Source organism: Cololabis saira, chromosome 13 (assembly GCF_033807715.1).
Source record: "Cololabis saira isolate AMF1-May2022 chromosome 13, fColSai1.1, whole genome shotgun sequence".
Classification (NCBI taxonomy): Eukaryota; Metazoa; Chordata; class Actinopteri; order Beloniformes; family Belonidae; genus Cololabis; species Cololabis saira.
Window position 1 is genome coordinate 112,369 of NC_084599.1, and position 72,089 is coordinate 184,457.

Below are 72,089 nucleotides of genomic sequence, written 5' to 3' on the forward strand. Positions count from 1 at the left end.
CAACACACTCTTCTATAAACTTTTAAAGTCAAACACAATATGATAACAATACACTACTGTATGTACAACAACACACTCTTCTATAAACTTTTAAAGTCAAGAACAATAAGAGGTTCCCAATAAGCACTTGCTTTTGTATTGCACTGCACAGTTGATGCGTCTTGGCTTTGGGAATATTCAAGCCATGGATACTGTTGGTACCAGTCTCTCTGGAAGCACCTGTTCCTGTTACCTTGCAGGAGCAAATACCTTCAGATGAGGCTGTTGGACCTGCTGCTCTGGACTGTGAGAGATCTGCAAATAATCATCAAAATGAGTCCATCAGTGTGAGGCTAACTGTTTAAATGACTCATAGATGACTGCTCTCATCCCAAAACACTTAACACATCACATAGGGAATGCTTATTGTAGCGCCTCTCTAGGGTGAAAACCTATAAGTGAGAGGTGGCTAACCTGAGCTCTTTTTTCCTCCAAACAAAAAAATGGGTTTTTGTAATAAACTTAAAAAATACCACCTGCTACGTTCAATAACCAAACCAGTTTACCAAAAAATAACTTGTTTACTCAAACTTGGTTTCAAACAGATAAAACAAAAACAGTTCGTTCACAAAATGAAAGAATATAATGTATCCCACTTTAAAGGGTCTCCATAAACTCAAATTTAAAACACGTGCAAATTAAATTGAGCACTCTCAATTAATTGTCCCAACGTTGCAGGCCTGAATGAAGCTTGTGTGCGTTGAAGCCCAAAACAAAATGACTGCTTCACCATGAAATGGCGACAAAAGAAAAAATGTACCTTACCCCTCGAGTGTCGTATCCACACACACACACACGCAGACTGATGGCCGGAGGAGAGATGAGGTTCTGCGAAGAGGACCCGTCCTGAGGAACCGCCACTGCCAATCCCGCGTTGCTCGGCTCCACGCCCGCTTTTCTCCCGGTCCTTGCCGTCCAAGTAGCTGGCCGCGCCCTCCACAAAGTCCCGGGAAACCACGTGCGGCTGGACTAGCCTCTAGCTTTGCTGCATGGTCGTTCTCGGGTTCAGTTTGCCACTGGACCGCACACGACCATCACCACACGTCTTTTCAGAGTCCTGGTCGAACTCCTTCTCGACTCTGGTGAAACAGACAGAAAACTCAACAGACTTTTAGCCAAAGTTGTCCACGTTTTGTCTGCTTTCCTGCCAACCGTCATTCCTCAGCTCTCGTGTCGTCTCTCTGCTCCGTCCTCCCTGCGCCTTCTGCTCCTGTGTCTTCTTCGCGTCTTTTCATCCGTACCCGACTTTTCAAAATAAAATACATACATTTACTCCTGTACCTTCAACATCAGCAAAAGGCCCGAATGACATTCACAATAATGACATAACAACATAATAAATGCACTTTTTTTTGTAACACAAATAAACATTTGACATAACATAACCATTAACATTTTTTTTCTTTCTTTTCAATCACAAAGGTTATTTATTTTGAAAATAACTCTAATAAATGACTTTTTAACACTAATTAATGCCTTTTTAATCTCAAATCCCCACAGGGCTACATTATGAACTGAAAATACAGTATCAACCTCTCTCTTAATCCAATTTCACCAGGCTGAGAAGTTACTGTTTAAACTTTAACCAATTTCTCATCAAATGAGAACATCTACGGGTCTTATAAACATCTCACAAACAAAAATAACACTAAACCAAAGATCTGTCAGGTGTTCAGGGCCCCTATCAACCAAAATATAACAAAACAATATACACACTTATGTGGTGCTTCTCACACAGCGCAACATTTTTTCTAGTGGTGACGTCATGCACAGCTCTACACTCGCGCTCTTTTAAACTCTGTATAAAACACTTAATTATGTCACCAAAACTCATCACACTCACGCTACATTAAATTTAGAGGGGGGGAGACATCCCTCACCTCCACGGTCTGGGCACATATATACACACACACACACACACACACACACACACACACACACACACACACACACACACACACACACACACACACACACACACACACACACACACACACACACACGCACGGAGGCACACTTGGTTCCGCTCTATTTCCTCACGGACTAACACTTTGTCTCCTTACAAATTTAAGATTAATTAAAGCTGCAAGCAGCGATGAACGGGCCCTCGCACTCACGGCCACCGCCCCCCATAAGCATTTCAGAAATTCAATTCAATTCAATTCAATTTTATTTATATAGCGTCTAATACAACAGAGTTGTCTCTAGACGCTTTCCAGAGACCCATACCCAGAACATGACCCCCGAGTAGGGATGCAAATTATCGATTATTTCATTAATTGATAGTTGATAACCTTATCGATCGATCATCGATTAGTTGATAAGCGGTGTTTTTCCCCCATCTGAGATACAAACATAATTTTTTTTGCTTATATAAAATACAAAGGACATTTTAATGTATTCCTTAATCAAATATTTATTTGATACAAAAGTAACAAAAAGACATTTTTGTACCACAAGGAATATAATATAAAGTGCACTTCAAGGCTATTAGTAGTAGCAGCAGCCATAATAGTGTCATTTGTGTCAAGAAAATTTTAAGTTCTAGTTACGTTTTAAGTTAGAGTTTCTGCAGTGTTCAAAATAAAATTATGAGACCTGCTGTATTGGAGAACATTTTCTTTTAGTTAAAACTGTAGCGGGGACAGATGTTTAGAGAAACCTATGTATGTACCGGGTGAAGGCTGATTTATGGTTCCGCGTTACAACGACGCAGAAGAAGAAATGTGGGTGGTGTCAGAAGAAATGACACCACCCACGACTTCCTATGTCAAACCATTCAAAAGTTATAGCAGAAAAAAGGGACAACCAATCAGAAGAAGGGGCGGGGCTAATTAAGGCCAACGAAGCTTAAGAACTCATTACAGAGTCCCATGACACCACCCACGACTTCCTATGTCAAACCATTAAAAAGTTATAGCAGAAAAAAGGGACAACCAATCAGAAGAAGGGGCGGGGCTAATTCAGGCCAATGAAGGTCAAGGACTCCATACAGAATCTGATGACACCAGCCACGACTCTCTATGTCAAACCATTCCAAAGTTATAGCAGAAAATCGCGACAACCAATCAGAAGAAGGGGCGGGGCTAATTAAGGCCAACGAAGCTTAAGGACTCATTACAGAGTCCCATGACACCACCCACGACTTCCTATGTCAAACCATTCAAAAGTTATGGCAGAAAAAAGTATTCTAGGGGGCGCTGTTGAGCCTTTAAGCCACGCCCATTAATGCAAACCATGAAATATCAAATGTATCGCCAAGTCTGTCTTGCATGCAAAATTTGGTGACTTTTGGAGAACTATCAAATATGGACCAATCAGATTTCAAAATGGCCGACTTCCTGCTCGGTTTCGGCCATGGCTCCAAGAGACTTTTCTTTAAGTTGCGCCATGATACAGGTGTGTGGCGATTTTCGTGCATGAACGTCAAACCGTATTGTGGGGCTTGAGGCACAAAGTTTTCCGGGGTGCGCTGTTGAGCCATTTTGCCACGCCCATTAATGCAAACCATGAAATATCAAATTTATCGCAAGGCCTGGCTTGCATGCCAAATTTAGTGCCTTTTGGGGAACTATCAAATATGGACCAATCAGATGAAGGGGGGGGGTGCGCTTGTTGGCGTCTAGCGTCGCCACCGTAACACTTTTGAAAGAGAAAAGTAATGCGTGTAGTCGCAGGATGGAGGCGCACATTTTGATGTATAACACATCTGGGTTCACGATACGGTTCGGGCTGAATTAATTCTCGAAAGAATGGCATATATTGCTCCAAAATTACGCGATTAATTCAGAATGTTCAAAATGGCCGACTTCCTGTTCGGTTTCGGCCATGGCGCCAAGAGACTTTTCTTTTAGTTGCGACATGATACAGGTGTGTACCGATTTCCGTTCATGTACGTCAAAGCGTATTATGGGGCTTGAGGCGCAATGTTTTTTCTCTCTGAACCAATCAGATGAAGGGTGGGCACGCTTTTTGGCGTCTAGCGTCCCCACGGTAACGCTTTTGAAAGAGAAAAGTAATGCGTGGTGTCGGAGGATGGAGACGCACATTTTGATGTATAACACACCTGGGTGCACGTTACGGTTCGGGCTGAATTAACTGCCGAAGGAATGGCATACATTTCGCCAAAATGACACGATTAATTCAAAATGGCCGACATCCTGTTCGGTTTCGGGCATGACCCCAAGAGACTTTTGTTTAAGTTGCGCCATGATACAGGTGTGTACCGATTTCCGTGCTTGTACGTCAAACTGTATTGTGGGGCTTGACGCACAAAGTTTTCCGGGGGGCGCTGTTGAGCCATTTTGCCACGCCCATTAATGCAAACCATTAAATATCAAATTTGTCGCCAGGCCTGACTTGCATGCAAAATTTGGTGACTTTTTGGGCACGTTTAAGGGGGCAAAAAGGCCCTCCTTTCGTCAGAAGAATAAAAAGAAAAAAAATTCCTACAGATACAATAGGGCCTTCGCACTGAAGGTGCTCGGACCCTAATTAAAGCTGCAAGCAGCGATGAACGGGCCCTCGCACTCACGGCCACCGCCCCCATAAGCATATCAGAAATGACACCACCCACGACTTCCTATGTCAAACCATTCAAAAGTTATAGCAGAAAATCGGGACAACCAATCAGAAGAAGGGGCGGGGCTAATTCAGGCCAATGAAGGTCAAGGACTCCATACAGAATCTGATGATACCACCCACGACTCTCTATGTCAAACCATTCAAAAGTTATAGCAGAAAATCGGGACAACCAATCAGAAGAACGGGCGGGGCTAATTTTCACCAATTATGGTCAAGGACTCAATACCGAGTCCCATGACACCACCCACGACTCTTTATGTCAAACCTTTCAAAAGTTATGGCAGAGAAAAGTATTCTAGGGGGCGCTGTTGAGCCGTTAGGCAACGCCCATTAATGCAAACCATGAAATATCAAATTTATCGCCAGGCCTGGCTTGCATGCAAAATTTGATGACTTTTGGAGAACTATCAAATATGGACCAATCAGATGAAGGGGGGCACGCTTTTTGGCGTCTAGCGTCGCCACGGTAACACTTTTGAAAGAGAAAAGTAATGCGCTTAGTCGCAAGATGAAGACGCACATTTTGATGTATAACACACCTGGGTGCACGTTACGGTTAGGGCCGTATTAATTCTCGAAGGAATGGCATATATTGCTCCAAAATTACGCGATTAATTCAGAATGTTCAAAATGGCCGACTTCCTGTTCGGTTTCGGCCATGGCGCCAAGAGACTTTTCTTTAAGTTGCGACATGATACAGGTGTGTACCAATTTTCGTTCATGTACGTCAAACCGTATTATGGGGCTTGAGGCGCAAAGTTTTTTCTGTCTGAACCAACCAGATGAAGGGTGGGCGCGCTTTTTGGTGTCTAGCGTCGCCACGGTAACGCTTTTGAAAGAGAAAAGTAATGCGTTTTGTCGCAGGATGGAGACGCACATTTTGATGTATAACACACTTTGGGGCACGTTACGGTTCGGGCCTTATTAACTGCCGAAGGAATGGCATAAATTGCTATTTATTTTTTGCGAGTTATTTGCGGGGCAGCTCGACACGACACCCTGCGTCGGTCAAAGTAAAAGGGGCACAGGGCACGCTAGATCGAAAGAAAAGACGATGTATCCACCAACGTAAAAGGGGCTAAAGTATTGCTGCATTTGGTGCAGTGTGCTCTGATCATAACACATTTGTGCACATTTTATAGACAACAGATGGTGGGAGTGAGTACAAAAGTGCCTTTGTTTTATCTGATATTTAGCAGCCAGGTATTTTAAGATATTTTATAAACTATCGATTTTCAATTGACCGCTAAGTGTGATATTTAGTCGTTTAGTATTTTAACAGACGCTACAACGGATCATTACTGTGCTGGAATTTGAATGTGACGCAGACAGCAAACAGCAAAACATCTCAGGTTGTAAAGATTAAAGAGCTGCAGCGCTTTCAGCTCCCCCACTGCCAACAGCTAGAATTCTTTCAGAAAGCATTTGCATATCAGTGTGTGGATGCTTATATGTAAAGGTTTCATCATAATGCAGAGTGTTTTCATGACCTCGGGGTAATGCTCTGACTTCAAACAGAGTCAGGTGAGCAGTAAAGACATCAGTGCATCAGTGAGAGCCGTGCTGGAGGATTAGGCATCGCGTAGGATGTGCTGCAGTGAAAAAAACAATTCTTGGGGCTAAAATCAAACAGAACACATTTACATCCATTGCATTTCTAAATGATGTCCTTCTTGTTTCATCACATGCATCAGTCAACTTCTCCTCCCCTTCAGTGTGAATAAATGTGTTGAACAGATTGAGATGATATGACAGGAACTAGCCCACAGTGACGAGACCAAAGTGGGAGAGAATGCTGTTTTAGTTCCCTGTGTCAACAAATCTGAAAGATTTGGGCAGGATTTTTAAGTTGTAGCTCAACATCCAGTCAAATTATAACATTTGGTCTTGGTCCGCCCACGCACTATGAATATTTTTAGAGCTGTTTGAAAATAATTCAACTGCTTCGTTGAGCCTTTTATGCTGTAACATGTATTTCTCCAGAAAGATATTTGCACTAATGCTGAAAGTAAAGATAACCTATGTTGAGAAATGATTGTTGTGCTCAAAAATAAATCAATGAATTTAGTTCCAATGACAAATCAGAAAAGCTTTGAACAGTAAAGAGAGAGAAAAAAGCTAATTTGTTATTTTAGTTATGATAATGAAGTTATGACAGTAGTTTTTTTCCTTGTAACCTACAGTACCTGCAAAGACTAGGTGTGCAACAGTTTAGTTGTTCTCACATAATTCTCCACATATTCTCTGTAAGAGACAGGTCAGGGCTACAGATGCTCAAGTTCCTCCACCCTCTTCTTTCTCAGTGAAGCATTTGTAATGTGTGCAGAGTGTGGTTTGGCTTTGAGTATTTGAACAAGGCACAAATATACTTGGAAACAATTTTGTCATGAAGGTAGCTTATCTTACAGCTTCTGATGACTGATGGTTCTTGTGAATGAAGATCACGGGTGTCCAGTCTCCGCCTACGCCCTCACCCATTATGCAACGACATTCCACCAAAATGTGTGTTGGCATTTGTTGGCTGTTACCATCACCCTGTACCGAATGTTTGTGGAATGAATTACAAACGTGCTGGCAAATATGGATGTATGTTGATAAGAAAAGAGTAACATTAATTGTCTTGGGTTATTACAGTCAGCTGTGAGACAAAGGTTACTGAAACAAAAGAAGGGTTTTCATGTTGCAGTAGCAAATAATATTATCAATTTCTAGCACATATGAAGCCTGTCCCACTCAGCTTTGTATCACTTTATGGCATGATGTCACACATCAGCTATGATTAAATTATCCTATATGTTTACAGTGGACATCATGAAAGAGGTGGCAAGGCAAGGGAAATTTATTTATATAACATTTCACACGACGAGCATGGACTCAATCTGCTCAAATACAAACAAACAAACATAGAAAATTACAGGGTTACAATAACAGAAACGGAAAAAAGGATGTGAAGAGAAAAATAAAATATAAAATAAATTAAAGCTGCAAGCAGCGATGAACGGTCCTCCACCCTTGTGCACGTTCAGGCTGCAGTGGAAGCTTGTATGACTTGATGTAGATTCTTCAGGCCTGGACATTTAGTGGATGAAACCACCCACAACTCTCTATATCAAACCATTAAAAAGTTATGGCAGAAAGTAGGAACTATCAAATATCGACCAATCAGAAGAAGGGGCGGGGCTAATTTGCAGCAATTATGTTCAAATACTCAAAACAGAGTCCGATGACACCTCCCACAAGTCTTTATGTCAAACCATTAAAAGGTTATGGCAGAAAGTAGAAACTATCAAATATGGACCAATCAGATGAAGGGGGGGGACGCGCTTTTTGGCTTTTTGACTGAAAAAAGTAATGCGCGTCGTCGCAGGATGGAGACGCACATTTTGATGTATAACACACCTGGGTGCACGTTACGGTTCGAGCCGTATTAACGGCCGAAGAAATGGCATAAATTGCGCCAAAATTACACGATTAATTCAAAATGGCTGACTTCCTGTTTGGTTTCGGCCATGGCGCCAAGAGACTTTTATTTAGGTTGCGTAATGATACAGGTGTGTACCGATTTTCGTGCATGTACGTCAAACCGTATTGTGGGGCTTGAGGCACAAAGTATTCTAGGGGGCGCTGTTGAGCCATTAGGCCACGCCCATTAATGCAAACCATTAGATATCACATTTTTCACCAGGCCTGGCTTGTGTGCAAAATTAGGTGACTTTTGGGGCACGTTTAGGGGGAAAAAAAGGCCATCCTTTCGTCTGAAAAATAAAAACTAGGAAGAGAGCTTAGTCAAACACCTGTGCAAAAAGGTAAGTTTGCCCGGTGTCATGCAGCTCGTGCGACTTTATTTGATAGATGCATTGAAAGACAGACACGTAGGAAGTGGGGACAAAATATGCCGTGACTGGAATCGAACCCACGTTGTCTGTATGTAAGTTTCCTGCTCAACCCGTTGATCTATACGGGCAATCCACTCTCAAAATGGCAGGGAAAAAAACCACGGCCAAACGAAAATATGAAGATAAACACAGGACGTTTTTAACAGAGTGGGAGAGTTTAATATATATATATATACACACATTAGGGATGCCCCGATACCGATACTGGTATCGGTATCGGGGCCGATACTGCCCTCATATACTCGTACTCGTACTCGCAAAAATACCACGCACCGATACTTGTAGTTACTGGTTAGCGCCGCTAAGGGGAGACTTTTGGCGCTTTTGCATTAGTATCACCTTAGCTCGGTTCTACCCGTTTTTCGCTTTCGCACTAGGGCTGAGACGGGTAAAGCCGCTCCAAGTCGATACTTTTTTCTGTAACCATTTCAGCCAGGTTCTTTGCGGGCTGAGCAGGGACTATTTCTGAAGTCACCACCCTCCGCGCCTCTGATTGGTCGGGGGGCGGGGCCGTCAAACGTTTGAATCAGGAAGCGGGAGTCAGAGCGAGGGGACTCGCGGCTCGCGGCGATTTTATTATAAAGCGCAAAACGTCTGTTTTGTGATCCAACTCTGAGGTGCAGATGTTCATAAACCTGGTGGCTGTCGAGAAAAAATTAAAAAAGGGATGTAGACGGGCTGTTTTTTTCTCAGCCGCTCCCGGCTCCAGCTGATTTCTCATCTGCGCCGACATGAACAAAGCGGTTGCGCAATCGAGTACGTCACAGCAGCTTCACCCCAACCTGCCCGCTTCTCCCCTGGCAGTGCGAAAACACACCTGTGGAACTGTGTAAAGCCGCGCCGAGCCGAGTCGGGCTGAGCCGATACTAGTGGAAAAGTGCCATTTGAGCCGCCCCGCGGCTCCCCAGGCCTGGCAGCCTGGCTGAGCAGCAGCTCTGTGGCTGTAGCTGTTCCATGTTTCAGTAAATTCTATCTTGCTTAATTATACAAACTGGACAAACCTTACTCACAGGGAACTTTATTAAACACTCCACGTAACTCACAGTACAACATAAACAATCCCATTGTTATATTCCGGTTGGCCGCGTTAGCCGATTAGCCGCGTTAGCCGCGTTAGCCGATTAGCCGCGTTAGCCACGTTAGCCGCGTTAGCCGCGCCGACAGCCTGCAGTCTGTCTTGCTCCTGTCGTCGTCCCTTATTTTGAAATATATCCACCCTGCTGACATCCTGCTTACATTAATTGTCACTATCTTGCCTGAAACGGCACCATGGATGTATTATATTAACCGTAACAATGGGATTGTTTATGGTCTTCTTCTTCTCTGTTTGTTCTTCTTCTTCTCTGTAAGGTGCATACCGCCACCTACTGTACAAGAGTGTGTAACATAATTTCACTTACCCTGTTTTTTAAATTCTATTTGATTGTTTATGTTGTTTCCAGAGCTGGTAGAGGAGCCAAAAATTGTACTCAAGTAAAAGTACTGTTACTTCAGAATAATATGACTCAAGTAGAAGTAAAAAGTAGTCATCCAAATAATTACTTGAGTAAAAGTAAAAAAGTACTTGGTGAAAAAACTACTCAAGTACTGAGTAACTGTTGAGTAACGTCTGAAGTACAAAATAATCATCTTCAGGCAAATTAAATCAATAAAATGAATATAAAATAAAGAATAGCTAAATTAAATTAAATTAATCTTAAAGTAAATTCAAGTACTTTAATAAATAATAAAATAATAACAGAATAAAAAAAATAAATTAAGCACAAGTAGCACAAAATTTCCAGCCTTTGTACTTTTCTTTTTTAACCAGGCAGAACTACAACAAACATGAACTCATAGAAACTCTGTGTGTGTTTGAGTCTGTGTAAATGTGACAAAACATGCAAAAACTAACATTTTTCCCAAAGAATCACCCAGTGATGTCATGAGATTGACGCGTACGTGGATAAAAGGGATAAAAGAAAAGTAACAGCTCAACGTAGCCTAATGTAGCGGAGTAAGAGGAACAGTTTCTTCTTCACAAATCTACTCAAGTAAAAGTACAAAGTATAGTGATTCAAAACTACCCCTAAAAGTACAACATTTCCCAAAACGTACTCAAGTAAATGTAATGGAGTAAATGTAACTCGTTACTACCACGTCTGGTCGTTTCACACGGACGGCTTCAGGTGAAGCACTGCACATGCGCCGTGGATGTACCTGTGAAGAGACTAAAGCACGAAGGAAAGCCCCGCTGGCCGAGTTTTGTTTAAAATTGAATTTCTGTTGCAAATAAAACCTGTCTTCCAATTCATTGCATTTTTCATTGCATTTTTAGACTAATTATTTTTGTGGTAGAAGTATATATATATATATATATATATATATATATATATATATATTTATAATATAAATTAAATATTAATATTTAAGCAATACATCCCGCCAGGCCGTGGTATACACTAACACAGCTGAGCGGCGTCTCTGGCCCAACGCCAAGTGATGTATTGCTTTTATAAAACGGTTACCAATAATGTAAATATGAAAGAGGAACTCACAATATATTTTATGTCGTTTTTAATTAATCAGAAATAAATATTATCCAGTAAAAATAGCCCACTGTGGAAAAAAATAGTCCCATCTCTCCAGATGTAGCTCCACATGTCGTCTTTTCCTCGTCTTTTTTTTCGCAGACAGGAACTCCTCAATCCATCCATCCATCGTTAGTTCCTCCCCGGAGATCAAAGTTTACCATCAACATGCCAAATTAATTGTTGACGAAAATAAAAAAATAACACCAGCTACTTTTTGCTACCTGCTGTAACCGTCATAAATATGTAACAGTTGGTTGTCATGGAAACATTGTTGCTTCCCTGACACGGAATGATCTGCTGTGATAAGGCTTTAGAATAGAAGATAAGATTGTCCTTTATTTCTTCCTCAATGGACAAATTCACTTTGTACAGCAGCAGTACACTCAACACACACACATGCAGGGAAAGGGTAAAAAAAGTAAAAAAATATATATAATTAAAGCTGCAAGCAGCGATGAACGGGCCCTCGCACTCACGGCCACCGCCCCCCATAAGCATATCAGAAAAGACACCACCCACGACTTCCTATGTCAAAACATTCAAAAGTTATAGCAGAAAAAAGGGACAACCAATCAGAAGAAGGGGCGGGGCTAATTCAGGTCAATGAAGGTCAAGGACTCCATACAGAATCTGATGACACCACCCACGACTCTCTATGTCAAACCATTCCAAAGTTATAGCAGAAAATCGGGACAACCAATCAGAAGAAGGGGCGGGGCTAATTAAGGCCAACGAAGCTTAAGGACTCATTACAGAGTCCCATGACACCACCCACGACTTCCTATGTCAAACCATTCAAAAGTTATAGCAGAAAAAAGGGGCAACCAATCAGAAGAAGGGGCGGGGCTAATTTAAGCCAATGAAGGTCAAGGGCTCCATAAAGAATCTGATGACACCACCCACGACTCTCTATGTCAAACCATTCCAAAGTTATAGCAGAAAATCGGGACAACCAATCAGAAGAAGGGGCGGGGCTAATTAAGGCTAACGAAGCTTAAGGACTCATTACAGAGTCCCATGACACCACCCACGACTTCCTAGGTCAAACCATTCAAAAGTTATAGCAGAAAAAAGGGACAACCAATCAGAAGAAGGGGCGGGGCTAATTAAGGCCAACGAAGCTTGAGGACTAATTACAGAGTCCCATGACACCACCCACGACTTCCTATGTCAAACAATTAAAATGTTATAGCAGAAAAAAGGGACAACCAATGACAAGAAGGGGCGGGGCTAATTCAGGCCAATGAAGGTCAAGGACTCCATACAGAATCTTATGACACCACCCAGGACTCTCTATGTCAAACCATTCCAAAGTTATAGCAGAAAATCGGGACAACCAATCAGAAGAAGGGGCGGGGCTAATTAAGGCCAACGAAGCTTAAGAACTCATTACAGAGTCCCATGATACCACCCATGACTTCCTATGTCAAACCATTCAAAAGTTATAGCAGAAAAAAGGGACAACCAATCAGAAGAAGGGGCGGGGCTAATTAAGGCCAACGAAGCTTAAGGACTCATTACAGAGTCCCATGACACCACCCACAACTCTCTATGTCAAACCATTCAAAAGTTATGGCAGAGAAAAGTATTTTAGGGGGCGCTGTTGAGCCGTTAGGCCACGCCCATTAATGCAAACCATGAAATATCAAATGTATCACCAAGTCTGGCTTGCATGCAAAATTTGGTGACTTTTGGAGAACTATCAAATATGGACCAATCACATGAAGGGGGGGCGCGCCTTTTGGGGTCTAGCGTCGCCACGGTAACACTTTTGAAAGAGAAAAGTAATGCGTGGTGTCGCAGGATGTAGACGCACATTTTGATGTATAACACACCTGGGGGCACGTTACGGTTCGGGCTGAATTAACTGCCGAAGGAATGGCATAAATTTCGCCAAAATGACACAATGTATTCAAAATGGCCGACATCCTGTTCGGTTTCGGCCATGGCTCCAGGAGACTTTTCTTTAAGTTGTGCCATGATACAGGTGTGTAGCGATTTTCGTGCATGTACGTCAAACCGTATTGTGGGGCTTGAGGCACAAAGTTTTCCGGGGGGCGCTGTTGAGCCATTTTGCCACGCCCATTAATGCAAACCATGAAATATCAAATTTATCGCCAGGCCTGGCTTGCGTGCCAATTTTGGTGCCTTTTGGGGAAATATCAAATATGGACCAATCAGATGAAGGGGGAGCGTGCTTTTTGGCGTCTAGCGTCGCCACGGTAACACTTTTGAAAGAGAAAAGTAATGCGTGTAGTCGCAGGATGGAGACGCACATTTTGATGTATAACACATCTGGGTTCACGATACGGTTCGGGCCGTATTAATTCTCGAAGGAATGGCATATATTGCTCCAAAATTACGTGATTAATTCAGAATGTTCAAAATGGCCGACTTCCTGTACGGTTTCGGCCATGGCGCCAAGAGACTTTTCTTTAAGTTGCGACATGATACAGGTGTGTACCGATTTTCGTTCATGTACGTCACACCGTATTCTGGGGCTTGAGGCGCAAAGTTTTTTCGGTCTGAACCAACCAGATGAAGGGTGGGCGCGCTTTTTGGCGTCTAGCGTCGCCACGGTAACGCTTTTAAAAAAGAAAAGTAATGCGTGTTGTCGCAGGATGAAGACGCACATTTTGATGTATAACACAGTTGGGGGCACGTTATGGATCGGGCCGTATTAACTGCCGAAGGAATGGCATAAATTGCGCCAAAGTGACACGATTAATTCAAAATGGCCGACTTCCTGTTCGGTTTCTCAACATGACGCCCAGAGACTTTTCTTTAAGTTGTCCCATGATACAGGTGTGTACCGATTTTCGTGCATGTACGACAAACCGCATTGTGGGGCTTGAGGCACAAAGTTTTCAAGGGGGCGCTGTTGAGCCATTTTACCACTCCCATTAATGCAAACCCTTAAATATCAAATTTTTCGCCAGGCCTGACTTGCATGCAAAATTTGGTGACTTTTTGGGCACGTTTAGGGGGCCAAAAAGGCCTTCCTTTTGTCAGAACAATAAGAAGAAGAAGAAGAAGAAGAAGAAGAATAATTCCTGCAATTACAATAGGGCCTTCGCACTGCAAGTGCTCGGGCCCTAATTACGAAATATAAACAGTATACTGTATACATTGAAATGAAAAATTATATGCTCATTATACCACAGCACAGCAATCAGATTGCAGGATTTCACCTTTCGGTTTTCCATATTTAGGGCCCGAGCACCTTCAGTGCGAAGGCCCTATTGTATCTGTAGGAATTCTTCGCGTTATTATTATTATTATTATTATTATTTTTCTGACGAAAGGAGGGCCTTTTTGCCCCCCTAAACGCGCCCAAAAAGTCACCAAATTTTGCACGCAAACCAGGCCTGGCGAAAAATTTGATATTTAATGGTTTGCATTAATGGGCGTGGCAAAATGGCTCAACAGCGCCCCCTTGAAAACTTTGTGCCTCAAGCCCCACGATACGGTTTGACGTACATGCACGAAAATCGGTACACACCTGTATCATGGCGCAACTGAAAGAAAAGTCTCTTGGCGTCATGCCCGAAACCGAACAGGAAGTCGGCCATTTTGAATTAGTCGTGTCATTTTGGCGAAATTTATGCCATTCCTTCGAAAGTTAATTCAGCCCGAACCGTAACGTGCCCCCAAGTGTGTTATACATCAAAATGTGCGTCTCCATCCTGCGACAACACGCATTACTTTTCTCTTTCAAAAGCGTTACCGTGGCGGCGCTAGACGCCAAAAAGCGCGCCCACCCTTCATCTGATTGGTTCGACAGAAAAAACTTTGTGCCTCAAGCCCCATAATACGGTTTGACGTACATGAACGAAAATCGGTACACTCCTGTATTATGTCGCAACTAAAAGAAAAGTCTCTTGGCGCCATGGCCGAAACCGAACAGGAAGTCGGCTATTTTGAACATTCTGAATTAGTTGCGTAATTTTGGAGCAATATATGCCATTCCTTCGAGGGTTAATTCAGCCCGAACTGTATTGTGAACCCAGATGTGTTATACATCAACATGTGCGTCTCCATCCTGCGACTACACGCATTACTTTTCTCTTTGAAAAGTGTTACCGTGGCGACGCTAGACACCAACAAGCGCACCCCCCCTTCATCTGATTGGTCCATATTTGATAGTTCCCCAAAAGGCACCAAATTTGGCACGCAAGCCAGGCCTGGAGATAAATTTGATATTTCATGGTTTGCATTAATGGGCGTGGCAAAATGGCTCAACAGCGCCCCCCGGAAAACTTTGTGCCTCAAGCCCCACAATACGGTTTGACGTACATGCACGAGAATCGCTACACACCTGTATCATGGCACAACTTAAAGAAAAGTCTCTTGGAGCCATGGCCGAAACCGAACAGGATGTCGGCCATTTTGAATAAATTGTGTAATTTTGGCGAAATTTATGCCATTCCTTCGGCAGTTAATTCAGCCCGAACCGTAACGTGCACCCAGGTGTGTTATACATCAAAATGTGCGTCTACATCCTGCGACACCACGCATTACTTTTCTCTTTCAAAAGTGTTACCGTGGCGACGCTAGACGCCAAAAGGCGCGGCCCCCCCTTCATGTGATTGGTCCATATTTGATAGTTCTCCAAAAGTCACCAAATTTTGCATGCAAGACAGACTTGGCGATAAATTTGATATTTCTTGGTTTGCATTAATGGGCGTGGCCTAACGGCTCAACAGCGCCCCCTAGAATACTTTTATCTGCCATAACTTTTGAATGGTTTGACATAGGAAGTCGTGGGTGGTGTCATGGGATTCTGTAATGAGTCCTTAAGCTTAGTTGGCCTTAATTAGCCCCGCCCCTTCTTCTGATTGGTTGTCCCGATTTTCTGCTATAACTTTGGAATGGTTTGACATAGAGAGTCCCGCTTCCTGATTCAAACGTCTGCTGGCCCCGCCCCCCGACCAATCAGTGGCGAGTAGGGTGATGACGGCCCGCCCCCCGACCAATCAGTGGCGAGTAGGGTGATGACGGCCCCGCCCCCCGACCAATCAGTGGCGAGTAGGGTGATGACGGCCCCGCCCCCGACCAATCCGCTGTTGTAATGTGGTGACATCAGAAATAGTCCCGTGCTCAGCCCGGTTAGAACCTCGGTTGAATGGTTACAGAAAAAGTAATAATAAAATAGTAGTGTTTTACTAATATTTATACCTTACAAATATTTAAAAAATTAGGAAAAAAAGTTCCAGACATTGTATCGCTATGTTGGTCTCTCATAAGCCAGTAAGTCAAACTGAAAGTTATAGTTGAGTCTTAGCTCAACCAGAGCATTACGGTCTATGGTGCCGGAGGTCCGGAGTTCGAGACCGGCTGTATCCCGAAATTTTTTTTTTTTACATCAAAATTTTCGTCTCTGTCCTGCGACGACGCACATTACTTTTCTATTTCAAAAGTGTTACCGTGGCGACGCTAGACGCGAAAAAGCGCTCGTCCCCTTCATCTGATTGGTCCATATTTGATAGTTCTCCAAAAGTCACCCAAATTTGCATGCAAGCCAGGCCTGGTGATAAATTTGATATTTAATGGTTTGCATTAATGGGCGTGGCAAAATGGCTCAACAGCGCCCCCTAGAATACTTTTCTCTGCCATAACTTTTGAATGGTTTGACATAGAGAGTCGTGGGTGGTGTCATGGGACTCGGTATTAAGTCCTTGACCTTCATTGGCCTGAATTAGCCCCGCCCCTTCTTCTGATTGGTTGTTCCTTTTTTCTGCTATAACTTTTGAATGGTTTGACATAGAGAGTCGTGGGTGGTGTCATTTCTGATATGCTTATGGGGGCGGTGGACGTGAGTGCGAGGGCCCGTTCATCGCTGCTTGCAGCTTTAATTCCGTATTGTTATGTCTCAGAGAGAGCAGGGAGTGAAGGATGGGGCAGTTGTTGTGTATGATGTGGTTCTTTGCAGTAACATAGTAACCAATCATGGCTCTTAGCCTCTGACTGGTTGGCCCCCCCTGATCTAAGGGATCTGTCCGGTATGTATTCAGTCAGCATGTCAACCATGTAGGAGGGAGCTAAGCCATTCATAGATTTAAAAACAATAAGAAGTACTTTAAAATCTACTCTTTGTTGACAGGGAGCCAGTGAAGAGAGGATAAAACAGGAGTGATGTGTTCATACCTAATGGTTAGGGTTAGAATTTGGACATGCAAGAAAACTAGAGTACCTGACCAAGGGACCAAACGAGGAGACAGTGTTGTACAAGTGACATCCACGCCTACATTGATTGATTGAAACCTTTATTGTCCCCTCTGGGGAAAATCAGTTGTCAAACAGCTCATGACATTTAAGAGGAAGACAAACAGAAACATGTGCAGATAACAACATGTGCATGTGTTAAAGTGCAACATGTGCAGATAAAAGACAGTTATCCTACCAACTTCAGCTCCAGGTTGGAGCTGGAGGCTCCAGGCTCCAGAGCTCCAGGTCTGCCTGGGCCTGCAGGGCCTGGTTAGAAAGTCGGAGAGCAGCAGGAATAAACAACTGTCCAAATGTCTTTGTGCTCAGATGGGCGAGGACAAATCTGTCGCTGAATTACAAATATACAATTACAGAGGGACTTGTCGGGATAAAAACTTCAAGTTAAAGCCACAGTTTCTTTTTTTCCTGTTTCCATGTGTCCAGTAACAGTTACCTTGCTGTTTCATAACTGGTGTACAGTAGAAGCGTGAAAAAAGACAGTTCCCTTAGGTCTTTATATGTCACTCAGCGGTCTTTAAAGCAATTCACGTTGCCCCTTCACAGTAATCAAAGTTGAGTGCTGACACCCCAAAGGGTAGCCAGAGTGCTAAATGTTGTCTTCTTTGATAGCTTGTTAATCTGTGGACTGATGATGTATGCAGCAGTTCATGTGTGGAAAAAAATTACTCGAGTGCTGTCAGGTTATTTTCTTTCATGTGTTTCTCAAACAAGAAGCCCTAAAGCCAATATGTCAAAACTCCAAGTACGTTTTGTCAACAAAGTATTTGATTTATAACAACTTAAAAATACATATGCAACAAAGATATCGCCCCCAACATGAGCATCACCCGCAACAGAACGCAAGGGAATGCAAGATCAACTTTCTCCACCCCAACGTAGTGGGTATCATATGAAACTAGAAAAAGCTACAATTTCAGATGATACTGAACATAATCTTTTCTGGGCCGATCACTTCATGCCGATTTAAAAAAAAAAACCTAAGCCAAATTTCACATTTCACAACCCGCACATCTGATTGCGTGTTCATCACACAATATGTCAGCAAATCCCAAAGCTATTCCGACCCAAAGTAGTATATTTTTCTTTACCCTTTCGTTGTCATTTTCAGTCTATCCACAGCATTCTTTGACCAGAACTCACGATTTAATCCTTCACAGTAGTGAAACTGCTTCTGTTACGCCTCTGAAAAAGGGCGAGAAATAATCACAAGAGAGTTAACAATGTTAACAATAATCACATTTACAGAGGTTACATATATAAAACATAGTATTCCTTCTGAGACATACATCCCATTTTGATTAAATGTAAATAATGTCTTATATTAGCTCAAGAATTTTAGTAGACTCTCGCCAAAAATCATAAAACCTCCTTAATAACCAATAAACAACACTGTTCACAATACATTTACATTATATGCACCTGTAGACTTGTAATACAATAGAAAACTGGACGTAGATACACAAAACAATGGCAGGTCCATGCGCACCGGCGGTACACAAAATGGCAGCGGCTCCGTACGCACATACATACACACACACACACACACACACACACTCGACAACACTCGGTAAAACTCTGCTCTACATTACTTTTAAACAAACATAAAAAATTCTGTAACTACTCCGAAATATATCACAAACTTATTCCAATTATTTATATAGCAAATTTTACCGGTAACATACCAGAAAAAGGGCGAGAAATAATCACAAGAATGATGCAGTCTTTTCCGAACCAGAGCATTTACTCAAGTCATCATTGATTGTCAGTTTGTCCCATTCTCTTAACAAACACTTTGAACAAACACTCTTTACCTCTTTAACTGGGGGTTTAGAACCTGACAGTTTACATTCTAGCACGGGACAAATGACTGGGTCAGCTTTCTGTGCTTCTCTCAACTGTTCTTTTGGTATTGGGCTGATCGATGCAGCGTCTGGCTCGTTTTCAGCTGAGATTGACATGGATACAGCTGCGAGTGACCAAGTTACAGGGGACTCTTTCTGTACCTCAACAGCTTGGATGGCAGCAGCAATGGTGTCAAGCGGCAGTTCCACAGAACATTCTCTCATTAGTGACTCAACATCCAGCGGCATTCTCGGCAAAGCATCAGCGTCACTGTTCTCCTTCCCTGGTCTGTACTTGATTGCAAAGTGAAAATCACCTAGAGGTGGTGGCATTCAGTTTTGCAGTCGATAAGATGTAGGTTAGCGTGTTATTATCACTATACACAGTGAACGTCGGAGCATAGTACGGGTAATCCGGGAATTTATCAATGATCGCCCACTTTAAAGCAAAAAATTCTAGCTTGCCGCATGGAGGTGATAGTCTTTTTCAGCTGCTGTTAATGTACAAGAGCCGTAAGCAATAACCCTAAGCTTGCTGTCTTGTTTTTTGGTTTTTTTTTAATAATGTTTTTATTGAAAATTGATACCATGACGGTAGAAACCTAAGGTATATATATGTGCATTATTACTATATTTAATATATATACATATATACGCATACATATGCATACACATACATAAATATATACATACAAACCCAGTGTTTTGTATGTCAGGCACTGGAAATCTGCAACAAAAAAACCACAAACAAAGTACGAAACCGGCACGGAGCCGACCAAAACATGAAGGGCAATCGACCCAAATCTTGAGATCTGATCGCAGTCTGAGCTAAGCTACCGCTACCGCTACCTAACCCCAAAAACTACAAAGCAAGCATGCAGGTGAACAAGCCAGTGTGTATGTCTATGTGTGTGTATGCGTGTATGTATATGATCATGCGTGTGTGTGTGTGTGTGTGTGTGTGTGTGTGTGTGTGTGTGTGTGTGTGTGTGTGTGTGTGTTTGTACGTGTGTGTGTGTGTGTGTGTGTGTGTGTGTGTGTGTGTGTGTGTGTGTGTGTGTGTGTGTGTGTGTGTGTGTGTAATAAACCAAACAAAGCTCCACCTGAAGTGTATCTATAGTGGGGGAGGGGGGGGCCCCCACGGCGCGGAAAGAAGCAGCCAGGGATCCCGCGGCGGCAGACCGCGACCCAGACCCTTAATCTCATGCATTCTTAATCCTCTCATTTGACTGACTGTTTAGTGCCAGAATGAAGTTATATACATTTGAAATCATTCTTTTTTGATGTGGAGTACGTGAAAGCAAGCTTTCCCGAGGTTGCTCTGGAGGTACAGAGGGAAAATTAGGGAAAGACCTGGGGGCAAAATTACAAATTTGAAAATAGCAAAACAAATGAGTAACAGGGAGGCCATGATTAGATGACAAATTGGCAAAACTATCAAAGACACCATCTACATATAAATTCAGATTCAGATTCAGATTCAGCTTTATTTGTCCTTTGCAAGGAAACTTGTTTTCACCCCCGTACGCCACACACAACCTCAAGATACATAAATACATACATTACATCACCCACCCATACACATTAAACAGGAACACACATTTAGCGACGCAACCTATTCAGTTCTGTTATAGCAGAGGGGACGAAGCTTCGGCTGAACTTGACCCTCTTCCAGGTCAGGGACCTGTACCGGCGGCCAGATGGAAGCAGCACAAAGTACGGGTTTAGGGGGTGACTGGGGTCCTGGGTGATGGTAAGTGCTCTGCGTGTTATGGCTATGGTGTTGAGGTCAGAGAGGATGGGGGTGGGGAGGCCAATGATTTTGGCAGCTCTGTGAGTGATTTGTGTCAGTCTTTTTGTGTTGGGGGATGACAACATGTTGAAGAAACAGGGGGAGCAGTAGAGGAGGATGGGCTGAATTATGCTCTTGTACAGTAACAGTAGGAGGTGAGGGGCCACTGAGAGGGCTCTCAGTTTTCTGATGGCAGAAAGTCTTTGTTGGCTGCGTTTATGGATGTCGTGGATGTGTGATTCAAAGGTGAGTTTATTGTCTATAATGAATCCCAGGTATCTGAAGGTATCTATCACCTCTACGGCTTCTCCGTTGATGCTGATGGGGTTGTGGGTGGGGAGGGGGGTTGACTTGCTTGTGCTTGGGGAGGTGATGACCAGTTCTTTGGTTTTGGACACATTGAGGTGCAGATGGTTGTCAGAGCACCACTGTGTGAGGTGAGAAATGGAGTTCTGGTATTCTGTGAGTGAAGTGTCTAAAAGTCCAACTACGACAGTGTCATCTGAGTATTTGAGATATGTGTTTGTGGTTGAGGGGCTGATGCAGTCATTAGTGTAGAGGGTAAACAGGAACGGGCTCAGCACACAGCCCTGTGGGGAACCGGTGTTGGTGATGGCGTATGATGATGTCACGCTGCCCACTCTGGTGGATTGTGGTCTGTTGCTGAGAAAACTGTGAACCCAGTGGATGAGGAGTGATGGGATGTTCAGGTGATGGAGTTTCCTGATCATCAGGTGGCGCTGGACGGTGTTGAAGGCGGAGCTGAAGTCGATGAAGAGAAGTCTGGCGAAATTACCGGGAGTTTCAAGGTGTTGGAGGAGTGAATGAAGGAGGCATGCCACAGCATCCTCTGTTCCCCTCCTCACTTTGTATGCAAACTGGCATGGATCCAAGTGTTGTTCAACAGATGGGAGGATGATGTCAAGAACCAGTTTCTCCAGGCATTTCATCGGAATTGAGGTGAGTGCAACTGGACGGTAGTGGTTGGGCTCTGAGGGGCGGGGTTTCTTGGGCACTGGGATGATGATGGATGTTTTCCACAGGGTAGGTAAATGTTTGAATTGTTTCATACCCTTGTCATACCATACTGAGAAAGTTGAGTCTAAAAGAGAAGAAGGAAATAAGTGGTTATTGATTAAAGCAGTGTCTCCCAACCTGGGGTCCAGGCCCCCCTGGGGGGGCGCCTGAGATCTCTGGGGGGGGGGGCGCGAAACTTTGTCTGCTTTGAGGATATGCAGTTGTAAAAATTATATTTGCGCATGTTAAATAGATAAAAAATAACACACCTAATGGAATACTGTAATCCAAGTCTGTATAAACCCACTTAGTATTTTAAAATGACCAAAATATATTTCTAAGTTATTTAGCAGGATAAAAACTTAAATTATATCATTATTCAACATTTAATCATACTACTACTACAGGTTGTTAAAGGAAAAATGTTAAAAATGTTTGAGCTCATATTGAAAGAGACATTTTTCAGAAATTATTTTATGTCCTTGCAATTATTTTCTGTGCGTATTTTATACATTGGTGACACAAAATGAAGGTGAGAAAGACAAAGTCATATGTATACAGGGTAAACCAAAGAGAAATGTATCACAAAAACATAATGTTCATTTTTTCAATTAAAGATTTGTAACGAACCACTTTACTCTTTTGGTGCTAGTATGTACGGGTCGGGGGGCAGGCTGGTCTTAGACACAAGTAGGGGGGACAAGGAAAAAAGGTTGGGAACCACTGGATTAAAGGACCCAAAGAAGATATAGCTATGAATTTAAAGTGTTGTCTAAATTGATACCAGATCTTTAATGTATTAAGAACCACTTGGTTATCAGTGTATGAAGAGAGTTTTGTAGGTAAAGAAGAATAAAGTAAAGTAGCTTAGAGGATCCCCTACAAGACGATAGTTGTAACTTACACCAGCAGGTGTTAGGAGATTGTAACCAGTAGCAAAGCTTATGGATGTGATGCCCAGTAGTAAAATTGAAAATTGGGTAACGCAAGTCCACCACTAAGTTTTCATCTCTGCAATAAAGATTTACGAACCCTTGGTGACTTCCCAGACCAAATAAAAGAAGAAATTATCTTATCAAGAGAGTCAAAAAAGTGTTTTGGTAGAAAAAGGGGAATTGACTGAAATAGGAGAAGAAATGTTGTTAAATATTAATTTTGACAACATTGAATCTGCCAATCAATGAAAGGGGGAGGTTGCCCTACCTTTGAATATCTGATGTAATCTTCGAGATAAGAGGAGTAAAGTTAGCTGATGTTAGGTTAGACATTGAACGCGTCACATTTATACCTAAGTATTTAAACCCCAACAAACTAAAATGAAAAGGCATGTTAGGCTCGAGGGAAGGAGGGCGGACCCAAATGCAGGACAACACAAGCAAGGTTCAGGTATAATAAAGTTTATTAAACAAAAGGCGCTCCACAGGAGGGAAGGAATGCAAACACAAAATCACAGACCGAAAAAACGTGGCTGGAAAGTCCAACTAAAAGCGCAGACCGGAGGGAAGCACACGGCTGGAAGATCCAAACAAAGGGCGCAGACCGGAGGGAAACTCACGGCTGGAAGATCCAAACAAAGGGCGCAGACCGGAGGGAAACTCACGGCTGGAAAAAGTAATCCCAAGGACCCAGGAAGGGAAGGCCCACGAACAGGAGACCATGGAAGACCAGGAAAACGGGCAGCATACGGGGCTCTGAGCTGGAGAAAATAATCCGACACCACAGCTTGTGGGAAGCAGACTGGGTGACGAGGCTGAGTGGTGTCAGGTGTGGGGACGAAGATAGGGATAAGCTGTGGTGCTCTGGCCAAGCCTGACCAGACTTTGGCGCCATCTGGTGGAGGAAAGGTGTGCCAAACCCTGACATCACCTCCCCCTCAACGGGCGCCTCTCGGCGCCTTACCGGGCTTGTCAGGGTGGTCGCGGTAGAAGGCCCGGAGGAGATCCTTGCACAAGATATGGCGTCGTGGGATCCACAACCGCTCCTCCGGGCCGTACCCCTCCCAGTCCACAAGGTACTGGAACCCTCGACCTCTGCGGCGGACGTCCAAGATCTCCCGAACGGTGTATGCAGGCGCTCCATCCACGATCCGGACCGGGGGAGGATCGTCGGCTGGGGGTGATAGGACGGACTCCACCACTGGCTTCACAAGAGTTATTTGAAAGGTGGGATGGACCTTCATGGAGTCTGGGAGCCGCAGACGCACCGCCGCAGGGTTGATCATTCGGTCGACCTCGAAGGGGCCCACGTACCGCGGTGCCAGCTTCCGGGACTCCACCCTCAAAGGCAGGTCCCTGGAGGACAACCAGACTCGTTGCCCAGGCCTGTACCAAGGAGCGGGGACCCGACGACGGTTTGCCTGCTGCTGAGAGCGGAGACAGGATTTAGTCAATGTGGAGCGTACCTGCCGCCAGACTCTCTGGCACCGGCGTAGATGGACCCGGACCGAGGGAACAGCCGCCTCCCTCTCCTGGTACTCGAAGAGGGGGGGTTGGTAACCCATAGCTGCCATGAAGGGGGAGACGCCAGACGATGACACCAGGGAGTTCTGGGCGTACTCCACCCAGGGAAGGTAGGTGCTCCAGGAGGTCGGGTGCCGAGCCGCCACACACCGGAGCGCGTTCCCCAGCGACTGGCTCATCCGTTCAGTCTGGCCGTTGGACTGGGGATGGTAACCGGAGGAAAGGCTTGGTGAAGCTCCCAGGGCCGTGCAGAAGGACCTCCACACCCTGGAGGTGAATTGTGGCCCTCGGTACGACACAATGTCCGTCGGGATCCCGTGGAGACGGAACACATGCTGCACGAGGAGTTCCCCAGTCTCTGCCGCCGAAGGGAGTCCCTGGAGAGCAACAAAGTGGACAGACCGGGAGAAGCGGTCCACGATAGTTAGTACAACAGTGTTACCTCCAGAGGGCGGCAGGCCTGTGACGAAGTCTACGGCGATGTGGGACCAAGGGCGCCGTGGGATCGCCAACGGGTGGAGGAGACCAGAGGGCGCCTGGTGGGAGGACTTTCCCCGGGCGCAGGTCGGGCAGGCAGCGATGAACCTCTTGGTGTCAAGGAAGAGGGATGGCCACCAAAACCGCTGTCGCAGGAGGTGAAGCGTGCGGGCTACCCCGGGGTGGCACGCCAGCCGGGACGAGGGGGCCCACTGCAACACCTCCGAGCGGACGTTCTTCGGAACGAACAGGGTGTTGGGAGGTGCTCCGCCAGGGTCCTCTGCCGACCCCTGGGCCTCCCGGACACGTTCCTCGACCTGCCAGATGGCTGCCCTGACGATGCAGGCTGGGGGCAGGATCGGGTCGGGGTCCCGACAGACCGGGTCTGCGGAGAACTGGCGGGATAGGGCATCAGGTTTAGTGTTCCTCGAGCCTGGGCGGTAGGTGAGGGTGAAGGAAAACCGCCCGAGGAACAGGGACCATCTGGCCTGGCGGGAGTTGAGGCGCTTTGCCCCACGGAGGTAGGGGAGCGGGGGTTGGTCTGTCCAGATGACAAAAGGTTCAGCTGCCCCCTCAAGCCAGTGACGCCACTGCTGGAGCGCCAGGACAAGGGCAAGAAGCTCGTGGTTCCCCACGTCATAATTTCTCTCGGCAGGGGAGAGACGCCGACTAAAATAAGCGCAGGGATGCAGTTTCCCGTCCTTTGCGCTCCGCTGGGAGAGAACGGCTCCCACCCCAGTATCCGAGGCATCCACCTCCACCACGAACTGCAGGGTCGGATCTGGGTGGGAGAGAATAGGAGAAGAGGTAAAAAGCACCTTGAGCTGTTCAAAGGCTGCCTCGGCCTCTTCAGTTCAAGAGAAGGGACGGAGCGTGGAGGTGAGTCTGGTTAGCGGCTCTGCCACTCTGCTGTAGTCCCTGATGAAACGCCGGTAGAAGTTTGCGAATCCCAGGAACTGCTGGAGGTGTTTCCTGGTGGTGGGAGTAGGCCACCCGGCCTCAGCCTGGATCTTGGAAGGGTCAGGTAGAAGCTGACCCTCCCGGACTATGAACCCCAGGAAGGACACAGAGGAGGCGTGGAACTCACTCTTCTCGACCTTTACAAACAGACTATTCTCGAGCAAACGTCTCAGAACCAGGCGGACATGCTGAATATGCTCCTCCTCTGTCTCCGAGAGGATAAGAATATCGTCAAGGTAAACACAGAGGAATTTGTTCAATATGTCGCAGAGCACATCATTGACGAGCGCCTGGAATACTGCTGGGGCGTTGGTGATCCCGAAAGGCATTACCTTATATTCGAAGTGTCCTATGGGGGTCTTGAAGGCAGTCTTCCACTCATCCCCACTGCGGATCCGGACCAGGTGGTAGGCGTTGCGGAGGTCGAGTTTAGTAAAAACCCTGGCTTTCTGCAGTGGGGCGAAGGCAGAGTCGAGGAGCGGCAGCGAGTACTTATTACGGACCGTAATGTCATTGAGGCCGCGGTAATCAATACAAGGGCGGAGGGACCCGTCCTTCTTCTTAACGAAGAAGAACCCCGCCCCCAACGGGGATGATGAAGGAACAATCAGCCCTGAGGCTAGCGACTCACCGATGTAGCTCTCCATGGCCTCGTGCTCCAGTCTGGAGAGCCGGTAGAGCCGGCTGGATGGAAGCGGGGCCCCAGGACGCAGGTCAATCGCACAGTCGTAGGGTCGGTGTGGAGGAAGGGAGAGAGCCCGCTGCTTGCTGAACACCTCCCCCAGGTCTTGATACACCTGCGGGACCGTGGCGAGATCCACTGCCACGGAGGGGGAGGTCAGGTCCCGTGGAGACGGAGGAAGAGCTGAGCGCAGGCAGCGTGAGTGGCAAGCCACGCTCCATGCCGTGATCGTCCCCGTCGTCCAGTCTATCTGGGGGTTATGAGTGGCCAGCCAAGGTGAGCCCAGGACCACCGGAGCTGCAGAGGAAGGGATTAAAAACAGATGAATGCGCTCCCGGGGTTACCTGACGTGAGCAGGGTGAGCGAGGTGGTACGGTGCGTGGAACGGGCGAGTGTGCGGCCATCGAGGTCCTGGACGGTGCTGGGTTCCGGGAGTTCCACAACAGGAAGTCCAGCTTGTCTCGCCAGGGCCTCATCGATGAACGAGTCGTCTGCGCCCGAATCCACCATCAGGGGAACCGGAAGCGAGGAGTTCCCCGCAGGATCAGACGCGACAACTCTGGGTAGGCAGAAACTGCGCTCGCCAGCACGCCTACCTTTGCTGGCGAGCCTGGTCTTTTGGGCGCAACGGACAGGAGGCAATGAAGTGTCCCGTCTTGCCACAGTAGAGGCAGGAGTCGGAGGCAAGACGGCGGCATCGCTCCGCCGGCGAGAGGCGAGTTCCCCCCAGATGCATCGGCTCCTCGTCACCGGACAGCGCGCCAACCGGAGGCCGCTCACGGTTTGGCGAGAGTTGGGGTCTTGGAGGAGGGGAGCGAACCCGCTCTCGCTCTCGCTAGTAGTTATCCAAATCGATTGCCCGGTCAACCAATTCGGAAAGACCCCCAGGTCGGGACCCGGAGACGAGGACATCGCGAACCGTGTCGTTGAGTCCACGGCGGAAAACGCATAAGAGTGCCGGCTCATTCCACCCACTCTCGGCGGCCAGGGTGTCGAACTCCACCGCATATTCCGCCACCGAACGGCCCCCCTGACGGAGAGTTAGCAGCCGGTCCCCTGCACAGCCCGCATGGTTGGGGCGGTCAAACACCCGTCTAAAGTGGGTGAGGAATTCAGCCAGAGAGTCGAAGCGGGCGGACGCGTTTGCCTGTGCCCAGGCCAGAGCTCTCCCCCGCAGCAAACTGATGATATAGTTGATTTTGGAGATGTCGGACGGGAACAGGCGTTCGCGCTGAGAAAAAACGAGCGCGCATTGAAAAATGAACCCACGACATCTTCCAAGATCGCCGTCAAAGGGGTCCGGGTCTCGAGCGCAAGAGGAGAACGCCTCTCCCTCACTGGAGGAACCGGGTGTCGCAGACATGCCGGTCTGACCCAGACGCTGCACCAACGTGTCCACGAAACGAGCCAGCAAGGCAATGTTGTCATGCGCCATCCGTATTGACTGCTCATGTAGAGCAACGGCAGCATCCTGGCTACTGAGACCTTGTTGTGTGTCTGCTGGGTCCATATTGGTCGGATTATTATGTTAGGCTCGAGGGAAGGAGGGCGGACCCAAATGCAGGACAACACAAGCAAGGTTCAGGTATAATAAAGTTTATTAAACAAAAGGCGCTCCACAGGAGGGAAGGAATGCAAACACAAAATCACAGACCGAAAAAACGCAGCTGGAAAGTCCAAGTAAAAGCGCAGACCGGAGGGAAGCTCACGGCTGGAAGATCCAAACAAAAGGCGCAGACCGGAGGGAAACTCACGGCTGAAAAAAGTAATCCCAAGGACCCAGGAAGGGAAGGCCCACGAACAGGAGACCATGGAAGACCAGGAAAACGGGCAGCATACAGGGCTCTGAGCTGGAGAAAATAATCCGACACCACAGCTTGTGGGAGGCAAGCTTAAGAGCAGACTGGGTGACAAGGCTGAGTGGTGTCAGGTGTGGGGACGAAGATAGGGATCAGCTGTGGTGCTCTGGCCAAGCCTGACCAGACTTTGGCGCCATCTGGTGGAGGAAAGGTGTGCCAAACCCTAACAAGGCAGATCTTAATGTTGGAGGTGACATGCTGCAGTGTTAATGGGAAAAGATTCACTTTTCTCCAAATTCAATTTGTAACCTAAAAAGGAACTGAAATTCTCCAGAATACTTAAAACAGCAGGGATAGAAGTTGCAGGATCATCAAATCAAATCAAATCATCAGCATATAATGATAATTTGTATTCAATACCATTTCGAATGATTCCTCTAAAAATAGGAGAGGACGTTAATTTAAGAGATAATGGCTCAATGGCGACGGCAAAGAGCAAAGATGACAAAGGACAGCCTTGACGAAAACCACAACCAGGAACATAATAATCAGAATAGATATCGTTAGTATGCACACTAGCTTTTGGAAATGAATAAAGAAGGCAGATCCAAGAAATAAATGTATGACCAAATCCAAATTTCTTCAAAACTGCAAACAGGCACTCCCACTCTGCCCTGTCGAAGGCTTTTTCACCGTCTAATGAAATTACAATCTCAGGAAGATCCGCCGAATGCTTAGAGTAAATTATATTAAAAAGTGTACTGGTATTAAAAAACAGTTGGCGTTTTATTATAAACCCATTTTGCTCTTTGGATATGATAGAAGGGAGAACGTTCTCTAAATGAGCGATTACCTTAGCCAGCACCTTCACATCAGCATTAAGCAGAGATAACAGTCTATAGGAACCACAGGAGGTTGGATCTTTATCCTTTTTAAGAAGGGGAGTGTGGAGGTCAGTTATGTTGAGTTCATGTTAAGTTATTCTTTGTTTCTGTTTACCTCATTTTTGATTTAAAGGATCCTATTTTTCATAAGTTGGTTTCCTTTGTTTGTACTTTGGAGGTTTATTTTGTTAGTTAAAGTTATATTGTAAAATAAACTCCAAGCCTTTTTTACTTTACACACCTGGGGCCTCATGTACAAAGCGTGCGTACGCACAAAAACATGGCGTACGCCCGTTTCCACGCAAACGTTCAGATGGATCAAGAGTGAAATGACCGTGGAAATGTGCAGTGCCCGAAGCCAACTTCATGGCTGGCGTACGCACGTTTCCACAGCTATTGGTCCGTTGGCGACACTTAGTGGTGATGCTGGGAAACTGTTAATAATGTGAAAACAATAAGCCCTCAGAATGATGTGAGCATCAGAGACACACTGATGAACAATTAACACATTCACCTGTCGGCAATCACAGAGTGGATATAAAAGCATGCGCAAAGTGGTGCAGAAATTAAAGCGCAATTTGCAGCGAGAGCCGGTTTTCCTAATGTAATCAGAGCTATCGACTGCACACACATTGCTATAAAAGCACCATCACTGGATGAATATGTGTACGTGAGTGCTGCTATATCGACCTGAGAAGGTGTGCCGCATTGTGATGGCATGCGGCGTCCTCCACAATGTGGCGCACCGGCACGCAATACCACTGCCAGAGCAGCATATCCCCCCACCAGACGAACCAGACGCTGGACCCTTTAATGTACATCCTACCCGGGAGGCCATTCGGGCCCGGCAACATGTGCTTTCAACGATATAAAGAGGCAAACACACAGAATTCACTTATTGACCAAATTTATTAACTCATTCTCTCACTCATCTTCTCCCGCTTTATCCGTTACCGGGTCGCGGGGGCAGCAGCCTCAGCAGGGATGCCCAGACTTCCCTCACCCCAGACACTTCCTCCAGCTCTTCCGGGGGGAGTCCGAGGCGTTCCCAGGCCAGCCGAGAGACATAGTCTCTCCAGCGTGTCCTGGGTCTTCCCCGGGGTCTCCTCCCGGTGGGACATGCCTGGAACACCTCCCTAGGGAGGCGTCCAGGAGGCATCCGGTACAGATGCCCAAGCCACCTCAGCTGACTCCTCTCAATGTGGAGGAGTAGCGGCTCGACTCCGAGCTCCTCCCGGGTGACCGAACTCCTCACCCTATCTCTAAGGGAGCGTCCAGCCACCCTGCGGAGGAAACTCATCTCGGCCGCTTGTATCCGCGATCTTGTCCTTTCGGTCACTACCCAAAGTTCATGACCATAGGTGAGGGTAGGGGCGTAGATTGACCGGTAAATCGAGAGCTTCGCCTTTCGACTCAGCTCCCTCTTCACCACGACGGTCCAGTACATCGACCGCATTACTGCGGACGCTGCACCGATCCGCCTGTCAATCTCACGCTCCATTGTTCCCTCACTCGTGAACAAGATCCCGAGATACTTGAACTCCTCCACCTGAGGCAGGACTTCTCCACCCACCCGGAGAAGGCATGCCACCCTTTTCCGGTCGAGAACCATGGCCTCGGTCTTGGAGGTGCTGATTCTCATCCCTGCCGCGTCGCACTCGGCCGCAAACCGCCCCAGCACATGCTGGAGGTCCCGGTCTGATGAAGCCAACAGGACAACATCATCTGCAAAAAGCAGATATGAAATCCTGAGGTTCCCAAACCGGATCCCCTCCGGCCCCTGGCTGCGCCTAGAAATCCTGTCCATAAAAATTATGAACAGGACCGGTGACAAAGGGCAGCCCTGCCGGAGTCCAACATGCACCGGGAACAAGTCTGACTTACTGCCGGCAATGCGAACCAGACTCCTGCTTCGATCATACAGAGACCGGACAGCCCTTAGTAGAGGGCCCCGGACTCCATACTCACTCAGCACCCCCCACAGAATGGCACGAGGGACACGGTCAAATGCCTTCTCCAGATCCACAAAACACATGTAGACTGGTTGGGCAAATTCCCATGAACCCTCGAGCACCCTGCGGAGGGTATAGAGCTGGTCCAGTGTTCCACGACCGGGACGAAAACCGCATTGTTCCTCCTGAATCCGAGGTTCGACTATCGGCCGTAATCTCCTCTCCAGTACCCTGGCGTAGACTTTCCCCGGGAGGCTGAGAAGTGTGATCCCCCTGTAGTTGGAACACACTCTCCGGTCCCCCTTTTTAAACAGAGGGACCACCACCCCGGTTTGCCACCCCAGCGGTACTGTCCCCTTCCTCCATGCAATGTCGCAGAGGCGTGTCAGCCAAGACAGCCCTACGACATCCAGAGACTTGAGGTACTCATGGCGAATCTCATCCACCCCCGGTGCCCGGCCACCGAGGAGCTTACGAACCACCTCGGTGACCTCGGCTTGGGTGATGGATGAGCACGCCTCCGAGCCCCAACCCTCTGCTTCCTCAGTGGAAGGCATGTCAGTCGGGTTAAGGAGATCCTCAAAGTATTCCTTCCACCGTCCGACAATCTCCCCAGTCGAGGTCAACAGCTCCCCACCAGCACCATAAATGGTGCCGGCAGAGTACTGCTTCCCCCTTCTGAGGCGCCGAACGGTCCTCCAGAATTTCCTCGAGGCCGACCGAAAGTCCTCCTCCATGGCCTCCCCGAACTCCTCCCAGACCCGAGTTTTTGCCTCCAAGACTGCCCGAGCCGCGGCCCGCTTGGCCTGCCGGTACCTATCTACTGCGTCAGGAGTCCCACCGGCCAACATAGCCCGGTAGGACTCCTTCTTCAGTCTGACGGCATCCTGTACTTCCGGTGTCCACCACCGGGTTCTAGGATTGCCGCCACGACAGGCACCGGAGACCTTGCGTCCACAGCTTCGAGCCGCCGCGTTGACAATGGAGGCAGAGAACATGGTCCACTCGGACTCGATGTCCCCCGCCTCCCCCGGGATCCGAGAGAAGCTCTCCCGGAGGTGGGAGTTGAAGATGTCCCTGACAGAGGGCTCAGCCAGACGTTCCCAACAGACCCTCACAATCCGTTTGGGTCTGCCCGGTCTGTCCAACCTCCTCCTCCGCCAGCGCATCCAACTCACCACCAGGTGGTGATCAGTTGACAGCTCAGCCCCTCTCTTCACCCAAGTGTCCAAGACATGCGGCCGAAGGTCAGATGAAACGACAACAAAGTCGATCATTGACCTCCGGCCTAGGGTGTCCTGGTGCCACGTGCACTGATGGACACCCTTATGCCTGAACATGGTGTTCGTGATGGACAAACTGTGACTCGCACAGAAGTCCAACAACAAAACACTGCTCGGGTTCAGATCGGGGAGGCCGTTCCTCCCAATCACGCCTCTCCAGGTATCACTGTCATTGCCCACGTGAGCGTTGAAGTCCCCCAGTAGAACAATGGAGTCCCCAGTTGGAGCACTATCAAGTACTCCTCCCAGGGACTCCAAGAAGGCCGGGTACTCCCCACTGCTGTTCGGCCCGTAGGCACAAACAACAGTGAGAGACCTATCCCCGACCCGAAGGCGCAGGGAAGCGACCCTCTCGTTCACCGGGGTGAACTCCAACACATGGCGGCTGAGCTGGGGGGCTATAACCAAGCCCACACCAGCCCGCCGCCTCTCACCCTGGGCAACTCCAGAGTAGTGGAGGGTCCAGCCCCTTTCAAGGAGCTGGGTTCCAGAGCCCAAGCTATGTGTGGAGGTGAGCCCGACTATCTCTAGCCGGTATCTCTCAACCTCACGCACAAGCTCCGTCTCCTTCCCCCCCAGCGAGGTGACATTCCATGTCCCCACTGTGAGGGTTGATGTCCAGGGATTGGGTCGTCGAGGCACCCCGCCACGACTGCTACCCAGCCCACAATGCACCGGCCTGCCATGGTCCTTCCTGCGGGTGGTGGGCCTACTGGAAGGCGGACCCGCGTCGCCGTTTCGGGCTGAGCCCGGCCGGGTCCCACGGGCAAAGACCCGGCCACCAGGCGCTCGCCTACGAGCCCCAACCCCAGGCCTGGCTCCAGGGCGGGGCCCCGATGACGCCGATCCAGGCGACGTAACGGTCCTTGATTTATTGGTCATCATGAAAGGCTTGTGAACCGCTCTTAGTCTGGCCCGTCACCCAAATTTATTAAGGCTCTGTTAATATCTGCGAGTACGGCAATCTGTCGGTCCAGGCGATCAGTGACTCTGTCGATTGCTCTCACGATGTCCTCTTGTGACTCCAGCACAGCACGGGTGAGGACACGGCCGGTCGGGCGGACATCAGCAGCCGGCGGTGGCGGCGCACTGGAGGACCCCATGACGCCGGAGACACCGGCGGGCACGCCGGAGACACCGGGGACGCCAGAGACACCGGGGACGCCGGAGACACCGGGGACGCCGGAGACGCCGGGGGAATCCCCCGAGTCTGTGACAAGAGGCTGAGACCGCGTGTCCCCTCCTATCTCATCGTCTGTTTGGAAGACAATAAATTGAGTAATTAAACAAACACGAGTCAAAGTCTTTGATATCCTCCATATTTACGCATGAACTTTTATCTTATTGGGCTGTGAGCAGGCTAGTCTATGACCCATATAATGAACACATTTGTTGTGAGTTACAAGAATTAATGGAGTGATCTTCTCATTCATTAGTAATTTCAGAAGGGAACTTGTGCTTATTTCATTACAATTCAGACCGAATGGGATAAGCACTCATTTAAATAACATATATAGCCTATTATTTATTTACCTTGGAGGCAATCGGAGTCAGCCAGATGTGCTCCCACCACCCCTGTGAGCGCAGTGTCACCGATGATTGCGGCCACCCTCTGGTCAAAAGGGGTGAGATCCTCCTCTCCTGTCCCCCCGCCTGTTTTGGCCACACTTTGGCGGTGGGCAGCAGTCCTCCGCTTCACCTCCACCTTGATATCTGACCACTTTTTTTTGAGCTCTGCGTGTGTCCGCTGCTCCGACCCCACAGCATTGACCGCCTCACACACACTGTCCCACTCACTACTTTTACGTTTCCTCGTTAGGCCCGAGGACAGCGAGCCAAAAAGGACTCTCTTCTTCGCCTCTACCTCACTGAGGAGCGTCTCCAACTCACATTCTGTGAAATTTCGCTTTTTCGCGGCCTTACTCATCGTTTTTTCGTTTTATTTGGTTGCGCAGAAAGGGAAATCTCAGCTGCGGGGCCTATTTAAATATATTTGCATATTTAAATGAGGGGCGTGGACAGGGAGGAGTCTGGTACTCCTACACGTGCGCTCAATTCCACGTTGATTGGGATGTTCAGAGGAAATGTGCTTGGATTCATGCCTACGCACAGTTTCATACATCTGGATTTATTTGTGCGTAGGACGTTTTCTGGATTTAAGCGTACGCCATGTTTCAGTAGGAAATCCACGCAAGTCTTTGTACATGAGGCCCCTGGTGTTCTGGCATCTTACTGCTTGGTCCCTCACAATTGGTGGCAGTGGTGGGATCATCCAGTTAAGAACCCAGGTGTGTTTTTTTTTTCTTGGTGATTTTTCACTTCATTTTTTTTGTTGCTGGAGGAATGCGGGGAGTAAGAGGAGGAAGAATAAGCAGAACAGCTAAATCAGGTGGCTTCCGAGGACTGCAGTGTGAAATGGAAGGACAGACAGAAAGTGAAGGAGAGGAGTGTGGAGCTACTGGTGGGGTAACAGGCAGAGATGATGAAGAGGCTAGAGAACCTACTATTACAGATCTGGCAAACATCCTCCAGACCTACATAGGACAGCAGAAAACACGAGAGGCTCTATGGGACCAAGAAAGGGTCCAGCAGGACCAAAGGTTCAAGTCTCTCCAGCAACAGTTTAGCCTTCTCCAGCTGGAGGTTCAAACACGAGGTGGGTCTGGGCTTCAACCTGCTGCATCACAGAGTCTTCAGGTGGACTCTGGCTCTGTTGACTCCCCAGTACGGATTGCTTCTCCACCAGGAACTTCCCGGCAAGATGGTGTGAATCAAGGTCAGTCTCGGTTCTTTAGGCAACCTAAACTGCAACAACTAACTGATTCAGATGATATTGAACATTTCCTTATCACCTTTGAAAGAATATCAACTGCATGTCAATGGCCGAAGTCAGAATGGGCTTTCCAGCTAATTCCACTGCTAACAGGTAAAGCCAGGAGTGCTTATGTGCTAATGGATGCCAATGAGGCTCTTTATTATGATGAAGTGAAAGCTGCAATTCTCAAGAAGTATGATATTAACCCTGAAACATACAGACAGAGGTTTCGATCACTTCATGTGGACCACGAGGAAACCCCTAAAGAGCTGTATGTGAGACTTAAAGAGCTTTATGGGAAGTGGGTGCAACCGAAAGATAAAACGGCTGATGAAATAAGTGAAACCATTATTCTTGAACAGTATTTAAACATGTTATCCCCCGAGCTCCAGGTTTGGATCAAGGAACAGGACCCCCGGACAGCAGCCAAAGCTGCATCACTGGCTGACGTGTTTGTGGCTGCACGTCCAAAGAGCCAATCCTGGGCCTACAAATCCTGGAAGTCAACCATGGAGGGGCCAAAGCCTGGCTCAGCTCAGCATGCCTCAAAACCAGCATTTCCTGTGGGTAAGCCTCCTGTAAATGAGAACCAGACAGTTTCTAACACCATCTCAAAGAGTTTCAGACTCCCCATCTGTTATTTATGCGGACAAGAGGGTCATACAAAACCAAGGTGCCCCCAAAATACAGTAAAACTCACCCAGATGTGTTACGTACCAAGACAGAAATTTGAGCCGGAGTTAACACCCCAGCAGCCCTGGAAGGTGACCTTAATTGGAATTAATGGTCAGACTCTTAAAGCGCTCCTGGATACAGGAAGTACACAGACTCTGGTGCATCGTCAGTATGTTCCTGCTCATGCCATTTGTTCTACTGAAACTGTTCCAATCTGCTGTGTTCATGGGGATGAAAAACCATATCCAACTGCTGATGTGTATGTCAAAGTACAAGGTCACACTTACCTGTTGAATGTGGGTGTCGTAGATAACCTCCCATTTCCTGTTGTGATTGGCCATGACCTGCCTATCCTTTTAGACTTGATTCATCCTGTTCAGCCAAGTAATGTAGCTCTGACCCGGGCCCAGACAAAGCAGTCAGATGAGACAGGGCAAACCTTGAGGGCACTGCCATTCTATGATGCTGAAATACAGTCAGGGCCCGCTAAACCACACAAGTCCCGCAGACAGAGACGGCAGGAGAAATTCAGGCATACAGTGGCGTCTCCTTCAGTCACTGCCCCTGAACTACCATTGGGTTTTAAGCTCCCTGGAAATATAATTCAGTTGCAGCAGCAGGATGCTAGTTTAGCTGAGTGTTTGCAGAGAGCCAGAGAGAATAAAGGGGTGGGGGGTGATGAGCCTAAGACTGGAGCTTATATTCTGCAGGATGGTATTCTTTACCGTCGCCATAGGTCAGTCAGACAGCTGATGGTTCCAAAAGTAGCCCGAGACACTGTCCTTGCTTTGGCCCACTCTATTCCCTGGGCTGGCCACGTAGGGAAACATAAGACCACAGCACGTATCCTACGTAATTTTCACTGGCCTGGCCTTAGTAAAGAGGTAGCAGAATTTTGTAGGAGTTGCCCCCAGTGCCAACAAACATCGGCTAAGTTCCCCACTAGAGCTCCCCTCCAGCCCCTCCCAATAATTGGCACCCCATTTGAGCGCCTTGGAATGGACATTGTGGGCCCTGTGGAGAGGAGCAAATCAGGAAACAGATTTATGTTGGTCATTACCGATTATGCCACAAAATACCCTGAAGTATTTCCACTAAAGTTAATAAAATTTAAGCCTGTTGCATCATGTCTTGTACAGTTATTTTCAAGGGTTGGGTTTCCCCAGGAGATACTGACCGACCAGGGCACTAACTTCATGTCCAAATTGCTTAAGGATGTATACCAGCTGTTGGGAATCAGGGGTTTGAGGACAACACCCTATCACCCGCAGACGGATGGACTCACAGAGAGGTTTAATCAGACTCTCAAGCAAATGCTTCGTAAGTTTGTTAATGACACAGGCTCTGACTGGGACCAGTGGCTTCCTTACCTCCTGTTTGCTTATAGAGAAGTTCCACAGGTCTCCACTGGCTTCTCACCCTTTGAACTGCTGTTTGGTCATGAGGTCAGGGGGCCTTTAACTCTCCTGAAGGAAATCTGGGAGAGAGACCAGGGGTGTAAGGAACCTGTTGATGTTGTCACCTATGTTCTTCAGATGAGAGAGAAGCTGGATAAAATGACGACACTTGCCCAGGAGAACATGGCAGCAGCACAGCATCAACAGAGGACTTGGTACGATCGAACCACTCGAGAGAGGGGCTTTAACCCTGGCAAGAAAGTGCTGGTGATGCTGCCTACAAAGGAGAGCAAGCTGTTGGCAAAATGGCAAGGGCCGTTTGAGGTAATTAAAAAACTAGGCTCTACCACCTATAAAATCTCTACTCCAGGTCAGAGTCGTGCCACTCGGATTCTCCATGTCAACCTGTTAAAGGAGTGGGTCCCCAGGTCTGGAGAGACGGCTAGTGTCCTGCTCATTAGAAATGTGAAGGATGAGGAGGTGGAGGAGCAGTATCTGCCAGTGCCAATTCCTGCAGTCTCTGACCTTGACCATTTAACTGAAGCCCAGCAGTCACAGGTGAGAGCCCTTTGTAACCCTGATGTTTTTCAAGCCAACCCTGGCCATACAAATGTCATTCAACATCACATTGCTTTAAAGGAAAATGCCTCAATAAAACGGATGAGTTACCGAATTCCTGAACGTCTCCTCGGTCCATTAAGAAAGGAGATTGATTTGATGTTGTCCATGGGAATTATTGAGGTCTCCCAGAGTGAATGGTGTAACCCTATTGTGCTAGTACCTAAAAAGGATGGCACCATCAGGTTCTGCATGGATTTCAGATATCTGAATGCCATTTCTAAGTTTGACTCTTATCCAACACCCCGTATTGATGACCTCATAGACCGACTAGGCAAGGCCAAGTATCTCTCCACCATTGACCTCTCTAAAGGCTATTGGCAGGTTCCGCTGACACAGCAGTCTCGTGAGCTGACTGCCTTTCGGACTCCATGGGGACTCTTTCAGTTTACAGTCATGCCTTTTGGGTTGCATGGAGCTCCAGCTACCTTCCAGAGGCTCATGGACAAAGTACTGTATGGCCCTATCAAATTTTGCCTCTGCTTATTTGGATGATGAGGTGATTAACAGTAATTCCTGGGAGGAGCACTTGGAACATCTGAGCATTGTGTTTGAGTGTCTTTGCAAAGCAGGTCTCACCATCAACCCTGCCAAGTGTACACTGGCCAGAGCAGAGGCTGAATACCTTGGCTATGTTATTGGAAATGGTGTCATCAAGCCCCAAGTTCAGAAGGTCCAGGCTGTACAAACCTGCCCTCTGCCCCAGACACGGACTCAGCTGAGGTCATTTATTGGCATGTCAGGTTGGTACCACAGGTTTGTACCTAACTACTCTGCTCGAGCTGCTTTGCTTACAGATATGATCAGCCCCAAGCACCCTAACCAACTGCTTTGGACTGAGGAAGCAAAGAACGCCTTCATGGACATTCAGCAAGCACTAAGCAGCGACACATTGCTGCACTGCCCTGACTTCGAAAAGCAGTTCATTTTACAGACAGACGCTTCGGACTGAGGGCTGGGTCCAGTACTCCTCCAGGGCCCGCCAGAGGACCGCCATCCAGTGGCTTTCATAAGTAGGAAGCTGTACCCAAGAGAAGGGCGGTACTCTACAGTAGAGAAGGAATGCCTGGCAGTTAAGTGGGCTCTGGATTCCCTCAAGTACTACCTCCTCGGGAGGGAGTTTGTCCTGGAGACGGACCATAAATGAAATGAAGACCATGAAGTGGCTGCAGAGAATGAAGGATACCAACAGCAGAATAACCCGCTGGTACCTGGCCATGCAGCCCTATAAGTTTGAGGTCCATCACATCCCAGGCAAGATTAATGCTACTGCTGATTACCTTTGCCGCTGTCCCAGCGAGAATCCAGAGGAGGGGGAGTGTGTGGAGGTCAGTTATGTTGAGTTCATGTTAAGTTATTCTTTGTTTCTGTTGACCTCATTTTTGATTTAAAGGATCCTATTTTTCATAAGTTGGTTTCCTTTGTTTGTACTTTGGAGGTTTATTTTGTTAGTTAAAGTTATTTTGTAAAATAAACTCCAAGCCTTTTTTACTTTACACACCTGGTGTTCTGGCATCTTACTGCTTTGTCCCTCACAGGGAGCTACAGTGGCTTTTGTCAAAGTTGGTGGTAAAGAACCAGATTCCAAGGATTCGTTGAAAACGGATAAGAGTAGTGGTGCCAATTTTCCAATAAATGTTTTAGAGAATTCAATCGGGAACCCGTCAGGGCCGGGGGCTTTATTGGACTGCATAGCTGTAATTGAATTGGATACTTCCTCAAGAGAGAGAGGGGAGTCCAGTTGTTTAGCAATATTAGAATCAATCACAGGATTAAAAAGATTTTGAAGAAATTCATTCATTCTAGCATTGTTTGTAGGAAAGTCAGCTTTGTACAATGTGGAGTAAAATGATTTGAAAGTAGCATTCATTTCCAGAGGGTCTGTAGTAATTGTACCACTAGTGTTTTTAATGCTGGGTATCAAACGGGAAGCGGCCTGTCGCCGTAGTTGATGAGCCAGTAATCAACTGGCCCTGTCACCATGCTCATAATAAGCGCTCTGCCTCTTTGGTTGACATGAACTTGTACAACTAGCGTCTGACTAAATACTTTTTGCCCCACTGTATTTAGAAACTTATTGACGTAGAGAAGGTAGTTTTTTTTTCAGTTGGTCTTGTCAATGGACTTTTTTGTTCAGTTTTTTTTTCTTTTTTGTATTGTCACACTTCTTTCAAACTTTGAGAAGTGTCAAAAAAACAAACAAAGCTTGTATTTTCAATTTTATAGCAGATATCACCATTTTCTCATATCTTTTTCAGTTGTCTTATTCATCCAGTAAGCAGACAAATTGGACTTGTCTTCTTTTTAAAATGAATTTTCTGTGTTGCTGTCAATCAAATATTAGGAATTAGATTTAATTGTATTCAAGTGTGGCATAATTTCGCCTTTCATTTGATCAACATTCCTAATGTGTGTGAAATCACTTTCTTTTGTGAAGGCGTCATCTAATTACCCACACAGATCGTTTCAGCACGCTCATAAAACATGACAAAATGTTGCTTGATGCTTTAACGAATAGACATTAACGACATAACTACATCCCAAAATGTTTCCAAATGTAGCTATTAATTTCTACATGAGCTAAAAATGGTGTGCATCCAAAGCACTGCTTTATCCTCTGCACGTTTTGCTCCTGTGTGCCAGCTCACCTGATTCAAATGAATGTCAGGTCAGCTCATCATCATGTCTGCAGCGGCCTGATAATGACCCATTTATTTGAGTTGGATGTTTTGGATTCAGGCAACATCCAACATATTACATGCCTCCATCTTATTATGCAGTCATAAGAAGTTGGATTCATTTCACATTTCTATGAGCCTAGGGTATTCAAAATGGATTTCAAAATGTCTTCTAGATCCTTCAAAGATACCGATGATATAAAATCCACAAAAAAATCAGTTTGTCACAGAATGTTACTGGCATTAGCAAAAACACTTTGCCCGACAATCTGACTATGAAGAGAAAGTCAAAAATAAAAAATGATGTGCATTTTGTATTGAGTGGTTTGTACTGTCAGTGGTACCCAAGTACTTGGCACGGCAACCCATGCAACTTTGAAACAGATATGAAGATGTATGAACGGATAAAAGATTTATCTTAAAGTTCAAAGCATCACATAGAAAAACAAATCTGATCTGAGTGCAGACCGAAGCCTCCCTCTATATTCCACCATTACATACACATAAAATGATGGAAATTTAAATTAAATTTCTTTTTAAGAAATAGACTCAATGGGACTTTAATTGATGCTTTATCCTTCCAGTGGAAACATTTTGTTCACCTGCCAGCTGAAAGTTTTTCTGTTATAAATGATAAAACTAAAAAAGAGAAAAATCTGTGAGTATGAAAATAATGTTAAAAGAAGAAACACTTAATTAAAGCTGGACGTAGCAATGAACGGGCCCTCGCACCCTTGTGCACGTTCAGGCGTGCTGCAGTGGAAGCGCTTGTATGACTTGCATGTAGATGTCTTCAGGCCTGGACATTTAGCAGATGACACCAGCCACAACTCTCTATGTCAAACCATTCAAAAGTTATGGCAGAAAGTAGGAACTATCGGATATCCACCAATCAGAAGAAGGGGCGGGGCTAAATTGCACCAATTATGTTCGAAGACTCAAAACTGAGTCTGATGGCACCACCCACGAGTCTTTATGTCACACCATTCAGAAGTTATGGCAGAAAGTAGGAACTATCAAATATGGAGCAATCAGATGAAGGGGGTTCGCACTTTTTGGCGTCTAGCGTCGCCAGGGAAACGCTTTTGACTGAGAAAAGTAAGGCACGTTGTCGCAGGATGGAGACGCACATTTTGATGTATAACAAACCTGGGTGCACGTTACGGTTCGGGCGAAGAAGCGGCCGAAGAAATGGCATAAATTGCGCCAAAATTACACGATTAATTCAAAATGGCTGACTTCCTGTTGGGTTTCGGCCATGGCGCCAAGAGACTTTTCTTTAAGTTGCGACATGATACAGGTGTGTACCGATTTTCATGCATGTACGTCAAATCGTATTGTGTGGCTTGAGGCACAACATTTTCTAGGGGGCGCTGTTGAGCCATTTTGCCACGCCCATTAATGCAAACAATGAAATATCGAATTTTTCGCCAGGCCTGGCTTGCATACAAAATTTGGTGACTTTTGGGGAACTACCAAATATGGAGCAATCAGATGAAGGGGGGGTGCGCTTGTTGGCGTCTAGCGTCGCCACGGTAACACTTTTGAAAGAGAAAAGTAATGCATGTAGTCGCAGGATGGATACGCACATTTTGATGTATAACACATCTGGGTTCACGATACGGTTCGGGATGAATTAATTCTCGAAGTAATGGCATATATTGCTCTAAAATTACGCGATTAATTCAGAATGTTCAAAATGGCCGACTTCCTGTTCGGTTTCGGCCATGGCGCCAAGAGACTTTCCTTTAAGTTGGGACATGATACAGGTGTTGTTCCAGATGGGTGTGCGGTCAAATGGAAAAAGTGAGACTTTAGCTATTTTAAAGAATTCCCACCAGGCTGATAATTAGCAAATAATGAGCTAATATTAATGCTTTTGAAACATTTCTGATGTTTACTGCTTTTACTGATGAATGTTAAATCTGAGATTTCCAGATCATTGCAAAACACTTGTTCTGAATCCAGCCATTGACTATCTAATGAATGATTTTTACACCATTTTAAAATATACCGTAGTTTATTCGCTAGGAAGTAATACTGGAAGTTAGGTAAGTCTAAGCCTCCACATTCTTTGAGTTTTTGTAATGTCTTTAAGCTAATAAGTGGTCTTTTATACTTCCACAAGAATTTTGACACATATGAATCCAGTGACTTCAACCAAGAGGAGGGGGTTTGGAGGGTGTCATTGAAAAAAGATAATTTATTTATGGTAAAACCATCATTTTGAAGGTGACAATTCTTCCGATGAGTGAAATGGGAAGAGAGTTCCATCTGGTAAGATTGTCTTCTATTTTCTTTAAAAGCTGGACATAATTTAGTTTTATTAACTCTGACAGCCTAGGGGAGATGTTTATGCCTAGATATCGAATGATCCCTGATTATAATTTAGTAGGGGCTGTATTTCTAAAATTACAGTTAACACACAAAACTGTGGATTTAGACCAGTTAATAGAATAGTCAGACAGAGATGAAAAACCCTCTATAAGTGCAATTGTCTGTGAAAGTGAGGTTTGTGAATTCTGGAGGAAGAGGAGTACAGCATCCGCATAAAGACTTATTTTGTGATCTAATGTTTTTGCATTGTATACCTTTAATATTTTGCCTAATAGCGGATGCTAAGGGCTCAATAAATATTGCAAATAGTGAAAGAGAAAGAGGACAACCCTGTCTGGTACCTCTTTGCAAGTTAAAACTTGTAGAGATTTGATAATTTGTCCTTACACATGCCTTGGGAGAGCTGTATAATATTTTTATCCAGTCGATAAAAGATTTGCCAAATCCAAATTTATGTAAAGTTGCCAATAAAAATTTGTAATTTACCCGATCGAATGCTTTTTCTGCGTCTAGAGATATAATTGTAGTTTCCTGTTTATTGATACTCGAATGATCTATAATATTGAGTAATCTACAAGTGTTAGTAGAAGAATGTCTACCCTTAATGAAACCTGTTTGATCTGGATGTATAATAGAAAGGGTAATTCTTTTCAGACGTTTGGAAAGAGCTTTGCTGATTATTTTAAGATCTACATTTATTAATCCTATTGGGCGGTAGCTCGATGGGAGCAAAGGACCCCTCCAGATCCAGAGGGGAGACGTGAGGCTGTTTGGGCAGTTAATTAGTTTATTAAGCGGTTAACATTGACTTGTGTTTACTGTAATTTTGTATGTAGATTACTGTGCAACGCAGCGACGGTCTGACGGCTGCTGCGTCTGTGAGATATTCTCACCGCTGCCGGCGCAACCTACCAGCAGCGCTGTTTGTTTATTTGTGAGACGACCGTCCTTTGTTAGACCCGCGTGGCGCCGTTTCGCCAGTTATTTGTGGTTTAAATACCGTGCCTGCCATTCTCTTTTGTTCCACGTGACGTGGGCCGCCATCTTGGCTACGGGCCCACGTGATGCAACGTTTTTCTGAGACACACTCACCCGCACACACACACACACACACACACACACACACACGCGTGGATGATCGGAAGATTTGCATCACATGATTTATTGTTTTTTTTTTTTCCTTTATGTAGTTAATGTTTTGTGTTTTCTGTATAGTTTAGGCATCGGAATTTATCCGAGGTGTCGTTTTTCACCTGCTTGACACCTGTGTGAATTAATTCTGATTCATTTAAATGAGAGAAGTTGTTTGTGTTTATTTTACACATATTTTGTTACATAAATGCTGGTTTGCCATGGCCTGTGCCGAACTTTTCCTGATTATATCAGGTGGTGCCCCGTTTTGATTAAGTAATTTTGATAATTCAATTTGATAAATAATCTACTTTATTAATTATTAATAATTGTCGAAGGACAATTATTAATAACTCTCTTGATAACCGGGACAGCGCCCCCCTGTGGCACAACACCACGGATATGACCGCCCGTGTTCCCTCTGTGAGATCACCCACTCCTTCAAACCGCGGTTTTTGGCCGCGAGAGCTTCTACCTGCTGCTGGCTGAACTCCAGAGATTCATGCAGAGCCTGGATCTCTTTGCGGAGGACTTCTAAGAGGGACAGATGAGAATCAAAGGCGGACAAACGGCAGGATGTCCGCGGTGGACTTGCCTGGAGGGGAGACGGCTCCAGGTGATTCCTCGGCCCGAGATCTCTTCAGTGTTAACGTGGTGGCGCCGGACTATATATTCCGTAAGTGAGTCCAAAGTTTCGCTTTGCTCCAGATTGTGTTACATTTGTATAGCTTATCTATTAAATAATTTTACATTAGTTTAATCTCAGTTGTTTTCGCTAAATCATTTGCTGAAGACAAAAATATTTTTAGCTCGCCATGTTGGATTCTGCTATCTCGTTGTCTCTCGCGATACGACAGCATCTCGCGAGAGAAGATTAAAGTTTTCTCTCAGAGTTCTGCAAGGCCTGAGAGAATGTGAATGCTTCTGGCTTTTCTCAAAGTGATGATTTTTACGACTATAGAGTCCTTAGTTTCTGGTTGTGCCAGGCCCTGCTGGGCCTCCCCCGAAGACTTCGCCTGGTGCTCTTGACAGGCGGTTACTCCCTGGCCCTGCCCCTTTTCAACCTTTCCCCGACCCTGCACCCCAACCTGGGACTTGATGATTGGGCCGGAGCTTCGGGAGCTGCATGCTGGCCTGCGGTCCCCACCCCCGGTCATCCCGTTGCTGCTTCCACCTGCCTGCGGTCCCCACCCCTGGTCATCCCGCTGCTGCTTCCACCTGCCTGCAGTCCCCACCCCCGGTCATCCCGCTGCTGCTTCCACCTGCCTGCGGTCCCCACCCCCGGTCATCCCGTTGCTGCTTCCACCTGCCTGCTGTGCTGTTGCCGTCCCCGACCCCCCAGTCTGGCCCTCGGCAGGAGGGTCCCCCCTTATGATCCAGGTCCTGGTCCAGGTTTCTTCCCTCCTAAAGGGGAGTTTTCCTTGCCACTGTTTGGCTTAAGGTTTTTCTACCACTAGGGGAGTTTTTTACCTGCCATTGTTTATGTAATAATTGCTCGGGGATTTATGTTCTGGATCTCTGGAAAGCGTCTAGAGACAACTTTTGTTGTATTAGACGCTATATAAACAAAATTGAATAGGTGTAATTTATTCATGGATAGGTTGATGTGGATACTCGTCCTGCTTTTAAGGACTCTCCCAAATTCTTCTTTTGGATTGTTCATGGATAACATGTCGAGGGCTGAAGAACATAACCTCCTATCTGCAAAATTGTCTGACTGGTGTTTTTCACTTTAGATGACATCACAAGGTGGGCTGCACCTGCACCTAATCAGCCTGTCTGTACGTTATTTCCACCCATATAGGTATCCTTAAAACAAAATAGCATACACAGTTTTTTGTGTTTTCCCAAAAAAGTGAAATTTTCAGATAGGAGGTTATGTTCTTCGGCCCTCGATGTGTACCTCAGCTGTGACCTATTGAAAAAAGGTCATGTGAATTTCACTCTCCCTGGATTTGGGGAGATTGCGTCTGTGGGTTGACGCGTCGTAAACCAGACTTGGATCACTACAAGTAAGTAAAATTATTAATTTTGTTTTTTATTTTACAATGCCTGTGTAGCACGGTGAGTGCCACGGGGCCCGACCGACAGGATGGAGAGACACGGAGCTTTGTGAAGAACCCTTTTATTTCGTTAAATCAACAGAGACACCAACACACGTGCTCCTGCACCTTCTCCCACAGCATCAGGCTCAGTCTGACTCCTCAGTCCTCTTTATCAAGGCTGGCAGGGTGATGAGGTTGACGGGCCACACCTGTGCCCCGTCAGCCTGAGTGGCTGCAGCTCCTCCACTCTGCCACACACCCCCAACGCCAAACTCGCGCCGGGGTCAGACCAGCCGAGCCTACTCCCCCCCGCGGAGCGGGAGAGGAAGCCCGGAACCGCCGTCTGCGCCCCGGGCCGAGGGCGACCTCCCGACCAGCGGGAACGGTCGGGCGGCCGTCCTCGGCGACGGGCCGACCAGCGGGAACGCCGCTCTCGGTACCGGGCCCATGGTGGCCTCGGGTCAGACGGTGCATCCAGGACCACCCCCTCCTCCGTGACGCGGACCCGCGTCGGCCGCTGGTCCGCCTCCTCCACGGCGCAGCCCTGGTCTGGAGCTGGCGTGTCCAGGACCGCCTCCTCCGTCACGCCGCCCTGCTGGTCCGCCTCCACCTCTGCACCCGACTCCGCCATCGCATCCGACTCCGCCTCCGACTCCATCCCAGGAGCCGTCGCCTGGCGGCCTGCAGCGACTGCCTCATGGCCGGTCGGCTGCAGCGCCGCCAGCGCTGCCGCGGCATACCTCAGGCGTGGAGCCGGGATGGGTCGCTCCGTCGGCCCCGCCGTCTCGGGAGCCGTCGCTTGGCGGCCCGCAGCTTCTGCCTCCCGGCCTCTCAGCTGCGGCGCCGCCAGCCCCTCCCGCGCTGCTGCGGTGAACCTCAAGCGGGGCGCAGGGGTAGGTCGATCCGCGGGCATCAGCGCCGCTAGCACAGCGAGCTGATGCTCGCCCTGGTCCCGGAGCAGGGCGGTCAGGTCCGCCATGGCCTGGGTGAGCGCGTCCAGGGCCTGCTCCGTGCCTCCCTTCTCCATCCCGTCGGGCCCCACGTTGGGTGCCAGTGTAGCAAGGCTAGTGCTACGGGGGCCCGACCGACAGGATGGAGAGGACACAGAGTTCAGTGCAGAACCCTTTTTTATTAGCAATCACCAGACACCAACACAGGACACACGTGCTTCAGATCCTCATGCCAGCAGCAGCCGCCCCAGTCTGACTCCTCAGTCCTCTTTATCAAGGCTGGCAGGGTGATGAGGTTGACGGGCCACACCTGTGCCCCGTCAGCCTGAGTGGCTGCAGCTCCTCCACTCTGCCACAGCCTGTAATAGAGAGGAAGTAGGGGGGATACAATAACGTTTGAAGAAAGAAAGGGGAAGGAATTTTATATTCAGCTCTAAAAGGGGATTATTCAAATACTCTAACAAACCAAAAAGAACAGATATGACAGGGAAGCGTTGATTAAACCTGATGAAATATCCCTACTGGCTTCCACACTTCACACTGATGACATAACAAATGGCATTGAACTTATAAGGAAATAGCCGACTCGAAAACCTTTAGTTACATGATCATGTGACCTGCCAGTTTCTTGCTGAATAGATTGGGCTACAAATATTTGTCTAGATATTCCAAAATGAGTGAATGGTCCATGGGCCTGAATATGATCATTCATGCACATGTGGCTGAGATGTAAGGGAACCTGCAGATGCTGGGAATGTAGGGAGGATACTAACGTATCCCACCTCAGCTTCGATTTTTCTTTTTTTTTATCATTTTGAAAGTGCTGTTCGATCACACTTCTTTCTATCCTTTCAATTTCACGGTAGAAGTGACACTCAGCTAGGAAGGCTTTTCAAAGTGCATTCAGCTGCTAGAAAGCTGAGTCTTAAAAGCATTATTTTGACAAACGACCTGTAAGATCACCTGATTAAAAAGAAAAGAAAAAGAAAAAGAAATTGTATTTATTTTGAGAAGTGTTTACTTGAAAAATATACACTGTTATAGAAGAGTGATATGGCTTATAGTCAGACTTAGTGAGAGGTACGTTAAGTTTCAATGCCTGTTTATTAGATGAATTAACATGAAAGGAAAAAAACAAAACAACGTGATGACCTGAGGGATGGGGGGGATCCAGATACATGAATAATTCCGAGTTGCATTAGCAAATAAGGCTACCTGTGTGAAAATGTGTATGAAGTAAGATGAAAGTCAACAATGGAGAGGAGCTGTGTGAGTAAAGGTTTTTAATCAGTTCTACTGTCTGGCCTTTGCATGTGATTTAATGTCAGCAGCCTGAGGGAAAGGGCTGAAATCAATCTGTGATCCACAGGTGCCCATTGGAGATTCCTCCCTCCCAAAACAAAAAGTGGACATGTACGTTCATCTAAATCAAAAGTGATTTCATAAGATCATATTGAACATTGACATTCAGTTAAAAAATGCATTTTTCCTTTCCTTTTAGTTACTACAAGAGATACGGTGGTGCTCAGATGAACCCTTTACAAATGTCATCAATACAAATGCAGATAAAAGAAGTCAATTAAACAAAAAAATGTAATAATGTATTACGTATTGAAGGAAGCAATGCAAACATTTCAGTATGGCCTATTTGTGCAATTATAGATTTACAGTAAATGTAAATCACTGAGCATAAATACAACATGTATTTATTTAACATTTAATTTGCTTATTGGTGGATCACTAAGATTTAGACATTTTAAAGAGGACTGTAGCTGCTTGGGCTTACCGTAGGCTTGCATTTGCCAAAGTCTATCCTCTGATCCTCCACACAACATTCTTCCAAGTCAAAATTTGAGAAAAAGTTTGAAAGACCAAGCATGCGAGCTCAATGTGATGCTCATGATATTGGGTCCCATAATATTCACTATATTCCTTATCCCTATTGATTTGGCAACATGGTAGGGTTTTAGTATTTTAATCTTCTATTTCTGTATGTGCTCCATAGGCACTTTGTAGGTGGTTGTTCTGACTCCAGTTGTGTAGCGGTTGTGTAGTGGTTGTGTAGCGGTTGTGTAGGGGTTGTGTAGTGGTTGTGTAGCAGTTGTGTAGTGGTTGTGTAGTGGTTGTGTAGCGGTTGTGTAGTGGTTGTGTAATGGTTGTGTAGTGGTTGTGTAGCGGTTGTGTAGCGGTTGTGTAGCGGTTGTGTAGCGGTTGTGTAGTGGTTGTGTAGTGGTTGTGTAGTGGTTGTGTAGTGGTTGTGTAGTGGTTGTGTAGGGGTTGTGTAATGGTTGTGTAGTGGTTGTGTAGTGGTTGTGTAGTGTTTGTGTTCGGGGTGGTTCTATGTCAGTTTGAGGTGTTTATGGTTGTATTGCATTCATTCCTGTGCTCCCCACAGGGCGTGTGGTTTAGGGTTGTTAATAAACCACACTCTCTGCTTCGGGATTGTGAGGTTTAGGGTGATTAATAATGGCCAAGAAGTAGTCTAGGGTTGTTAATAAACCGTTAAAGGTTGCTAAAAAACCTTTGGGTATGGTGCGATTTGGCAGGCATTTTGACTTAAAATCTTTGTAAATCACAGCTTCGAAGGGGGGCACGGTGGCGCAGCAGGTAGTGCAGCCGTCTCACAGCAAGAAGGTCCTGGGTTCGATTCCCGCCGGGGATGCTGTGGGCGCTGAAGTGCGTGTTAGTTCCCCCATGACTTCAGTGCCCACACCCTGGGTGGGGTTGGCGAAAGGATCTTTCTGTGTGGAGTTTGTATGTTCTCCCCGTGTTCCCCTGGGTAGCTAATGGGAGCTACCCTCACAAAAACATGCACACAGTCCTGGGCTATACATGCCCCCTCTGGCCAACCAGGGCGCCAGATGGGGTGGGGAGGATCCGGCCGGAATAACATGATCCTTCCACGCGCTACGTTCGGCCGGAGAAACCCCACCCAGTCTGGTGAAAAGATGCGGCCTGCTCACTCCTCAGGATAAGAAGGAGACCTGAGCTCAGTGCAGGGCCCTCCCGGGGTTGGTAGAGGATGGCAATGCCCACTTACACAGCAAAAAAAACAGGGTTTACGGCTGTGTATACCCCCGGTATTTCAGGTGCTAGCACGGGAATTTATGTAAGGTAAACCAGCCGAAAACGAAAAATTTCCCCGGTCCGGAAACACCCATATTGTATGTGTTTGGAGTGCTGTTTGCACCCGTGCTGTGTTTGGAGTAGCCAGCTCAGCAGGGTTGTCACACAAAGGTGTGACATTCCAGACTTGAGGACCCACCTCACCTCACCCCCCAACCTCCCCCAAGCCCCACCCCCCCAACCCCCCCCAAGCACAGCAACCTCTACTGGTGCAAAAGAAAATTGCACCCGAGAGGATTACTCCATTTCAGTGGGAGTCTGTACACATCTAGCCCTGGAGGCCAGCAACTGCAAAATATAGAGTAGCAATTAAAATGTGTATAATTTTTACCAATATTCAATTAACACTAAATTAAAAACATCTCAGTTCCATATACTGTAACTCAATTTTTTATTTATATAGCGTCTAATACAACAGAGTTGTCTCTAGACGCTTTACAGAGACCCATACCCAGAACATGACCCCCGAGCAGTTATTACATAAACAATGGCAGGTAAAAACTCCCCTGGTGGGAGAAAAACCTTAAGCCAAACAGTGGCAAGGAAAAACTCCCCTTTAGGAGGGAAGAAACCTTGAGCAGGACCAGGCTCATCAGGGGGGACCCTCCTGCCGAGGGCCAGACTGGTGGGTCAGGGACGGCAACAGCACAGCAGGCAGGTGGAAGCAGCAACGGGATGACCGGGGGTGGGGACCGCAGGCCAGCACGCAGCTCCCGAAGCTCCGGCCCAATCAGCAAGTCCCAGGTTGGGGTGCAGGGTCAGGAAAAGACTTGTGCTCCGTAATGCAAGCTACAGCCACCCACGACCACCTGCAGGACAAAAGAGAGAAAAGGGAGGAGAAGGGGGGGCCAGCAACGGGATGACCAGGGGTGGGGACCGCAGGCCAGCACGCAGCTCCCGAAGCTCCGGCCCAATCAGCAAGTCCCAGGTTGGGGTGCAGGGTCAGGGAAAGACTTGTGCTCCGTAATGCAAGCTACAAGTCACCCACGACCACCTGCAGGTTCCGGTGTCCGGCAAAGGATGCTGCAACATGGACAAAAGAGAGAAAAGGGAGGAGAAGGGGGGGCCAGCACAAGAAACTACAGGAGCGACTCTGACACACTAAAGTTTACACTACCTAGAGATTTACCAACACCAGCTAGAGGTTTACTAAACACTAACTATAGGCTTTACTAAACAGAAATGTTTTAAGTTTAGTTTTAAAGGTGGAGGTGGTGTCAGCCCCCTTAACCCAGATTGGAAGTTGGTTCCATAGTAGTGGTGCCTGATAGCAGAACGCCCGCCCTCCAAATCTACATTTAACAGAATAGACAACTGTAATTATAGTCAGATCTACTTATGCCCTAATGATGGGGCAGTGAAGTTTATATCCCTATGAACTTACGCATTTATACAGTCAGCGATCTTTTGCCAGCTGTCTTTCCTGCATTTTGCAGCTGCAACTGTGTTGCTTTTTGCCTGTATTATATGCCTATACTCATCATATTTCCGTAAAATTATTGTTTGCTCTTCGCTACTGAAATAAGCGGCTCTGACAGCGGACTTCTCCATGCTTGCGATTGGTCATGCGCTGAAAACACCGCCCCTTTTATGTGCACGCGCTCATATCCAGATTGGAGAAACCTGGGTTGATATACCGAGTTGATAACCACCGTCGTGTGACCGCTTAGCGTGATTGCAATTGTCCGGGTTAGTGAATCTGGATAAGGAAAAGATATCCTGGGTATGTTGAACTTGCTTCGTAGTACAGGCCCCTGATCAGGTACTGCTGTTTGTATTTAGGTTGCTTGTGTTGGAACACGATCACACTGCATCTGTCGCACTGGTCAGGTACAGACTTTTGATTATGAACCTGACATTTACAGCTTTTCATAAATCTGCTGTGTTCCTGGTAAACTGCTTTGGACTTTTTTAAATGAACTAGTTGCTCACATGTCTACAGGACTGTCACAGAAAATTTGAAAATTGTGATAAAGTTCTTTATTTTCTGTAATGCAATTAAAAAAACAAAAATGTCATACATTCTGGATTCATTACAAATCAACTGAAATATTACAAGCCTTTTATTATTTTAATATTGCTGATTATGGTTTACAGTTTAAGATTAAGATTCCCAGAATATTCTAATTTTTTGAGATAGGATATTTGAGTTTTCTTAAGCTGTAAGCGAGCAGTGTAGTGGTCAGATACCCAAGTCCAAATGAAGATAATGTTAGGGAATATGTTTGTATTAGAACAACTTGCATTCACAAATACAGCAATCCCTCCTTCTTTTCTTAACAATGTATCTACCATCCCGGTCTTTAAATGTATTAAAAGGTTGTTATAGCCTCATAAAAGTAAAGAAATTAGGCTCAATGAGACCACAACATATTAAGGATGCCACACAAAGATTTCAAGGGTTGAAATCAAATTTCTATTGATTGTTGTTTTTAAACAAAGAAAATAAAAAAGGAAAAAAGGTTAACCCAAAAGTAGTGAACCAAAAGGAGATGGAGATCCCGGCCAAAAAGAACAAAAGAGGGGTAAGCACAGGGCTGCGCGATGGGCCGTCGGACCACGCACTTTCCCCACTAAATAAGAAAAACCAGGTAAACCTATAGCCTAAAACAAACAGACAAAAAAGGACTACCCTCAATCTCCAACTCAAACTAAAATAACAAACTAAAGTAAGAAAGGAAAAATAAGGGTTACCTGTACAGGCTGCTGCAATATCTGATCTTGACAGCAGAAAAACATCATTATGTAGTGTTTACTTATGAAGCAGTAAACTCTTGTTGTAATGTTACGACAGGGCAGAGCAGACACTGGTGCTACAAACTAGGGTCTGCATTTAAGACCTCAAGAGAGAAAGTTCTTTATTTCCATATTTCAGAAATGTTTTCAAACTGTTCTAGAATGAGGTTGGCGTTGGCTTTCTCAGTTCAACCAAAATCATTATTTTATTTCACTTTTTATGAGTTGTGTCAGGGAAGGTTGTAGTAGGACCCAGCTGCAGGAGAGCAGGAGGCAGGAGTTCTCAAAAAACTGTGATTTATTCACTCAAACTAAACCAAAAACTTTGCTGAGCAGGATACAACATTAGGACATGAACATGACTACAAAAACCTGAAGGTGGAAACATGGAGCGAGGAAAGAGTACGGACCAGCAGGGAGCAGGGAAAGGACAAGACCAGATATACACAAGGGATAACGAGACACAGGTGAAGTACTTTGGGCGTTATACTGGGTGGAGGACAGTAAGCCAGAAGGGGTGGTGATTTGCTCAGACTCCGCAGCAGCCCTGAAAGCCATAAAAAGCAATAGTTGTCAGCAGTGGCGGAACGTTATGTCTACGGGCCCCAGTGCAAGGCCGATGTACAGGCCCTTTAGTATGTCGCACTGTACATTGAGACGCAAACTGCAGGACAACGTCTTTAACTGAATAGACCTACTCACTCACGGTGGCTAGACTAGACTTTAATATCATAAGCGTGCGGTGACTCTTATCCACTGAAACCTTCCCTTGCTGAGTAAAAGTTTATATCAACATTAATACATCGCTGCACATTCACTTTACAATCAGTAGAAAACAAAAAGTAATATAAAATAAAACCTCATTCAATTACCCGTTGCATGCTGGGAGCTCCGCCTCTCCACCTTCAATACATTATAGGCTACAGCTGTGCTGTATTGACCAGCGTCTTTGCTGCTGTAAGAAGTGATTCTTACAGATATATATATTTTAACTTTAAATTAGTTCTGAGTTCTCGTTCTCCAATGGATATTTGTCTCTCTCTCTCTCTCTATCACTCTTTCTGTCTGTTTCGCTCTCGTCTCTCGCTCCGCTCTATGTTTACATTTCAAATTTCTGAATTTCCCGCCGGTTAATCTCGTCTTGTCACATGATCAATCCTGATTGGTCGCCTCGACATGCAGCATACATATATTACCCATAATTCATCTATGCATAACGTGATATATCTTTTTTCATCACGTTTTGAGTTTGTGTCAGTGTTATTATATTTTCTCTATATAAAATAACATAAAGTACACTAATACTGTGATTCATTGACTTTTTCTCCAACCAAAGTGGTGACACCATGACCCAGATGAACGTGTACAATACATATTAGAGGAGATGATGTATAAATTACCGCGAGTGCGGGCTGTCCTCCCATTGAGGCGGTTACGTTACACCGTGTTCACACTGCATGCGACGCGAGCGAGCGAGCGTCAGCGTCAAAAACAGTTCCATTGCTTTATTTTTTATTTGCACTGTCTACACTGGTTGCGAGCGACGCAGCGTCGTTTTGAGCTGGACTTTTGTCGCACGCCCTGCTTCTATTTTCTTCCTGTCGCTCGCTTTGAAAACCGGTTGAAAGTTGAAAAAAAAGTTGAAAGCGCTGTAGGAAACAGTCATTTCAATACAAGAACCTCAATAAAGTGGCAGCTGCTGGAGGGAGATCGCCAAGGAGCTGGAAGGTTCTGATAAAATAATAAGATATAATAAGAATCTTATCTTAATCTTATTAGGGCTTAATTTGTGCCGGATCCAACTAGATCTGGTACCTATTTGATCATTTCTCGTGTCCTCTGCATTTTCCCCACATCCCAGTAATGATCTGACATGCTGTCATGTTTGCTGCATTTAACACCACGAACACGCCGGTCACTCCACGCTGTTCGTTGTTTGATTGCGTCACCACACGCCGTTATTTTGTTCGTTTTTTTCCCCACTTTGGTCGGACGTTAGACCTGAGTTTCTTTCAGGAGCGCACAGGCGGTTGGTGGGGCGAATAAAAGGCGAGTCTCGGGCGGGTGAATAAAGGCAGATTTATGGTTCCGCGTAAAATCGACGGCGTAGCCTACGGCGTAGGGTACGCGGCGACGCGCACCGTTCGGTGAGTGCGCCGCGTACCCTACGCCATAAGGTCTGCGTTGGTGTAACGCGGAACCATAAATCAGCCTTTTAAAAGGCGAGTCTCAGCTGTCAATCAAAAGAACGTGGTAGAACGTGGGGCCGATAACGCGTTCAGTGTGGACAGAGCGCGTCCGATGCCACGCAGTGCGGCGCGACAGTCGGACGCTCGCATGCAGTTAGGACAAGCTGTTAATGACGTGTGAATGGGGCTCATGTAGGACTTCTTTAGTCACAAGTTATTTACGGGGCCCGCTCGCACTCATCATGGGCCCGTGACTTCCCCCTGACGTGCCGGGCCCCAGTGCAGCTGCACTGCCTGCACTGTTTATAGCTACGCCGCTGGTTGTCAGTCTAGACCAGATGTACTAAGCGAAATATTATTAGTGTTGTTTCGACTCGAAAAACTGCAGTGTATGGTGACATTTATGTGGGTTCCAGGGCATGCCGGAGTCGTAGGGAATGAATTAGCTGATAGGGTGGCGAAAGCAGCACTAAAGCGAGACGGTGTGGATGTTGAGATCCCACTAGGAAAGGCTGAGTATAGGTTTAATATCAAGGAGGGAATTGGGAGAGAGTGGCAGGAAATTTTCAATACTTCATATTACTATTCTGGAAGTGGATTTGACGTGGTTAAATTAACCCGATTGAGGCTGGGGCACTGTGGGCTACATCAGAGCTTATTTGTAGTAGGAAAACTTCCAAGTGGGTTGTGTGAGTGTGGGAGGCCGGAAACAGTTCAACATGTTCTGATGAAGTGTAGAAAGTATTCTGCAGAAAGGAGTATTTTATACAGAACCCTGTTAGATCTAGGTTTATCTTGTTTTTCTGTTAGAATATTACTCGGCCAACATGAGAACCACCAACTGATAGCAAGGGCAGTCATACATTTTCTGCATGCCACTGGGCTTTACTCGAGAATATAAGTGACCATTGTGAACTAATTCAGCCCCAATCTACCAGATGAGGGCAGTAATACGCCTGGTTGCGTTGAAACTGCCGGAAACACAGAAGAAGAAGAAGAAGAAGAAGAAGAAGAAGAAGAAGAAGATTTTTTGATTTTTAAATCAAACTTTATTTTTACACATGTACAGTTTTCAGTTAAGAGCACTATTAAGAATTAAGACACGTAAATGGCCAGCTTTGCTGTGCCAGAAACAAAGTTGAGGAGCTGCCACTTCTTTTTTGTTTGTCTTTCTCTCTCTGTGTCCATAAATAAAAACTTTTTCTGAACACTGTACATTAAAAGAGCTAAAAACTTGAGTTAAAAGAGTGTGGAAGTTCAAAAGTCTCTCACACTCAATAAAAAAATGAAAAATCGTTTCAGGGTGACCACAAAACGGGCAGGCATTTGACACAGCTGGATTTATAACAGAGACCACAGCGTTGCAGGCAATGGCACCATGTAACACCCTCCATTGTAGGTCTGCAGTCTGCTTTTTGATTGGGGGGGTATAAAGGATCTCCCAGCATGGAGTTTCTCCATCTCCAATCCTCCTGCTCCATGCGCACACAGTCCTGTTCTCCAACTCCTTCCTGCACAACACTTTTACACAGTTATTATACAACGTCTTCTTGATGTTGTTATGCAGAGACACTGTTGTCGCCCTCTCCAGCAACGGGCCAGATGTTTCTCCCAGCTGGGGGGTCAGTTGGAGGTCCGGAAAAGGGTCTCTTTGTACGGGCTCTGTTGTATTTCTGGAGGAGGACTTTCTCTTTGTTGCCCAGTCTCTCTTTCCAGAGTTGAAGGGCCCTCTGGATGAGCCTGGTAGACCGGACCCCCAGATGTGCGGCCAAGGCCTCTGCTCCCTGTAGATCGGGTCCCCCTTAGACACCCAGTGTTTGTTGTCCCAGAAGAACTCTACCAGTGCACTCTGGATCTTGTCCAGTAGTCCTGGTGGCGGCTCCCGGCACATTAACCTGTGCCATGGTGTAGAAGCTACTACGTTGTTTGCCACCAGGACACGACCTCTGAACGACATTTGAGGACGTAACCATTTCCACTTTTTTATCTTGTTTTCAATTTTTGATGGTACGTCCTCCCAGTTCTTCTGGACTGTGCTGTGCTCTCCCAGATACACCCCTAAATATTTTATACCCGATTTTTTCCATGAAAGGTTCTGGGGTAGTACTGGGAGGCTCCCACTCCACTGGCCGACAGCGAGGGCTTCGCTTTTGTGCCAGTTGACTTTTGCCGCTGATAAAACATGAAAAGAATCAATAAGAATATTTAAAATGTCAACATCCTTTTGAGTTCTCATCATCACAATTACATCATCGGCATAAGCGGATAAAACAATTTTCCTATTAAAACCAGGTAAAATCAAACCGTCAATACTTGAGTGTATTTTGCAGAGGAGGGGTTCGAGGGCGAGTGTATAGAGCATGCCGGACATAGCACAGCCCTGCCGGACGCCTCTAGACACCCTGAAGGGAGCACACAGACTGCCGTTCAGCTTCAGTATAGACTCAATGCCTCCGTACAATGCCTGGATCTTGGCAATAAAACTCATGCAGAACCCAAACTTCTCCATAGTTTCCCAGAGGAAGCAGTGTTCAACACGGTCAAATGCCTTTTCCTGGTCCAGTGAAATCAAACCAGTGTTAAGTCCCAAAAGGTTGGAGATGTCCAAAACGTCTCGAATTAAGTGGACATTGTCCACCATGGACCTACCGGGTACACAGTAAGTCTGGTCACGGTGAATGACCTCCTCCAGCGCCTCCCCCAGCCTGGTATCCAGCACTTTGGATAGAATCTTGTAATCCGTACAAAGGAGTGACACGGGGCGCCAGTTTTTGATGTCCTGGGGATCACCTTTTTTTGGCAAGAGGGTCACCACCGCTCTCCCACAGGACACTGGCATTGAGCCTTCGGCCAAGCTCTCATTGAATACCTCCAGCACATCAGCTGATATAATGTCCCAGAAGGCCTTGTAAAACTCAACAGTCAGGCTGTCCAGGCCTGGAGCCCGCCGTCCCTGCATCTTAGTCAGGGCGGCGCAAAGCTCCGGCTCTTGGAGCGGCCTGTCAAGGAGGTTGTTCGTGGCCTCTGAGACCTGAGGCAGGTCGCCACAGAAATCGTCCAGCAGTTCCCCCCTCTCCTCATATTCGCTAGAATAGAGTTTGGAGTAGAACTCTGTGGCATGTTTCCTGAGCTGGCCAGGCTCCGTTATCTCCTGCCCCGTGTCACTCAAATACGAGTGTATGTGCTTGCTTTGCACATTCTGCTTTTCCAGGCTGAAGAAGAAGCTGGAGGGGGCATCCATCTCCGTTATGTTCTGGATCCGTGACCTGACCAATGCACCTTGTACCTTAGTACCCAGCAGGTCTCTCAGGGCCATTTTTTTGGATTTGAGGATTTCAACATATCCTCTATTTTCGGTGGACACACTTAATGTTTCCAAGTCCACAATCTCATTCTCCAGCTCTCTAATAGATCTGCATGCATCGGGTGTGACATTGAGCGTATACTGTTGGCATAGAAGTTTGATTAAAGTCTTGCCATGGTCCCACCACTGTCTAAGACATTTAAAGGTATTGTGACATCATTTTTAACATGCTTTTAACACTATTAAAAGTCTTGGCCAACATCCCTCAAATGTGTCTAAAAGAGTGTAACAAGAAAAACTTCACTCTAGTACTCCTTTCCTGGCTTTTTATTACAGTGTTTTTTTGCGCCGTGAAAAATGCTTCCTTTCCCCCCTTTCCTGTCAATCATTGCTCCGCTCCTCCTCCAAACCTCCTCCTCCTCCAGCCATACGCTCACAGCGGCGGGAGCGACAGGCGAAGCATGCACGGAAAAGCAGGAGGGCGAACCACAGCAAACAATCATAAAAATAAAGGCATGCAAGCAGCACTGTCCCCTTATCTTAAGTCCAGTCAGTGGCCGCGGGTCTTCTTAGCAGTTTTCCTCCGGTGATTAGAACAAAAGAGGCTCTAAACTGCTCCGTGTTAAGCCTCATTTATGGTTCCGCGTTAAATCGACGCAGAGCCTACGCCGTAGGGTTCAGCATATGGTGCGCGTCGCCGCGTAACCCTACGCCGTAGGCTCTGCGTCGTGTAACGCGGAACCATAAATCAGCCTTTATGGTGCACTGGAGAGGAGAGGAGGCAGGGAGCTGGGTGGAGGGGGCGGTGATTTAGCGGGCCGTTACGTAACGGCCCGCCACCAAACCACATGCGCCGTTTTTGCATAGTTATGCGGAAAATCCCAGAAAGCACACAATACACTGAATGTTAAAAGTTCGTTGTTTTTTGGGTGTAATTGATGTCAAGACACCCAACAAAACACAAAAAATCAAGAAAAATGTGTTTTTCATGTCACAATCCCTTTAAAATCATTTTTCCTAAGTCTAAAACCTTTCCAGAAAAAAATAAAAGCCTCTCTAAAACCCTTATCAAATGTTAAAACCGAGTTAAAATGCCAATAAGCACTCTTAGGTAAAATATTTTTGATAAAAACATTACATAAAACTAGAGCATGATCTGTAAAACCGGCTGGCACAATGCGACAACCTTTACATGCGTTAAAATGATTCTTAAAAACATAAAACCGATCAAGTCTAGCCATAGAAATGATCCCCTCCCCTAGGTGAGACCATGTATACTGACGGCAGTCTGTGTGCGTCCGCCTCCACACATCCACGAGACCATGAGAGTGGACCAGCTGCCTCAGTGTATATTGGGATCCCAGATGGGGCTCTGTGTGGTTTCTGTCCATCAAACCATTTTCTGTACAGTTAAAATCCCCACCCAAAATTAAAAAATCCTCCAATGAACAGCTGTTCAGTTTTTCACTTACTTTTTCTAAGAAGCTCTTCCTCTCTGCTCCATTATTCGGGGCATAAATATTGATAAAAACCAGTGTTCTATCTTCAAAAAGTGCCTTAACTACGAGACATCTCCCTGGTTCCACGTGCTCCACTTCAAGTGAAGAAGGAGTGAAGGACCGGGACAGCAGGAGTCCTACCCCCCCACTTGCAGACCTATGGTGGCTCAGAACCACCTGTCCCTCCCATCCCCTCTCCCAGTCAGGTGCATTGCCTACATCGCTGTGTGTCTCTTGCAGGAACAATACATCCACCTTCTTCCTCCTTGCTGTGTCAAAGACCAAAGCCCGCTTCTCTGCCACCCTGGCGTTTACGTTCAGCCTCCCCACTTTAAAAGAATCCATTCTGGAGAGGCTAAAAAAACAACTGTAAAAAAGATAAAAAAGACAGTATTAAAGCAGACATGTTACTAAAAATCAAGCTCTTTTTTCACTTTAACCATGAGCTTTTTCAGTCTAAACACCTCCTGATTTGTTAAAACAGTGGTGGCTTTGTTCTTAATAACATGTTTTGCTGACTTCAAAAATAGCAGCTTATCTGGGAAATGTTTTTCAATATTTATTCCTCTTATACCTTTTATTTGCTCCAGATAACTTTTCAGCATTTTTTCTGGATACAATCTTGTTTCTTGACTTGCAGCGACGCTAGAAACGCCACTGCAGTCAGACAGGTATGCCTCAGGCTCAGCATCACTGTCGCTGTCTGCTGTGGTGGCTGCCGGGGGGTCCATCTGCCCGGCCTTACAGCCTCCCTCCTCAGACAGCGAGCTCTGCCTCTTGCTGCGTCTCTGCGCAGGAAAGCGTGCACCCTCACACACATTTCCTGACGCACCGGCGTTGTTGGACTCGCCCATTCTGTCCCCAGAAAAATCAGCTTTTTCTTGTTTGTCCAACACTTTCTCCCCACCTACCATCACCACAGTTTCCCTCTTCTCTCCCATCAGCTCACCTATCTCCATCTCCTCCTCCAACCTTTCTGCTTCACCTGTCACATTCTTTTTTGCTCCTAAATCTAAAATCTGACCTGCCGCTGTTTCACCTTCCACCACGCCTTTCTCTCCCTCCACCTCATTTTTTTTACCCCTCTCCTCACTTTTTTTACTCCTCTCCTCGCTTTTTTTACCCCTCTCCTCGCTATTTTTACCCTCCACCTCTCTTGTCTCCACCTCATCCCCCTTTTTCCCACCACTCTCTTCATCTTTCTCACCTTCCACCTCACCTGTCTCGTCCCCCACCTTACCTGTCTCATCCCTCACCTCAGCTGCCTCTCCCACCACCTCACCCGTGCCGCCTCTCTCCTCAGCCTCACGCTTCCCCTCCTCACTCCCCTACGTGTGTCTGCTCTGCTCCTCCCGCCTCTCTCTCTCTCCCCCGTCCCCCTCCCGCTGCGCTGCATCGGGAGTCCGGCTCGGGGCCGTAGGTACGGGGCTGCCCCGCCTACCCGCGGCGGCAACAGCCGCCGCGTCCCCCGCGCTCTGCGGGGCGGGCCCCGCCTCGGCCGATCCGGCCCGTTTCGGGCAGGCCCGGGCTTGGTGTCCCTCTTCCCCGCAACCAAAGCACTTCAGCAGGGAGGAGGTGGCGTACAGGACGTAATCAAACCCGTCCACCCGCACTTTGAACACACAGTTGAACTCTTCCGTCTTATTGTTCAAGATCATCATCACCTATCTCCAATGCGACACATGTTTTAACAACGGTGATTTACACCCGGCCAGCATCTTCCTCATCGGAGACACAACTTTACCATGACGAGAGAGTTCATTGATCAGGAAGGCGTCGCTGATGAAAGGCGGGACGTTTGACAGTGGGATCCGGCTTGTTGGCTGCGTCAGCGGCAGCACTGACTCAAACAAGCCGTTCACAGTGATCCCGCTCTCCACCAGACGGTTTGCCTGTTTTACCTTCTCTAGAAAGAGGACAACTGACTTGTTCATGCGGGCGGCGGATTTGATGGAGCCGTGTCCCACCACCTCCCCCGCCGCCAGCGCCACCTCCTCCACGCCCCCAAGTGTGTTATACATCAAAATGTGCGTCTTCATCCTGCGACAACACGCATTACTTTTCTCTTTCAAAAGCGTTACCGTCACAACGCTAGACGCCAAAAAGCGCGCCCACCCTTCATCTGGTTGGTTCAGACCGAAAAAACTTTGCACCTCAAGCCCCAGAATACAGTGTGACGTACATGAACGAAAATCGGTACACACCTGTATCATGTCGCAACTTAAAGAAAAGTCTCTTGGCGCCATGGCCGAAACCGAACAGGAAGTCGGCCATTTTAATTCTGAATTAATCGCGTAATTTTGGAGCAATATGAGCCATTCCTTCAAGAATTAATACGGCCCGAACCGTAACGTGCACCCAGGTGTGTTATACATCAAAATGTGCGTCTCTATCCTGCGACTACGCGCATTACTTTTCTCTTTCAAAAGTGTTAACGTGGCGACGCTAGACGGCAAAAAGCGCGCCCCCCTTCATCTGATTGGTCCATATTTGATAGTTCCCCAAAAGTCACCAAATTTTGCATGCAAGGCAGGCCTGGCGATAAATTTTATATTTTATGGTTAAATTAATGGGCGTGGCAAAATGGCTCAACAGCGCTCCCCGGAAAACTTTGTGCCTCAAGCCCCACAATACGGTTTGACGTACATGAACGAAAATCGGTACACACCTGCATCATGTTGCAACTTAAAGAAAAGTCTCTTGGCGCCATGGCCGAAACCGAACAGGAAGTCAGCCATTTTTAATTTATTGTGTAATTTTGGCGCAATTTATGCTATTCCTTCGGCAATTAATACGGCCCGAACCGTAACGTGCCCCCGAGTGTGTTATACATCAAAATGTGCGTCTTCATCTTGCGACTACGTGCATTACTTTTCTCTTTCAAAAGTGTTACCGTGGCGACGCTAGACGCGAAAAAGCGGGCGTCCCCATCATCTGATTGGTCCATATTTGATAGTTCTCCAAAAGTCACCAAATTTTACATGCAAGCCAGGCTTGGCGATAAATTTGATATTTAATGGTTTGCAATAATGGGCGTGGCTTAACGGCTCAACAGCGCCCCCTAGAATACTTTTCTCTGCCATAACTTTTGAATGGTTTGACATAAAGAGTCGTGGGTGGTGTCATGGGACTCGGTATAGAGTCCTTGACCATAATTGGTGAAAATTAGCCCCGCCCCTTCTTCTGATTGGTTGTCCGTATTTCCTGCTATAACATTTGAATGTTTTGACATAGAGAGTCGTGGGTGGTGTCATGGGACTCTGTAATGAGTCCTTGACCTTCATTGGCCTGAACTAGCCCTGCCCCTTCTTCTGATTGGTTGTCCCTTTTTTCTGCTATAACTTTTGAATGGTTTGACATAGGAAGTCGTGGGTGGTATCGTTTCTGATATGCTTATGGGGGGCGGTGGCCGAGAGTGCGAGGGCCCGTTCATCGCTGCTTGCAGCTTTAATTTCCGATTGTTATAGCTGTAGAAGCCTCTGTCTGAAGAGACTGTTGTTGAATCAGTGTATCTGGAAGAGGATGCTCTGAGTTATCCACTATGCTTTTTAATTTCATGAAGCATCCCTCCTTTGCAAATGATGTTTTAGAGACTCCAGCGCAGTCCCCAGAACAAAGCCAGCCTTTTATTAGTTTATTAGATTTATTTGTTGTTCTTTTTTTTGTTAGTCACTCTCTCTGATCCTAATACCCTAACAGATGACTGCAAATGAGAATAAATTCTCCTCAACAGACAAATAAAAGATATGCATAAGCACTTTGCTGAATATTCTAAATGACCTAAACTTCCTGAAGAAATAAACTCTGCTCTGTCCTTTCTTATAAATGGTCATGTTATATCTCCAGTCCAGACTGCTGCCCAGGTAGACACCAATGTATTTTTACTCCTCCACTACCTCCACTTCTTCTCCCATGATGGAAAAACTATTCGAATTAATCCTGTTGAATCTCCTTTTTTGTGTTCACGTTCAAGATGAGAGGATTTTCCCCACACCATGCCACAAAGTCCTGTTCTATGTTCTTAATTCCTTGTCCACCACTGATACACCCTACAACTGCAGAGTCTTGTACTTGTGTCTTTTAGGGTTTCCTGGAAGGTGCTTGTTTGCTCATTCAGGCGAGCCAATAAATGTCTCTCCAGGACATTCATGACGTGGCTGGAGTTGTTACAGGGATTCAAGGGAGAGTGAAAAGTATCCTTGGTTGGTGACTGCTGAGGAGGATGCTGAGCTTGTTTCTGAACTGAATCTATTGAACAATGTTGCCAAATTCCAGTCTTTGTTTTTCCTGCATGTGGACTGGATGTGCCAGATGTTCCTTCTCCAACTAAACAAAAACAAAACTGAGAGAATTGTTTTTGGAGCCAAAGAGAAATTAGTACAGGTCACCACAGAGATTCATTACATTTAGAAAAACCCATTAAGGCAATAACAAAGTTAGCCTACTATCACTTTAGGAATATATCAAGGTTAAAAGATCTGATATCTCAGCAGGACCTGGACACACTAGTCCATCCATTCATATTTAGTAGCTTGATTATTGTAACAGCATCTTTACGGGTCTACCTTACAAATTAGTTACACAACTGCAGCTCATTCAGGCCAACACACGGCCAAAGCTCCGGGGGCCGTCCTCGGGACCGGGCAGACCGGTGAGACGGTTCTGGGGGTCGCCCACGAGGCCTAGGCTTGGGCTGTGGCGTGGGTCTTGGACTCGGTGGGGAACTTTGACTTGGCGTGGAACTCAGAGTACGAAGAGCCAGCTACAGGGGAACCCGGGTCCTCGGCGCTGGCTGAGGGGGAACCCGGGTCCGTGGCGCTGGCTACGGGGGAACCCGGGTCCGTGGCGCTGGCTGAGGGGGAACCCGGGTCCGTGGCGCTGGCTGCGGGGGAACCCGGGTCCGTGGCGCTGGCTGCGGGGGAACCCAGGTCCTCAGCGCTGGCTGCGGGGGAACCCGGGTCCTCAGCGCTGGCTGCGGGGGGTCCGGGACCATCACCGTAGCAGGGGCTGATGCGTCCGGGACCACCGCCGACACAGGGAACGAAGCGCCCAGGACCACCGCCGGAACAAAGGCTAGCTGGGGCTTGCGCCGGCGCCGTCGTCATCTCCCCTGAGCCTGAATGCTCCTGGGCTCACCCCGAGCGAGGTGTGTTCCCCAGAAGGGAGATTCCTCCTCCTCCGGGTCCTGCCAACCAGGAATCGAGAGTTCTGCCTCCCTGTAGACGTATTGCCAGAAGGCAAAACTTTCTCCCCATGGTGGTCGGTCCGTTCTGTGAAGGATGGTTGTTTGAGGACCCAGATGCAGGAGAGCGAGAGGCAGGAGTTCCAAAAAACAGGGTTTATTCAGCAAAAAAACAAAACCAAAAACGCTGCTGGGCAGGATCAAAAAGAGGCAGAACAGAAACAGGGATCCAAAAACTACGGGACAACATTGAGGGAGCAAACAGTATGGACCGACCGGGAGCAGGGGAAGACGATACCAGATATACACAGGGGATGACGAGACACAGGTGTGAACAATCAGGGCAGATGGAAAACAGGCGGAGCAGAACAGAAAACACAAACTGGGGGAAATGTCAAACACTGACACAGTCCTCTCTAAGACCAACAGTGGACCACATCAGTCCAGCTCTGAGGTCTTTACACTGGCTGCCTGTCCATAAGAGGTATAGAAATACTTTCAAGTTCTGATGCAGGTCTATAAAGCTCTGAATGGTCCAGGACCAGAACACACCAGGGACCTCCTGACCCAGTATGAACCTTCCAGACCCCTCAGGTCATCTGGATCTGGTTTTCTATCAGTTCTGTCAGCTGCGTTCAGCTTCTATGCTCCACATGTCTGGAACAAACTATCCGAAAGCCTCAGATCAGCTGAAACAGTTTATATAGTTCTAGCTTGAAGACTTTGAGTAAAGCTCTAAAGTTGCAGTCCCAAAACTTGTTCCTATTTTAACTACTGATTTGATCTGATTTGTATCTATTGTTCCTATTTCTTTCTTTTTGGTTTAAGTTTTAAATCATGCTATTTATTTATGTTTTAATGTCTTTGTAAAGCACTTTGGAATCACCTTGTTATCGAATTGTGCTATAGAAATAAACTTGCCTTGCCTTGCCTTGCTTGTACACCTGTTTCAAATGAATTTGCCATTAACAGACTTTTACAGACCTTTATGATGATGATCAATTTATTCATAGATGATCCATCAACATGTCCAGTTTGTTGCCTCTGTCCAGACTTCAATCTATCCCATCCTCCATCTGCTTGAAGCCTGTAACCTTTTTCATCCCTGACCACACATCTCTTACATTAATCTATTGGAGCTTGTTTTGCAGCTTTCTCCCATACACCTCCTTCATTTCTCTAATCTTAAGTTTTTTGTTCTTTGTGTAATGACCTCAATTATTTCCTTTTTCCCTCCTTCAATTTTTTCTTGATGGCAAATCACTGTCCTGGTGGGGTTGTCCACACAGGAATGTAATAAATAAATCACACACTCAGTCAAGACTCAGTCATGACTCAGTTACAGACATAATCTCCATGTGGTCTACAGAGTGGATCCAAGTGTCACCTCAAAAACATTCCTACAGCTTCCTTTGATCACTTCCTAAGAATCCTTTGGTAACAGCTTGCCACTGATCAAGGAGCTTATAGGATGAGTAGAGAAAGTCCAGATTTTGATCAGCCTTGCAGAGAGCAGACAGTGCAGAGGAGCTGTGTGCATCTCTTAAAATGTTCTGGCAGAGGGAGTTATGCTTGAAATCTCCATAGATCACCACAAGTGTTTGTGAGTGTTGTACTTTTAGTGTAGCAGTAACTGAACTGATGACGTCAGATGCTTTGACATCTGCATCTGAAGGCAGGGTGTGTACTGCTACTACAATAACACTGGCGAATTAAAGCTGCAAGCAGCGATGAACGGGCCCTCACACCCTTGTGCACGTTCAGGCTGCAGTGGAAGCTTGTATGACTTGCATGTAGATAGAAGTTATGGCAGAAAGTAGGAACTATCAGATATCGACCAATCAGAAGAAGGGGCGGGGCTAATTTGCACCAATTATGTTCAAGGACTCAAAACCATGTTCGATGACACCACCCATGAGTCTTTATGTCAAACCATTCAAAAGTTATAGCACAAAATAGGGACTATCAAATTTTGACCAATCAGAAGAAGGGGTGGGGCGAATTCAGGCCAATGAAGGTCAAGTCCTCAATACCGAGTCCGATGACACCACCCACATGTCTTTATCACAACCAGTTCAAAAGTTATGGCAGAGAATAGGGACTATCAAATATCGACCAATAAGAGGAAGGGGCGGGGCTAATTTTCACCAATTAAAGTGAAGGAGTCCAAACCGAGTCCTATGACACCACCCACGACTCTTTATGTCAAACCATTCAAAAGTTATGGCAGAAAGTAGGAACTATCAAATATGGACCAATCAGATGAAGGGGGGCACGCTTTTTGGTGTCTATCATCGCCACGGTAACGCTTTTGACTGAGAAAAGTAATGCGCATCATCACAGGATCAAGACGCATATTTTGATGTATAACACACCTGGGTGCACGTTACGGTTCGGGCCGTATTAACTGTCAAAGGAATGGCATAAATTGCGCCAGAATTACGCGATGAATTCAAAATGTTCAAAATGGCCGACTTCCTGTTCAGTTTCGGCCATGGCGCCAAGAGACTTTTCTTTAAGTTACGACATGATACAGGTGTGTACCGATTTTCGTGCATGTACGTCAAACCGTATTGTGGGGCTTGAGGCACAAAGTATTCTAGGGGGCGCTGTTGAGCCATTAGGCCACGTCCATTAATGCAAACAATTAAATATCAAATTATTTGCCAGGCCTGGCTTGCATGCAAAGTTTGTTGACTCTTGGGGTACGTCTAGGGGGGCAAAATGGCCCTCCTTTTGTCAGAAAAATAAAAATAACGAGAAAAAAAAATTTGGAAAAAAAAAAATCCTACAGATACAATAGGGCCTTCGCACTTTACCATACTTTACCAGTATACCATGAATGAAAACTTGCAGACAACAGTCCAATGTGAGGGCTGCAGAAACAATGTTTCCCAGTAAAAGTATACCATCAGTTGATGACAAGAATTTTAATTCTACCACCCTACTTTTGCCATTCCGCTTGAAACCCGTCTGCCTGCATTTTCTGGAATCAAGGAGCGATAGAGTTGGAGTTGGGAATGTGCTCCTGCTGTTGGCATCCACTGGCATCCACAAGCCTTTGAAATATGTAAGAGAGATCACAAACAAACAAATAGACACGAGAACAGGAAGAGACACAAACAGCAACCATTTCATGTCTCTGAAACTGAATCAAGACTAGGCTACTGCGACTATCTGTCCCCCAAAACTGTGGAGTGAGCATGTAGGTGTGTGTGCAAAGTGAAAACAAGGCTTTACCTGAACTGAAAAAATAGTGGAGGAGGTAGGGCACAATTATGCCGCCCAAGAGACCAGAAGTTGACAAGGAAAAAACCCGAACCCAGACCGCCCACAGCCCCACGGAGGACCAGAAGAGGGCGGGAGGAAACCTCCACCAGTAAGCCCTGCCCCCTTCTAGCGGTGACAGAGGGAACCCCCGGGCTGGGCCCCCATGATCGCGGAAGGAGGCAGCCAGGAAACCCATGGTGATGGACCGGGACCCAGCCGAGCACCAACCACCCGGCATGGGCCGAACATGCGGCCAGGGGGTCCACACCCTCCAGGCCCATAACCCCCACCCGGCAAGAGGTCAGCCCCCCCCGGAGAGACGGGGTCACCTCGACCGTCAATGCTGGCGGGCCGGCACCCACCCCGACAAAAGCGGAAACCCCAGAGCCAAAGGCGTGCCCAGTTGCAAGGGCAGCGAGAGGGAAGCGGAGGGAAGCAAGTTTGGTGCATCTTCCATCGCATCCACTCACTGACAAAGACATGGACAATCATTCTCTCACCACTCCCATCTCCCTCCGGAGGTCCGGCACCGCCGCGCAGTCCCTCCCAGGCAGCACGGCGAGCCCATGCCCGGGCCTGGCCACCAACGTCCCCCCGCCCCAGGCCAAACCCGGGAAACATGGGTGGAGTAAGCCTCGCTCCTGCCTCTGGTGATGAGTGTGTGTAGATGTGACTAATGCGGTAAAAACAGGGAGGGGGAGCCCAAGCCCCCACAGACGCCGGGGCACGCGCCCCCCGCCCTAACGACCACGAGGTAACCCCCCCATAGACCACCAAGGTCCCCTCCAGGCCAGGGACAGAGCCCCACTGCGACGACCCCACCACCCCCCACTTCCCGCCCCCCAAGGGCCACAAGAAGTCCATAACCCAGCACCCCAAGTCAACCCCCAGTCCCAAGGGCTACAGTGTTGGGCCACTGTGATTATGAAACTTTTTCGAACATTTGTGATTAGGTGAAAAACGACTTTAAAGCTGTCTGACTCCTCAGCCTGGGAATCAGCTTTCACCTAAAGGCTGAATTATGGTTCTGCGTCAAAACGACGCCGTGCCTACGGCGTGTGGTTTTTGTACACGCAGAGGACACGCCGTCACATGCGCCGTCAGTGACGTGCACCTCCCGAAAATTGTAACTACGCGTCGAGGAGACGCAGACCACACGCAGACCGAGAGGGCTGTGATTGGTTCGTTTGAAAGCGAAGCATTTCCGGTTTCCGGTTTGAATCAGTAGTGAACTTCCAGGGCTTTTTTCTTCGTTTATATGTGATTTTTTTTGTTTTTGTTTTTTGCACAATAGTTGTCCTTATTTCTTTGATTTACTTTGACCGGAAAAAGTCGGATAAACCATTCAGAAAAAGATCGCTAACTAGTGGCCGCGGGGGGTACTGCACCGCGACCAAATGGAGAGACGGAGAACTCTGAACGATTCGTGACGGGGTCACGGGTGCGCCGTGTGCTCTGCGTGTGTGTGACGCAGAACCATACCCGCACCTTAAAATGGCCGCAAAGAAAAGACTACAGCCCAGCGGGCTTGTAGGTGTGAACAAAGGGCGGCGTGTGAACAAAGGGCGGCGCCTGAAATGACGTGAAAATCTCTCTCTTCTCGCTGCCACCACTTCTCTTCAGACACCAGCCCGTCGGGACCACAGTCTCCTTCCCTCCTCGGTCAGGGGGGGCGCGAGACGCGCCCGGACCAGGGTTACCTGGGGATCCGTAACGATCAGCTGTGGCCCCGGAGTGCTGCGCGTTCCCGGCTCCCTCTCTCCTACTAACTTTTTCTCTGCTCTGAGTCCCTTTCGCCAGGAGGACCCCATCCTCCGGTCAGCGTGCCCATACCAGCCCGAGAAGCTTGATCCACCTGGATCCGTGACGCCCATGCGCCTCTGTGATGAAACGGGAGCCGCGCTTTCTTATGGTGGACCGACCCGCTCGCCGCGTGAGAGGCTCCGTGATCAGGAGAGATCGCCCGGCTGTTGCACGGTGCACAACTGTCTATTTCAGAGTTAGAAGGAGAAGAGGGACCGAGAGGCTGCTCGCTACCGGAGGATCCCCGGCAGGAGCGATCAGCTGTGGGATCACCGCCTGATAGAGTCGAACTGAGCCAAGGGCTCTCCCAACGCCTTCAGGACACCGCGGCCCTTCCAGATCCAGGTTCCAGGGGAACCAGAATTTCTAGGCGCAGCCAAGTGCCGGAGGGGGTGCGGTTCGGGAGCCACTTGATTTCATCTCTGCTTTTTGCAGATGATGTGGTCTTGTTGGCTCCCTCGAGCCAGGACTTTCAGCATGCACTGGGGCGGTTTGCAGCCGAGTGTGAAGCAGCTGGGATGAGAATCTGCACCTCTAAGTATGAGGCCATGGTTCTCGACCGGAAAAAGGTGGCTTGCACCCTCCAGATCGGGGGAGAGTTCCTGCCTCAGGTGGAGGAGTTTAAGTATCTTGGGGTCTTGTTCACGAGTGAGGGGAGAACGGAGCGCGAGATCGACAGGCGGATCGGTGCGGCGGCCGCAGTAATGCGGTCATTGTATCGGTCCGTCGTGGTGAAGAAGGAGCTGAGCCGAAAGGCAAAGCTCTCGATTTAAAGGTCGATCTACGTTCCCACCCTCACCTATGGTCATGAACTCTGGGTCATGACCGAAAGAACGGGATCCCAGATACAAGAGGCCGAAATGAGTTTCCTCCGCAGGGTGACGGGGCGCTCCCTTAGAGATAGGGTGAGGAGCTCTGTCACCCGGGAGGAGCTCGGAGTAGAGCCGCTGCTCCTCCACATCGAGAGGAGCCAGCTGAGGTGGCTCGGGCACCTGTATAGGATGCCCCCTGGACGCCTCCCTCGTGAGGTGTTCCGGGCATGTCCCACCGGGAGGAGGCCCCGAGGAAGACCCAGGACACGCTGGAGTGACTACGTCACTCGGCTGGCCTGGGAACGCCTTGGAGTCCCCCCGGAAGAGCTGGAGGAAGTGTCCGGGGAGAGGGAAGTCTGGGGATCCCTGCTCCGACTGCTGCCCCCGCGACCCGGACTCGGATAATGCGGTGGACAATGGATGGATGGATGGATGGATGGATGGATGGATGGATGGATGGATGGATGGATGGATGGATGGATGGATGGATGGATGGATGGATGGATGGATGGATGGATGGACTGTGTAACGCCGGCAACCACCAGCAGCGTTGTTTGTTTATTTTTGAGGGGACTGTTCTTTGTTCTCCTCCTTTTCCTAAACACACGGACACGCTAGTAATTAGACCACGAGGTGTCCCCACTTTTGTTAGACCCGCTTGGCGCCGTTTCGCCAGTTATTCGTAGGTTGAACACCGTGTCCGCCATTTCTCTTTTGTTTCACGTGGCGTGAAGCTGTTTTGAGACACACGCACACACACACACACACACACACACACACACACACACACACACACACACACACACACACACACACACACACAGACACACACACACACACACACACACACACACACACACACACACACACACACACACACACACACAGATGATCGGAAGATTTGCATCACATGATTTGTTTTTCTCCTTTATGTAGTTAACATTTTATTGTTCTTTTTCTTTATAGTTAGTGTTTGTGTTTTTCTATGTAGTGAGCCATCGGAATGTATCCAATGTGTCGTTTTTCACCTGCTTGACACCTAATGTAAATACATTC